The 72,089-nt window shown below is 36.0% G+C and overlaps 1 non-coding gene across 1 annotated transcript; it reads left to right on the forward strand.

The window, feature by feature from the left end:
* The first annotated feature begins 45,516 nt into the window (after window positions 1-45,516).
* On the forward strand, window positions 45,517-45,679 carry LOC122792632. Its single transcript, XR_006363423.1, has one exon. It is a non-coding gene; the product is annotated as a U1 spliceosomal RNA (small nuclear RNA).
* Window positions 45,680-72,089: the final 26,410 nt, after the last annotated feature.

A 72,089-nucleotide genomic window follows, 5' to 3' on the forward strand; every position in this document is an offset into this window, starting at 1 on the left:
AGAGCAGGGTGTAAATGCCCTCTCTAAGGCCAAAAACATAGCATCTATGGGACCTGATAATATTCCAGGTTGCATCCTACATGGGCTCCAACAAGAATTACCAACAACACTGGGTACTCTTTTCAGTCATAGGCTAAACATCGGCTTCATCCCAGCTGAAAGGAAAATGGCCACAATTATTCCCTGCACAAAGGTAGTGCTTCCACTGACCCCGAGAACTATATACCTATTAGCCCGACTACTCTTATCTGCAAGGCCATGGAGAGAATAATCATGGACCTTATCAACAAATATGTAGGTAATCTGGCAACACTTGACCCTACTCAGTTTGGATTTGTCAAAGGGAGATCATGCCTGTTAAACCTGGTGGATTTCTTTGAGACAGTCACCAAGGCCCTGGATGAGGGGAAATCTGTGCATACAGCCTTCCGAGACTTAACCAAGGTTTTTGACACTATCCCATACTCAGTCATCATTGACAAACTTCTCCAGATAGATATCAACCCTTATATCATTAGATGGGTCACTTGCTGGCTCACTGATAGAAACTATATAGTCAAAATAGGAGAATCTAACTCCAACAGCAGACCTGTAACCAGTGGTGTTCCACAGGGATCAGTCCTGGCACCTCTACGGTTTGGAATCTATTTCTTTTAAGTACAAGCAAAAACTAAAGGTGTGTGGCTGACAAAATTTGCTGATGACTGCAAACTGGGAGTGGTCATAGAATCTCTAAATGATGTCAATATCCTTCAATTGAGTTTTACACAAATAAATGATTGGTATCAAAGTCATGATCTTAAACTCAATGCAAAAAAATGTATTATCATCCCTTTCAGTAAGGGCAATATTCCTGCTAACTATCACATCAATAGCAATACCTTAAGTGCACACTCAGTGGTGAGAGACCTGGGCACACAGGTTGACAGCAACCTTACCTTTGACCACCATGTCTCTATAGTGATAAGAAGGGCATTCTCTATGGCTCATCTCATAAGTAAGGGCATTGCCTCCAGAAAAAAAGAAGTTATAACCTCCCTGTACTCTTCCCTCATCAGGCCAGTAATTGAGTACAATGTCCCTTTTGGTATGTACCTTTCCAAGCACCTGCAGCAATTGGAAATACCACAAAGGTTCCTCACAAGGAATATTCAAGGTCTTAAGCATCTGTCCTATGTGGATCATCTGAAATCACTATCACTTTATTCTGTTTCATACAGACTACTCAGAGGTGATCTCTGCCTTGAATACAAGGCAAACTCTGACCCTACTTTATTGGAAATGCTGCATATCCATAAGGCAAATGGTACATAGGTTACTTGCGCTAAAGACGTTAACTTGGTATGTGACATTAATGTAACCTGCTGGAGGGACAGATTTGTCTCCCAGAAGTTGCGACACCTTCGGAACAGACTCCCACTTCATGTCAAATAGGCTCTCTTCAAAGGCAATCTGGACGATTGGATGGGTAACCATAAATTCCCCCCTGGGGGAGTCCACCTATGTCCTTCTTAGACAGGGGAAATAGGTGCTGATCATGGAAATAAGGGTAGAACTTGGCTAGGCTTGTAAGGCCTTAGGGCCATTAGCCTAGTAACTTCCTATGATCCTATGATTCTGTGATCAGAGCCCTTACTTAATTTCTGCTCCTTAATACCCCAGACTTTAAATATTATTGTCACTCACCCATATCCTTTCACATTGCTACATAATTAGAAATGTAACGCTATCTTCTGGTTAAGCTAGTGAAATTAACTTTTGGCTGCAAATAATATAATCTCATTTACTTAACATTAGTCAGGGAAATAATTTAATTTTAACTTTTTCTTAAGAGAGAATGCTTAGCTACATACTGCATTGCAGTATAACTCTTTCATTAACTCCAAGAGCAGAAGCAGTGAGGTGTGTAAATGTTTCTTTTTAAGAGTGACTATGCTGTTCATCTTAACTGCTTTGATTTTTTATTCACTCAGTCCTCATGTTCTGGCCTAAACTATAACAATTTTTGATGATAAGTAATTCCACAATAACCACTTTTTATCCCATACAGATGCCAGTATGGTGTAATGGCTTGCACATCTACACTCCAGTATTTTCCAGGTGTACCTGCTTATACTGTATGAAACTGCTCAGTACAGCCAGGCCACTCTTTAGTGCATTTAGCACAGCAAAGCTGCTATGCTTTCATACAGCATTCAATCTTTTCAAGCTGATGCTGAGCTTAATCCTGGCCCTCATTTGCAGAAAAGGCCATTCTATAGATGTCATCGAGATCTGTCCATTACATAAAAGAATGCCTGTAGTCTCTATAACAAATTGGTTAACCTACAGGCAAGGACCACTCTCCACAATCCAAACATAACTAGAATCACAAAAAAATACACAGCCTAAAATCAACTCAAGTATACTTAAAGCAATACAAAAGGATTACATAATTTTCATTGACAATAGACTGGCATCTAGACTAGGTGAAAGGGGTCATGCTAATGATAAAAAGGTCATTTTCTATATAACCTCAGCTTATTGCCAAGAGTAAATCCAATTCAGGCAACAGCTCCAACAGGGTGCTTATCAAAATCTCAAGGAACAGTCACACAAAATTTGCATTAATACCATTTATATTCCCCTACTTTCTTTCCTCACCATAATAGAGTCTTTTCTCAACAACATAATGCACCTCACCAAACACAGGAAAATGACCATAACGTGGAAACTAAACATGAACTGGAAAGGGGGTTCTAAAGGTCAATTATTCAATCTAGATTCCTCCCTAAACCTGACAGAACTAGTCAATACACTAGATTAAGCATTCATTCTAAAGTTAGCTCCATGCTAGATTTCCTCCTTTTCAATATTCCTGACAAACTACATACCTTGAATATTCTACCTAACTGCATGACTGATCACAATCTGTTTCTCTGTACCTCGACATTTATAGCTTTCAAACTTCCTTCACAAATCATCAGCACAAGATGTTTCTCCATACTATCTCATGAAATCCTCCTGGAAGAAATTAACCGCATTGATTGAAGCATGCTTTTCTATTGCTCAGACCCAACCCCTGCCCTATCCACATTGTATAATCTGGTTGTAGCCACCTATGAGAGGCTATACCCACTGAAAAAAATAAGATGTCACAGAAGGTCTTCCCAAAGAGCTGAGCAATCTTATAACACTCAGAGATTTAGCCTGGAAAGAATGGAAGCTTGATTCTTCTAATAATCTTAAGCACAATACGTTTTATCGTCTTAGGCAACATGCTAGAATCCTTATCAAATCAGTCAAAGATTAATTCCTAAAATATCAGCAGCTAAAACACCTTGGTCAGCCCAAATAAAATGCCACTGTATCAAATCCATCTGTAGCAAAAACATTGTTCCAAAACAACCCTCCACAGCCAAACTCCCCGTAGCTATGACAAATGGTATTCATAGAAACACATCTAGTCCTCCATCTCACAATGGTTCACAATTCACTCATACTCCACCTCCTTCTACACCCCTTTACAAACTAATACATTACCCCCCCTTTCTAATTCAAAACTATTATTTACTGATACTTAGTAAAGTATCAGTAAAGTATCTAATGATACTTTATCATACACAAAGTTTGTTCTTCCTTACACACTATTGTTTAACCCTCTGTACTGCCTTCATGTAAATGTTTCCTCTATACCACTTCAGAGGATTAAACCTTTGTATTAATCTAACTTATGCTATTATTCATGCATAAAGAACTCATCCATGCTAATGTTACTTCTATATCATTGTATTAATTTAACCTTGCACCACTGTTCTCAACCACTAAATATGTAAATATGCTCACATCCTTCTCTAAGCTACTGTTTAACATTTGTTTAGTGTTTTTTTTTTTGCTATTTTGTATGTAAAATTTGCTGAACTTGTTTCTGTTTCCACTATGCGTTGTACATTATATTATGGAGATTATATTATGTATTATTGGAGCTTTTCTCCCTGGGCCTCCACTGAAAATGGGCTCTTTGAGCCCAGTGGACCTCCCCGGTCATCAAACTGGAAATAAATAAATGAATAAATAAATAAATTACCAAGAAAAGAGTGCAATAAACTAGTTAGAAAACATCTATTACAATTATAGTCCCTTCTTCCACTCTCTGTTCCCGGGAATCCCCAGAGTAGGCAGCCCTATTCTCAGTAAATCTCTTGCATTTATACTTAACTTATCCCTTACAACAAAAACAGTTCCTTTAAGTTTTAAACATATACTAGCTATACACCTTCCTAAACACAGGGAACGGCAGACTTCTCAGAATTCTACCCTAATGCTAACATTTACCCACTAGTAAAATACTTAAAAAAATCATTTATGTTCAGATACTAGAATGTCTTCTAAATAAGATATACTGACCAAAGCAACATAGTTTCTGTCTCAATTACAGTACCATAACTGCGCTATATAGTATGACTAATAAAATTGTTAACAATATGGATGGAGGTCTGATGACTGGTGCAACATTTATTGATTTGAAAGAGCTTTTGAAATAGTCAAAACTGAACAACTACCAAAGAAACGTATAGACTGGGGCTTCTCTCCAGAAGCTGTGCAATGGTTTCATAACTGCCTGTCCAATCAATCCTATGTTATATATATGGGACTTATAATTCTTCAATAAATGGAAACATTTCCTGTGGAGTCTCACAAGGGTCCGTTCTTGGACTACTTCTATTCTTACTATTTATTAATGATCTCCTGTGGGACCTCCCAAAACTTTACTGCATAACGTATGTATGATGATGCTTTGTTCACTAGGCATGGGAAATCAACTTACAAAACGTCTACAAAGCTGCAGTTTGGTTTTGAAATACTTTGGAAGCAGTTAGCATAACAAAGGTGCTGTAAATAACAGCAAGACTTTTTTCATGCTGTTCGGCACAACTCAGAAGATTAAATGTTCCCCTATCCCTGTTATCGCTGTTCCCTCTTTTAACATTTTACCTACAACCACCTCTCAGAGATACATAGGAATTACATTAGCCCCTTCTCACTCTTTCATACCTTTCAGGTAAACACCCACGTGTGTTAGCTCCTTCGCTCTCTTAGTCTTCAAGTAAAGAGCCACGTACACAAAGCACTAGGCCAACTTAAAGCAGCCCGTGCAGTATCCATTCTTCTCACTCCAGACACCAGGCTTTCCATAGCCATCCACATACTTATTCCTAGGACTGAATACAGACTGTCCCTTGTTGTTTCAAACTTAGCTGCTAACACCACATTACTACAAGCCACCAAGAATAAAATGGTACACTTCATCAACCTAGCTAACAATAGAAAACAACAGTGTATTACAATAGAGAATGGTAGAAGGCTTACAGTCTCAAAAAGAAATGCGCTACTGCTTAACACCCTTACAAGCTTTTTAATACCGGATACTGTGCACCTTTAAAGATCATAATCTTTAATAAAGATTGTAATTATACTCTTAGAAATACAGACTGGATTTAGTTAGCTAGACACCCTTACACATCTGCCACTACTGAAAAAGAAACTTCTCTAAAATGTAACTTCTAGTTGGAACAAACTCCCAGAAGAAATAAGACAAGTGAACAAACTTGCTAGCTTTAAACTACAACTAAAAAACTGTCTGATAAAATAGCATGCCTGTGAGTGTTTCAGAGATGATGACTAGAAAGCACCTGGAAGGTAAAAACAATTATGTATGTCATCTATTGGCTTAATGCTAATTGAGCTCTTACCATATTCAATGACATAGTTCTGAGGAATTGAAATGTAGACTAATTTACTGTGTCAGTAATGAACTGTACCTACCTGAAAATTCAAAATGATCTGTTCCTAAGTGAAAGTTCAGTTCAGAACAGTGCTATATCTAAAGCTATGTTACTGCCAATGCCTATGTAAATTTCTGTTGTACGCTTAGTTGTGTTGTCTGGCCTCTCTGGCCTGGGCTGTGACTGAAGAAAAGGTCTTTGGATGAGTTCACCTACCAGGTTAACAAATGTTGAATGAATGAATAAATAAATAAATATCTTAATTAATTAATTAATTAATTAATTAAATACATAAATAAATACATGAAAACTATAATTATAGATATTAGAAAAGAAGATACTATTTTCAGAATTTTACCTCTGTAGGCTCTAGATATTCCTTAGGAAAGAAATAAATTATAGAAATTCAAGTTTTCACTGTGGTAAACATGAATTAAATTAGGCTGGGAGATTTTAATTTGAATTTAATGCAGGTACAGAGAAGTATAGGACAAGTGTTCAATAGGTGTGAGGATTCATTATAACTCACTGTTTCATTAAAGGAAGGAAAAGTGAGGACTATTTTGAGCAGGAAAGGAAAAATTAGATCTGAAACAGATAATGTTTACAGATATTTTTCAACTGGGGATGCATATGAATAATATATTATAGGGTGTTCAGATCATGTGGGTGTATGGGAAAATTTGAGCAAAATATGTAATTAACATGGTTTAAGGTATCAAATAATTAAACAGCTCAACAAAAATGATCAGTTATTAAAGAAAACTGAAAGAATTATGCAATGATTATCAAACCTGAATGTGTGATGAGTAGCTTTTAAGAACAAATATATATCAGAATATCATAACATAATAATAATCATACACAAATGGAGAACTTAAATGCTGTAAGAAAGTTGTGAAACAATTACAAAATGGCTTACAAACTGGTGACAAAGTTTGCTGTATTAGACTAAAGAAGTTATATAAAAGTACTCTATAGAAGACAAAATAAGCATTCCTTTGGAGGCAGAAACAGTAGCAAGAAGCAACAAGGAAGAAATAAATTCTTTATGTGGAATTAAGTAAAAAAGTGAAAGTGCCACACATTGCTTGACAAGAGGAAAAATAAATATTGTTGACCAAAAAGTAATCATGGAAATAGCAGAAGAGTATATAATGTAATTATATGAGAAAGGAAAAAATGTAAAGGAATGATACATGGAGTTAAATGTATAACTGAAGAAGACAAAGCTGAGGCATATAAAGAGATCGTATTAGAACAGCTGGAATTAATTTAAAGAGTGTTAAAGGGAATGCATCCTCAGGGTCAACTTGATTAAACAATGACTTGTATAAAGAGTTTGACACAGCAGCAAAAATATGATTTTCTTAAATGTTTTGGCTGAATTGTATATGGAATGCACATATGGAGAATAGGTTGCTTATAATGATCTAAACTCTTGTGAAAGAAAAAGGAGCAATAAGAAAATAAACTGTAGTCTAATATCACCCCATATGTTTCCTGCTGTTTGATAATGCAAGTCCTGGAAGTATGAGAAATAAAGTGCAATGGGGATGAGGGGGTGGGGTAGCGTTAATGCTGAATAAGACCAAAAACTGCTGTATCTGCTAATCCCCCCAATCCATGGTGTAGTGATCTTGGAATTAGTATACAAGTAATAAGGTTGTGAAGTGCAGACCACCACACTGAGGAGTGCAGGGTGACTTTCCTCCTGCAATATATGCTTTTAATAGTCAGCTTTGCACTTCATCACTGTATATGTAGAGTCACAGTTAATTGTTTTGTGTTTCAGGACTAGCATTGTAAAGTCTCAGTCTTCAGATAGTCCAGCCATTATGTAATTAGGAATATAAGTTATAACTGAATTCATTTTTCACCTGAGACTGAATGCATTGTTAAAGAAACTAATGCATATAGAATCCCATGTAATATGAGGTAGATAAATTAAAGAGTAATTAACATTTGTTAGGGAAATAATAATATAAACAATTACAAGGAAAGAAGATAATTATTTTGTGTAATATTTATTGTGGTAGCCTATAGACTGCTAAGACCTGACCTGTGTTTGTCATACAAGGTATCCGCCAACCCATTACTGATAAATTACTGCACAGCAGGAAGTCAAATTTGTGCTTGTTTTTAATATCATATGTAAATATTGTACTGTTTTCTGGAGCTTTTCTCCCCGAGTCTCCACTGAAAATGGGCCCCTGGCCCAGTCGGACTATTTCCCTGTAAACAAATGTAATAAATAAATAAAAATAAATAAATAAATGCCAGCAGAAATACTCAGTCTAGGAATTTAAACCTTTTCTGCAACATCAACAGAATGGTCTGGAGGGCCAGGTATATCTTGCAGAGAATATTGCTGCAGTGGAACAGACTCCCTAGTCACATAAAATAAAGTTCATCCCTGTTCATGTTCAAGCTTAACTTAGATCAATGGATGGGAGACAGAAAATTTACCCCAGGACTGCCTCCTGTACCACTAGTGGACAGAGGCAGCTCCTAAATGCTTTATACCTTGCATGGGTCCCCTCAAATTATCTATGGTATGATCCCAGTTTTTCTCATTAGAGTAAATATATAATAATTGACCATAGGATGGGTAAGGCCAATCTATAACCAAATAGGACAGGTTATTTTGAATGCAAAAAGGTAACCAGTCTAGACTTAAAATGGCCCACAAGGGCAAATGGCCTAGTACTTACCTATGAACATATGAACGTATTTCAAGTTTTAGATTAAGTCTATCATAGCGGAATACTTGCAATTCCTGAAATAAATGCTTTTGAATGAAATAATTCTTCCCTTTTCTACTATAAATTATAGCTTAACTCAGATTATACCATTTGTGAATGGCTGTTTGGGTAAACTTGTTAGCATAAAGCAAAGGTGCCTTTTACATAAGAGTCTGTTTTCATTAACAATAAATATAGTCATATCTATACATCGATATACAAGAAAGAAATGAACTGAACAGATGGCATGATATGTCCAGAGTTTAAGTTTCTATCAGGTTTAGTGTATGGAGGTTATGGACTGTTAGTTGCCAGATATGAAGTATGGCTGGAGGATGCAATTTTAATGCTGCAAAAAAGTTAGAGAAAGTGAAAGTGACTTTGAATGAAGAAAAAACTAAAGGATAGGGGAACTGCGGATATAACAGGTATATATTTTACAAAAAAAAAAGAAATACAGGTGTTTGGAATTATATTTATATTTGAAGAATATGGAATAAATCATAGCTGTGAAGGATTTGATAAGGTAGACAACATGAAATATTAGTGGCATTAGATTACTCTAGGGAGCTATTCACTGTACACTTTTGGAAAGTGCCCCTTACCAGTGTTGTCACAGCAGTTATAGATTAAAATGGCATAACATTTCCAATGTCTGGACATCCATTTGAAACTTGTCTTTCTGCTCCTGTTATGAAGGGATGGAGTACAGAATGTATAGCCTGAAGTGCCATCTAACATAGTGACATCATACAACTGGATGGCAGAATGCATCTGCTGCAATGGCACCATCCAGAGACACTATATTAGAAATGACAAATGTTAAATTATTCATTTTTCATATAGCATTCCCTATAATGTCTACCGTTGTTGGCACATAAATATATACCTTTGTTGCCTTGCATGTATGTCACTTTTCAACCTTCCTGCACTTCATGAATGATGAGATTTTCAGCCCAACATTGGAAGTCATCTTATTTGTATGGTCCTTTAGTGTGCTTTCTGTGTATTGTGAACCCATGATGAGCATTTCTGTCCCTGAGGTCTATGAATCACAATATCCTTTTGTACATTCAATGTCTGGCATATAATCACTATGTCATGACAAAAAAAATGGTGGTGCCCTGTATGGCTGTGGCTGTGTCAGCTCATTCTAAAGATATGCATATTTTGTCTTCTTTTGCACAGAAAATCTCAAAAAAATCAGTTTCTACACTTCCACTTGAAGGTACAATAACTTATAGAAGTTACTAGAAATTAAAGTCAACATCTACATGTTGCTTGGTTGGATGTCTTGAAGTCTGCAGAGTATCTGGGGCCTACTACTTGCACAGAGCTACCACAGCTGGGTATTTTAACTCTTCAAACTCTAAAGTGACTGAAACTGGTAGAACAGGTTTCTGGAACATGCTGGACAATTAAAAAGAGAAATATGTGTCAGAGAACAAGGAAAAGAGGTTTCAGAGCAGGTTTTAAAGTTAAAAGCACACCCCTACAGGCCTGTAGTACCAAGTATACTGCTGGATAATATGAGATGGACTACTTGAGACTGGAACTCTCCAACAAAAACAAGGTGAGAAATACTTGTTTATTTTTGATTACTGAGACATGGCTGCATGATAAGATAAATGATACTGCAGTAAACTTAGAGAATTTTATGCTGTTTCATGCAGACAGAAAACATACACTGTGTGGAAAGAACAGAAGAGGTGGAATCTGTATCTACGTTAACAAAAGATGGTGCAGCAACTGTGAAATCATGCTATCACACTGCTGTGAAAACTTAAGAGTTCCTGTCCCTTAAATGTAGACCATTTTACTTGCCCAGGGAGCTGAATAGGGTCACTGCAACAGTGGTGTATATCCCACCTAGTGCTAAATAAACTATGCAATCACATGGGGGAGCTGCAGAGCAAATATCCTGACTTTGTACACATGGCAGCTAGTGACTTTAATAAAGCAGATGTGAAGGAAGTACTCCCACACTACCATCAGTATCTGGATGTTCCTACAAGTGGTGATAATATCCTGGACAAGGCCTGCATAAACTTAAAGAAAGATTATGAGGCAGTGCAACTTCCACAAATGGGAAACTCTGACCATTATACCATCTTGCTATTGCCAGGTTACAAACCCGCTCTAGTTAGAGAGAAACCCAGAAAGAACCAAATCAGGGTATGACCCAAGGGGGCTATGGAGGCCCTCCAAGTCTGCTTTGAAAGAACAAACTGGGATATGTTCAAGGAAGCAGCTACAGTGAATCAGCATCTGAACACTGATGATTACACTGAAGTAGTGATGGCATACATTTCAAACTGGGAACACTTTAGAATCCTGAATTCCTGAAAACTCGAACCTCATATGCTCGCACCCATATGATCGAGTTTTCAAAAACTTGAAAGTCTAAAGTGTTAAAACAGAACACTTTAATTTAATTAAATATAATGTTTTTGGAGGGGGGGCAACCCCCCTGCACCCTCCCTATTTAAATATACCATCTCTGTGATTGCACTATAGCGAGGAAATAGGAAATCTCCCATTCTGTGCTTCTGCATACAGCACGGATTGGGAGATTTCCCTTTTCCCCACTGTAGCGCAATCTCTGAGTTGGTATATTTAAGTAGGGGGTGCGGGGGTGCAGGGGGGCTTGCCCCCTGCAGAAATGATGTGTTTGATTTTTTTTTTTATTTCACTTCGGAATTTCAAGTTTCTGAAAACTCGATCATATGGTCTCAACCATATGAAGTTCGAGTTTTCAGGAATTCAAGATTCTAAAGTGAAACCATTTCAAACTGTGTTGATGGGGTAACAAATACCAAGAGTATTACTATTAGAGTTAGCCCATAGCCATGGCTCACCCCTAAGGTATATGAGCTTTTGAAGGAGAGAAATGCAGCTTACAGGGCTAAGGTCAAAGCAGCCCTAAGTGTAGCAAGAGGTAATCTGAGGAGGGGTATAAAGGAGTCTAAGAAGGAGTATAGCAGAAAGGTATGGAGCCACTTTGAACACATGAAGGATGCAAAGGGACTATGCCAAGGCATACAGGAGATCACTGACTACAAAATCAGGTTAGCACAGTGTGAGAATAGCATCAAATTCCTGGACAGTTTGAACGTCTTCTTTGGTAGATTTGAGGAAAGAAACAACAGGTTGGCACTAAAGCTACCCACTAATGAGAAGGATGCACTACTCAGCCTCAGCACAGAGGAGGTAAGGAGAGAGCTAAGAAGAGTGAACCCCAGGAAGGCTGCTGGCCGAGAGAACATACTGGTCAAGGTGCTAAAAGGCTGTGTGTTCAGCTATGCACAGTGCTCAAGGAAACATTTAACACATCTCTTGCCATGGCAAAAGTACCCTCATGCTACAAGGAAACTAACTTCATCCCACTACCTAGGAAATCACTCCCTCCAGCCCTAATGACTACAGACCAGTTGCTTTGACATCCACTGTTATGAAATGTTTTGAGTGGCTGATTAAAAAGCATCTTTTATCATACCTACCTCCTGATTTTTACCCTTTGCAGTTTGCATACAGAACTAACCAATCTACAGCTGATGCCATATCAGTAGCACTACACATCTCCCCTGAGCATTTAGAGGGAAAAGACAACTATGTGAGGATGCTGTTCATAGACATGAGCTCTGCATTTAATATGGTGGTACAAATGCAGCTGACAGAAAAAACTGGTACCTTTAGGAATCAGTAAACATCTCTGTAACTGGATCCTGGACTTCCTGATTGAGAGACCACAGAGGGTGTGATCAGATAAGAACACATCAAAGTGCATCACGATTAACACCGGGATTCCACAGAGATGTGTTTGCAGCCCTCTGTTATTTGGGTCTATGTTAAATCATCAAACATTTAAAAAAGCGTACGATGATTTATCTAACCCCTGTAAGCGAAAGCTTGCAATCTCGAACACTTAGACCAGCGATCTTTTTACAAGGGAAAAAAATTGCTGTTCCACAAAAAATAAATTATAAAACATTACCCCCACACTCCCTACTTAAATATACTTCAGGAAAAGGAGAACAAACCACCCAGTGCTCAGGATCAATGGTGAGAGCGTGGAGAGGGTTAAGAGTACAAAATTCCTGGGTGTACACATATCACATGATCTCTCGTGGTTGGGAAACACCAGCCAACTGGTCAAGAAAGCTCACCAATGCCTTCACTTTTTAAGAAGGCTGAAAAAAGCTAAGCTTCCTCCTCATATTCTCTTTACCTTCTATAGAGGTGCAATAGAGAGCATCCTCACATGCAACTTCACAGTGTGGTTTGGAAGCTGAGCAGTTACAGAAAGGAAGGCACTACAAGGAGTGGTGAGGATTGCAGAAAAGGTGACAGGTTCCAGTCCTCCATTGATACAACATCTTTATTCTGCAAGAAGCATTTGAAATGCCATCAAAATAATATAGGACAATATGCATCCTGTACATGGACTGTTTAACCATCTGGCATCAGGAAGGAGATATCGCAGCATCTGCTGCAGGACTACAAAATTCAATAACAGTTTCTACCCTACAGCGATTAGACTTCTGAGCTTGGGCACTAGTCCCAGGGGGTCTGGACACATAATAAGTCAAGTTTTATTTATTTGTGCAATATATACTTACATATATTCCAAGTAAGTGCAATATTTATTTATTATATCCATAGTCAGTATTATTTAACTCACTCGAGTACAATATTAGACAAATAACAGGCATTTCAATCTGTAGTGTGTTTTGTATTACTTTAAACAGGGTAGTTAATTTAACTCAGGGGAGGGTATTCTTTTCATATATGAGTGTAGGTAAATGTCTCTTTCTTGCATGTATTGGGAGTAGTATTGTATTTGTTAGGTGTGTTTATTCCTCTACTTATATGTGTTGTTTCACTTTCCTTTGTAATCTCAAGAATTGAGCTGATGGAGATGGCCAAATGAGAGCAGTGAATTTTGAGAGCTCCATAAACTAGTATAATAATATAAGAAAATGTTATTATTTTCAAGTTTAAAACATCAAAATTCTATAGCTAAACTACTAAACTACATAAATATAAATTTTTATGGAGATATACAAACATTTTCTTGTCAAGTAACTAGGAGATAGATTGAGTCACTGAATATGAACAACTCAAGTAATTCTCATCCAGATGGAGCTTAAAAAAGAACTGGAATTGATGACATCTACCTTACAGGAACTATCTTTGAAGATGGATGGTTTTAAAAATGGCTTAGAAAAGCTCAAATTAAATTCTCAAAAACAGACTGATACTCTTAAGGAAGTATTACAGCAACATCATACAAAAATAAATATAGAGACTTCTCTAAATGACATTGAAGGGAGACTCAAAGAGGAAGAATTCCAAAAAGAATTTCTGCTTAAACAGAATACATGGCAGCTTAACAAAATAGATAACGTAGAAAACAGGGAAAGGAGAAACAACATAAGGATCTTTGGTCTGCCTGAAAACACTGAAGGAGAAGACATTATTTCATTCTTAATGACCTGGATTCCTGAATTTTTAGACTTGAAAGAGGGACTTTCATTTGGAACTGAAAGAGCACATAGAGCACTGAGGAAACCCGCTTCTAACTCACCAAATACTCCACTTAGATCCATAGTTATAAAATGTCTTTACTTTCTGGACAAGGAGCTAATATTAAAATCTGCTTGGAGAAAATCACCCTTAAAATACAATCAAAGCCTGATAAGGTTTGACAATGATTATTCTTCCAGAATACTAGGGCAAAGGAAAAATGGCCAATAATAAAACTGTTGAAACAAAACAACATTAAATCACAGCTGGGCTTTCCAGCCAAGATAAAAATACTTTTTTGCCAATGAGATGAGAACCTTTAATGACTTAGAAGAAGCTACTATATTAATCAAAAACAACAACATAGTGTCTATCCCAGAAGAAATGGAATGGATGGCCCCTACTCTTAGAAGAATAAAAGAAACAAATCCTTGGACTGATGCTAAAAAGAAGAAACAAAAAACTGATTCCAAGATAGCTGCCTCAAAAAAATAACTCTTATAACTACATCTCTCAAAGTATCAACTGATATGTTACATCACTTGTCATCTGTTTTTATTTAAAAAAAGAGGGTTTCTTAACAACTGAGAAACAGTAATGATTTATTCAGAATGTTGAAAGAGTCCAGCAATTCTTCACAACCAAAGGTAGGTCAAGATGGGTTACTATTTACATTATATATAAGCCAAACAAAGCAACATATAATACAAACATAGAAGTTTCTATTCCCCTACTCGAACTCAATGAATACTTATCTTGTTCATTTTTCATTGCTTTACTTATAATAATTTAAGTAATTAATTAACTAATTCAACAAGGTACCATTCATCAGAGTTCAGACTCAAATGTAACAAAGTAACATCATATATAATAGCAGTAACAGTAGAGTGCTTTGAAAAAAAATGCTGTCATGGAGACTAATATCTTCTTCAGTTAAAGTATGATTTAGAAATGTCATGTATATCCTGGTTGAATAATAGTAGCAAGCTCTTAATACAAATGTCATCATTATTCTGTCTAACTATAGTTAATATCAATTATGGCAGGTATCACATCTACAAGTGCTATTTGATCAATCCTGAGATGGTGTGCGTGGATGCAGCTGTGTCTGGCAGCTAGTACAAATGTCATTATTATTCTGTCTAAACATAGTTAATATCAATTATGACAGGTATCATAGCTTTGAGTGCTGTTTGATCAATCCTGATATGGTGTGCATGGAAGCAGCTGTGTCTGGCAGCTAGTTCAAATGTCATTATTATTCTGTCTAAACATAGTTAATATCAATTATGGCAGTGTCATAGCTTCAAATGATGTTTGATTAAGCCTGACATGGGGTGTGTGGATGCAGCTATGTCTGGCAGCTGTTGTATGTTGCCATTTTCGTCTCTGGGAAGCTGTGGGCTGCGGCTTGTGATCAAGGTTTACTGATGTTTGCTTATTAGGAAGAGACATTTGGTGTTTTAGCCTGGATCCAGGGGAAGGGGGTGGATAAAACTGTAATTTGGGATATTTTGGCAGAGAATAGGTTGTTTATACATCTGCTGAGTGAGAGGTGGGAAGGCTGGAAGAATGTGTTATCTTTTTTTTTTTTTTTTTTATCTGTTTGCTCTCTGTTCTTTTCCTGGATGCTGCCTCATTGAAAGGGAGGGAATTTAGGCTTGAAGTTGCAGTGAAGTGAAGCTTTGCTTCAGGTGCATCGTGAGCCTCTGGTATGCAGTACACAGACACACTAACAGAAACAGATCCTCCCAGGTTGCTATGGTAAAAGAGACAGAGTGATGATAATGCTTAATGGCTCTGAGGAGCCTCCAAGATGATTCTAGGCAATGTTTTTGGTTTAAAAAAAAAAAATATATATATATATATATATATATATATATATATATATATAATAAAAGGGATGTTTTAAACCCCATGTACACATATTGATGATCTCCCAACATTTTGTTTAGCTCATTAAGTTGATTCTTGATTAAAAAAAATAATAATAATAAGCACAGTTTTATATTTAAAATGTATTTTGGTCCAAACTCATTAAGGACTTACATAAGAGTGGAAGTCTGAGTTATTGTGAAAGACTCAGAGAACTTGGTCTTGTGCAGAACCCTTTTCAGTGGTCTGAGAGGTGATCTTGCTCGGATGTGCTGGGCATATGCAGATAGCTGATTCTAGGGGTGGTTGGGGTTTTTGGGAAGTGCTAGAGAGCCATCAGATTTCCTTCATGGAAATATCTGTGGGAATGGAAAGTGTGTTGAGTGGTTCACTGGCAGAGTGGCCACTGCATGGTTGGTAAAATGGAACAGGACACATATTCGTTTGGATATTTTAAGAAAGGCCTGGAAACACACCACATAAACTAATGAATGGTATTCTGGCAAAATTGGATGGGTATTGTTGTCCGTGCTTGAAGTACTGATATGTGTGTATGTAAGGATGGAAATATACTTATAACAAATAAGAAACTAGAAGGGTCTCATAATTTAAAATCTATGGAGTGTATAAACATGTTTGGAAGGAGTTAATAATAAGCATTACAGCTTGTGGTCTCTCAAATAACTAAGCAACAGCCAAAAAAAAAAAAAAAAAAAACACACAATAGTTATCTAATGTATAATTTTAGTAAATCTAGACTTAAAATATATAATTGTCATAAAAGACGAAGCAGTCTGCTGAATTTAAATATTAAAGACAGGGTTTAATAACATGGGCTTATGTATAATAACACTACTGTCTTAACTTGTCATAAATTACATACACTACATTGAACATCAAGGGGAAGCATGATGATTTTCCTATATAAGTAAATATGCATAACAAGTCATATAATTCCTTTAACTTGAATTGTAGCTTTTGTAACCCATCTTGACCATATATAATACTTAAGCGATTACCAAGGTAACTAATGTTTATACATGACATCAAACTGACATAGTTGTTCAAGAGAAACAATAGAAACCTGAACTTAAAATGTCACAGAATGTAACAATCATATTCTGTACAAATAGTATTATATTGACAATAGACAGTTTAATAACATGGGCTTGTGTATAATAACACTATTGTTTTAACTTGTCATAAATGACATACACTATATTGAACATCAAGAGGAATCATGATGATTTTTTTATATAAGTAAATATGCATAACTTATTCTTCTTCTTCTTTTGGCTTTTCCCGGTTAGGGGTCATCACAGTGGATCACCTGTCTGCTCATGATTGGCAGTGGAGTTTTACAGTGTCAAGTTGCCAGCACAGTGCCCAGCCTTCCATGGAAGGCACACACATGCACACACTCATGCCTAGGGCCAATTTAGAGTATCCAATACACCTACAGCATGTCTTTGGGATGTGGGAGAAAACCAGAGCACCTGGAGAAAACCCACACGACCACAGGGAGGACATGCAGACTCCGCACAGAAGGCACCCCAGCCAAGGATAAAACCGGGGAACCTCTTGCTGTGAGGTGACAATGCTAACCGCTGCACCACCATGGCTGCCCATAAGTAAATATGCATAACAAGCCATATAATTGCTTTAACTTGAATTGTGGTTTTGTAACCCATCTTGACCATACATAATACTTAAGCTGTTAGCAAGGTAACTAATGTTTTATGCATGACATCAAACTGACAAAGTTGTTCAAGGGAAACAATAGAAGCCTGAACTAGGAATGTCACAGGATGTAACAATCACATTCTGAACAAACAGTATTAAATTGTCAATAATCACTCAGTTTAACCTTTGCTGATTATACAAAATAGAATGTTGCCATTTAAATCTAAAAACTTTCAGTATATGCCATAAAATGGCAATTTATGAATAGGGAAAGAGAACTTGTAATAATTAATCACAATAAGTGAATTTGTTGTTTTTAACCTATAATTTCACGCATTTTATAATAAGAAATGACAGATATGAAAATCCTTATATGTAGGAAATGGGGGAAGAGGGATGCACTGACAATTAAAATGCACTAACTTTCATCAATGTTCACATAAAACAAACTTGATGCTTTAAATAAGTCAGCAACAAAGTGATTACTTAAATGCTGGTAAATAATGAAATATAACTTCTGATATATCCAATAAAATGCATTGTATTATAAACATTAGGTATAAATATTATTACCATCTGTTTATATTAAGTAATAAGTTTTGAAAGACTTCATCAATAAGGGTGAATATGTTAAATAACTATGTGCTATTATCTTTTACTGAGGTTTTATATATGATATATCCTACTTTACTATGACTGAATTGCTTGTCATCTATCTTTCATGTAAATATTAATTGCTTATACAAAAAGTATACATTTATATTGTATTATAATTCTGTTTAATCTACAATAGTACTATATCTGTTCAAAATAATATAAATATTGCTTATTCCTATTACAAATACTCTCCATATGATAATTCAATTTATGGAGCTCGGATGTTCTGAATTGTCAAGGTATGAGTAATAATGTGATGGACTTAGGTTTATCCATCAGATTGGGAATGATTTTCATTCCAATTGCTAGTGCAGATCTTAGCTTTGTTAACATTTATTAATTTAAATTTATTTCACAAAAACATTTTTAGTATGCCTGACCAAAACATTACTTTATTGGTAAACACTCAAAATATAAAACTGATAATTTCCTTTAAAAGCTCAAACATATACTTTATAGTTATCACAGGAAAATGTTTAATAGTCACAATAAAACAAAAAAATAGTAATGTCTAGTAATATCTTTTGGCTTTTCCCGGTTAGGGGTCGCCACAGTGGAACTCCGGTCCGCTCATGATTGGCAGTGGATTTTTACAGTGCTGAGTTGCCAGCCCGATGCCCAAACCTTCAAAGAAGGCACACTCATTCACACACACACCTACCTGCATGTCTTTAAATGTCACTCGACCAAAAAATACATAGTCTAAATAACCTAAGATGGATTTAACTTTATTATCGTTAAATACTAATGGCTTAAACAATCCTTGCAAGAGATCAAATCTGCTGAAATATTTAAAATTGAACAAAGCACAAATTTTCTTCCTTCAAGAAACTAATTTCAAAACAAATGAGAATTACAAATGAAATCCTAAGGAATATATATATATATATATATATATATATATATATATATATATATATTGGCACAAAGACAAAAGGGGTAACAATATTATGGAAAACAAATATGATTAACCCAGAAATCATTTATAAGTATGAAGATAAAGAAGGCCTTATGGCATTAGTAATAGTTAAATATAATAACAGAATATGGACCCTAGCCAATCTATACTGGTTCCCAGACATTGGAACAGGAACTGTTAAAAAATACTTGGATTTCATTTCCAATAATTATAAAGGCAACTTAATATTAGGAGGAGATTTTAACTGTATATTTGATATTTATGAAACTACAAATAAAAGACTGCTATGTACATCTGCTGTATCAAAAGCTTTAAACAAGTGGGTAGAATCATTTATCTTGTATATACTTTTAAATTTAAAGAAGATAAATCTTTGTTGTTTTCCATCAAGATCACAGATTTGGTACCCAAACTAGAATAGATAAAATATTTGCTGCCCATGACTTACACTTTAAAATCATTCATTTCTCAATCACAGCCTGCCCCTTTTCAGACCACAATTCATTGATACTATAACTTCAAAATGGGTACAAACCATTAATCTTTAACTCCAGAATTCCGGCATATATAACTAAAATTAAAGATTTCAAACCCTGGTTATTATCTGAATTAAAGTTCTTCTTAGATATTAATGACATCACATAGATAAATAATATAATGACATGGGACTCATTAAAAGCTTACATATATGGTAAAACCCTAATCTGGTATAAAAAAAAAATCAGAGAATGGCATTCTGAATTATTACATTTGCAATCCAAACTTTTGTCAGTAAAATCTGAAAAAAATCAAAATCATTTGGAGATGAAAAAGAAATCAGGAGTATTAAACAATAAATACAATGAAATTCTAAAACATAAAACTAATTTAGCTTTAGAAAAACTAAAAATTAATACCTTGGCCACTTCCCCCAAATATCTACATAATTTAGCCACAGGAATCAAAATACAATCAAAGGCTAATAACATTATAAGTATCTTCCATGAAAAGAAAGGGAAAAATGTCTCAGATATAGGTGGCATCCTTGATGCCTATAGAAATCACTATATGGAACATTTCCGAAAAGAAAATATACATATCGATCAATTAAATCTAGATGAAAAATGTTCTAATATAAAACAAATACCAGAAAAATCAAAACTAGATCTGCAAGCACCCATATCCTACAAAGAAATTACAGATACAATAAAAGAGGGTACTAATAATAAAGCACCAGTTATAGATGGCATATATATATATATATATATATATATATATATATATATATATATATATATATATATATATATATATATGGAAATATATAAACTTTTTCCTTCAAAGATACTATCCCTCTTCCATAAAAGTCTATTAGAAATTCAGTCACAAGCTTTAATACCTCCATCTTGGAGATATTCCTTAATCACACCAATCCTAAAGGAAAATAAATCACCAAACCTCTGTACCTCATATAGACCTATATCATTATTAAATAATGACTATAAGATATTTATGACAGCATTAACTATCAGAATGAAAATACCACTATCCAAAACAATAAATAATGATCAAACTGGATTTATATATCATAGACACACACATGACAATATTAAAATGATAATTTCTCTTACAGATTATGTTAATAAAGAAAATAAACACTCATAATTGGCTAAGATATAGAGAAAGCCTTTGATTCCCTAAATTGGAACTATTTATTCAAAATCCTAATGCTATTTGAATTCCCTGCATCCTTTGTTCATCTCCTAAAGAATATATATACAAATAATTTAGCGTATGTCAAGTTAGGTCCTTTTACCTCTGAATCTATACATATAACAAAAGGCACTAAACAAGGATGTCCCATTTCACTGATTCTGTTTGCTCTGGCTATAGAAATACTGACAGATTCAATTTGTAACAATATAAAAATCAAAGGAATAGATGTTTATGAACAATACAATTCTAAAGTAATACTATTTGCTGTTGACATATTACTAACGTTATCTAATACAAAAGAGACATTAGAAGAATTAGATATATTAATTGACAAATTTCACATGACTTCAGGACTCCATTTCAATAAATCAAAATCAAAAATTTTATTTTTAAATAAAAAAACAAACAAACTGCAGACTAAGGGAGATCACATTTTAGGGGAACAAGAATCTACCTTGAAATATTTAGGAATTGAGTTATGCAAGGATAATAATGAATTAGTCTCAAAAAACTACAATAATATCATCAATACAATTAAAATCTCTGTGGAAAAATGGAATAAAATAATATTAACATTTGAAGATAGACTACAGTTAATACAAATGTTTTTAATCCCCAAGATCCTATATATAGCCTTGGCAATATACTGTTACCAGAAAGGAATATACTTAAAGAAATAAATTCAAGCCTAATACATTTTTTATGGTTTCCCAAAAGAAACAGAGTAGATTTAATACATCATATCAGACCATGGAAACAGGGAGGATTAAAATTTCCTGATATAGAAACATATATAAAAGCATCAATATCTAAAATAATCTCAGACTGGATAAGTCCAAATTACTCTGCAAATTGGAAAGAATTACTAAATATCAATAAATAAATTTGATTTACAAAAAAAAAATTAAATAACAGATAAAAACAATTTGCCATAGCACATATAATGTATTAGTATGCAATATAACATAACTAAACCCACTAAAACTTGTATGATTAATTATTACATTGACCCATTTTGGAAAATTATTAATGCAAATATAGATTTAAAAATCTGGTTTGATCTTTTAACACCATTTATAGTCACAAATACCTTTCTACATAAAATATATAGAGGAATTATTATTTCCTGGGAACCGAAAGAATTTGTTTGTTGGCTCCAAAGTACCAAAGAACTAAAAGTTTTAGATATGGAAGTATTAACAACATACAAAATTCCACAACAGGACTGGCTAACTTTACAGAGTATTCTGTCATATTCTCAAGATTTAAGTAGAACAATTAACAATTCTTCATTTAAAGAAATACCTAAATTTACAAAATACATATATGAAATCATATATAATGACTTTGACATGGGAAACACTATTTCAAAATTTTACAAAAATATTGATAAACTATAAAACAACACCCAAAACCTCATATTAGAAATATATAACAAAAGGACACTCAATACAGATAACTGAAGATATTAAGACAAATATCTTATTATCGATAAAATATACATCCTTTACACAGTACTGGAAAGTTTTTAATTGGAAATGGTTGCACAGAGCATTCTTAACTGCAGATAGAATCAGTAAAATTAGTTCTTCAATAAAAGGAATAGGTTGGAGATGTGAGCAAGTACACAATGCAAATTGGAACCATATTTTCTTTGATTGTGTTAAAATTAAGCCATTTTGGAATGGTATTAATAACTTTCTACAAGTTTTATTCAATGAATCATTTTATTTAACTAAAGCTCTTGTATTATTAAATGTGAATGAAGGTCCTCATTTGAAGAGGTCAAACATATATCTAGTATGGACTATACTTGCAATTTCAAGGAAGTGTATAACAAGAAGATGGAATAAAAGCACAATACCAACTTTGGAAGACCTCTACAGCCTACTGAAGTCCACAGCACTATTGGAAATTAAAATTAAAGAGCTAAAAATTTATCCAAAGCCATTTATCAACAACCCTTGGGGAAAAGTTATCGTTGATTGACACTATACAATAATTGATCAGACACTCTGATAATGGATTGGACATACTTATAAAGTAACTGCATACATTAAGATCTGTTATAGTGTCAGGCTAATGTAAATAGTGTACATAGTTATTTAAGATGTTATGCATAAATACTATGGAATTCATTCAAATGCATTTGAAAAATAAAAAATTGAGAAAGAATTGAGCTGATGCACGGAATTTTGTTTAGGCTACATGTGTGTAGTTCTAAATGACAATAAAGTTTACTTTGACTTTGACTTTGAAAATTTTTATAAAAAGCTCCAATTGAAACTAAATTGTTAAAAGGACTATGATAATGAAAAGAAATATAGGCAATTTCTGAAGAGAGAAACATTGCTGTAATGATTATTATTACTTTTCCTTTTTCTTCACATTTGCTTTCCTACAATGGAAATAACGTGTGTTAAAAATACAAATAAAATACTTATATATCATCTTCCTTACCAGTAGTTACTTTGCTATATTTAAAAACTATATGATTTTACCATGGGTCTTGCACATAGAGAGAAGTTCTTCCTGATGTTTATATTTCTTTACTACTAACATAAAAGTAAAGTCATTGGTTGCTCTGGAGTGATCAACTTATAAACTGTACTATTTAAAGTTAAAAAGTGAAAACCTTTTTTGAAACAAACTGAAGATTCTTCTTTAACATGTTAAATCTTTACCACACTGAGCACTATACTGAATTATATTTCATAGTGAAATCTCCTTCTGCATACTTTAGATGCATGTTATTTAACAGGACAGTGCAAGGCAAGTAATACTTCAATAAACGGATAAACCAAAGCCAACACTTTTCTTCAAAATTGATGGATTATGTACAACTTTACTGAGACAGCTTTTCTGGTTATTATTAACTATACTGGTTTAACTCCATTGCCATGACATGAAAATTATTATGTTTTCTTACATTCAGATAAGTTGTCATATAAAAGACAATAATAAACTAAAGTTACAAATAATGTCATTATATTTTCAGGAGAGCTGTTTTACCTTCATTCCCAAATGTGGAGAGTTGTACCTCCACACCAGCCTATACTAAGCATACTAATTTTGCGGTTCTAACAATACAAAGTAATGGAAACAGCTGACCTTCAGAAAATAAATGTAATCCCTTTATATCCTTGGTAACACAGCAGCAAACTCAGTATATTTAAATATAGATGTACTGGAGCTGTGTCCCTTTATACCGGAGATAAGAAGGGAAGCATCTGCAAAAAAAGTGTGCCTGTATTATTGTGCTAAATTCTACTCACTTGTAATTATAATGTAAAATGTTTATGTGTAATTACTATATCATTTGGCATTTGTTGTCATGCTTTTGAACATGCAATATTGTGGCATTCACTCATTTTCGATGCATTATTTAGAAATTCTACAATTTCACTATCATTATTTTATTAGGCTCCCTGGAAAATTAAGATCACCAGTTATTATTTAAATAGGATTATGTCCAAACACAAGCATTGCTAAACTCAGTTTCAACTTGCCATGAGGTCTTACCCCGAAGTTTCTTTAGTAAATGTATCAACTGTAAACTAAAGCACATAATTACCTTTTTTGCTGATACTTCAGTCAACAAAGCAACCACCATTTGAGGTTCAGGTCTTGGGCCCAAAACCATTCTTCTACAAGTACCATTATTTTTTCCTGACATAATAAATTGTTCACCAGAGGTAGTCTCTATTTCAGTCCTTAGCTGCTGAGCATGCCACCTTAGTAATTGTTGTGAAAGTCCTGCTGCTTGCAACAGATCTGTGCCTTGCTGATTGCTCAGAATGCTGTTGAATTCCTTCAGTCTCTGTTTTTGTAAGCACTGTGCACTGCCTGCTCCTTTAGAAACTGAATTGCTTCTTGGCATTAAGAAAACATCTTGTACCTTTGGGTACGAGAAACTTAAAATATGTTGGGTATATCAATTTAAACGTAAGATGCTGCTGTTTATCTAACTTGATTGCAGGTAAGAATCAAGATCTGTTCTGCATCATTTTCAGTATTTTGCTATATCTCACTTTGCAGACAATCCCTGTTTTTCAAATATCTGTTAGTATTTCTTCTTTTATATTATATATTTTAAGTCTGACTAGAATATGTTTAGCGCTGCTGCTTCTGGGACCCACATTCTGAGCCCGTACCCTGTGTGCCCTCTAAATTTTGGCTAAAGTCCTTTGGTATCCTTGACCATCTTGCAAGCTGATGCTGAACAAACCCTCTGGTACTTCTATGAATCTTAAGTTTTTATGACAAACTCTATATTCCATATCTGTCTTCTCTGAGAGTACTAATTTTGCTTTCATTTCAGAGATGTTATCCTTTAAAGTTGTTCTCTCTTTGCAGGTCTGCTAAACAATCAGAATGATCCGTAGAGCTTGATCTATGTCCTTATTTCTTTCTGTGGTTATTTTTATGAAACCAATTATTTTTTATTAACTTTTTTCTTGTCCAGGAAAATTAGTTCAAGTGCAGAACTATACAGGCCATCTTCAGTGTTTCTCTGTATCTACATTTCTGCTGCTACTTCCATCTGAGCTCCAGTACACTTTAGCTCTAAGAAGCACTGAATTCCTTCTCTTGTCCCCTGCAGCTGCACTCCAGGGCTTTGAGGGTTTTTCTTGTTTTTATCTTGAGACATTCACGTACCACACATTTTTCAGAGGGTTAAACAAGACCAGTTCTCCTCCTCTGCATATTTTATCAGTTATATGTTGGGAGCATCCTCTCCACATTCTCATAGGACGCCCATCATACCAGAATTATTTTCGATCACAACCCTTTTTCTATTTACAACAGAGATCTGTACAGTTTGATGGTAGTTGATGACTGCTGGCTCTGTGCAGTCTAATCCTACATCTACCTTCTAAGTTGCAGGTGCTTTTTCACTCTTTTCATTTTTCCCACCACCTCAGAAGAATCGCCTCAGGTAACAGGCATGCTTGAATGTTGTTACTATTCCTGACCTTAGTGCTGCTTCAAGAAGCATTCTCCAATCACACAAAACCCTCTGTGTGAAGTTATGCTTTCCTTTGTCTTCCATGACCTGCCATTTCATAAATTGAAATGATGACCTCTGGTTTTCATTTATATCATTATCTGAAATGATACTCAGTTAGACTCTGAGGATTTCCTTTAACTACTAAAACGTTACTACATTGTCTATCCCCCAAATTCCTTCAACATTATAAATGTTAAGTTACTCCGGCCTCTCACCTTATATGGCTTCTGAGATAATCAGTATACCATTGTGTTACCTTTCTCCGAACTGTTTCTTTCCTGGTTTGTTTCTTAATAAGGGTAGCATAAACTTTGTAGGACAGTGCATGATGCTTTAAATGGATTATTACTAGCTGCCTACACTGATGAAAAGAAACATCTTAAGAATACAGGTGATACCTTAAACTACACATCTCAGTGCCCAGCTGACCTTTCCTCCTGCTCCTTTACAGCTAGTTATGTACCCCCCAGAGACCTACATAGAGATATTACCCTGCAGCATGGTGACAGAGCACCCTACTATTGATTTCTACCACCATTAAACATAACAGCTGCATATATTATCTCACCATATATTTCAATCATATCAAGACAGACCTGTAAGTAGCAGGTATACCTGTGCAGGACACTGACAGCAGTTCACAGAAACATATAAAATGTGCAATGGCAATTCCATTTGGGATGCTGTTACCTAACCTCTGGTTCCCACTGATGGAGGTAATCAGATTTGTGACATCACAGATCATTGTACCTATGCCTGCAGTGTTCACATATTCTGATTATGTCCATGGCTCTGGTCTGAACCTCAGCCAAGTTATAAAAGCCATCAACTTTCCTGAAAGGTCCATCATAAGACCCCAAAAGTCCATCTGTAAATGGGATACAAAAGAGTTATAGTTGAATTTTTGATTCCTTCATTACTAGGAAGGTATTCTCCTCTGGGTACTATCAGAAATAGCCACTGTCACAGGATTATTCAAAATTGTAGCTAAGTACTCATGCATACAGTGTCATTTCTGAATTGTGAGCAGAGGAGCCTATCACTGTGCAGTTGTATGGCACATACTCACATGCAAGTCACCTATCTACATGAACCTACATATGCTATAAACCTACAAAACTGGCTTGTACCTCATTAAGAAGTATCACTTTTTGGCCATCCTTTGCAAGGCTGTAATTAGACAGTTCTAAGACATCTGTGGTATGTTGGCTCATTTACATATGCATTAGGCATTCACCTATGAAACCGTGGTGTATGTGAATGTGGCACCATTTTGAATGCTATTTACTGCATGGTATTACAGTAACTCTACTTGATGGGAGAGGTTCTGAAATATAATTAACATCAATTCTGTCGTAAAATGTGTTATCCAATATACTTAAAGGTGTCCTCCTAAACCTGAGGCTATTAAACCTATTACTCAGATGTTGTAGGTGTCAAGCTATGCTCAGCTGTGCCTTCTACCCAAAAGTGCTAATAAGAATGTGTGTAGATCAATGTGTCAGACTGCAAACCTGTCTATGTACTATGTGCATTTTATTATATGGCACATCAGGGGATATGAGCCACATTCATCTACGTACTCTGTCTCTGTCCTGTGAAATTACAGGTAACATGTCAGCCCACCATGTAGGACCTAAATATGTCCTATATGCATATATGTGTGTGTGTGTGTGTGTGTGTGTATATATATATATATATATATATATATATATATATATATATATATATATACATATATATATATTTGTATGTATATGTATGTATATGTATATATACATATATATATATATGTATATATATATATATATATATATATATATATATATATATATATAGGACCTAATAGAAAGGCTAGACTCTGCAGAGATGGCCTATGCCTCTGTGTGCCATCTGTCCCACCAATATCTTTACAGAAAATGTTTCAACTGTATTACTACTCTATGTTTGTTACTTGTATTTCTTTAGCTAGCATTGTAACAATTGTCCTCTGCATATTGTGTATAGTTATCTGGTTTTCATAGGTGTAATCATATCCACAGAATGTGGATGCAGGTAGAGGACGGACAACATTTGCCCTTTCAAGAATGAAATCCTTCCATAGGCACACAGGACACTTGGGCAACTCCTGGTGAGAGAAAGGAGTTCTGAGCACAGTCTACATCACCAGATATGGCAGGTGCTGGCCTGCTACATCAGTGCTGCAGATGGACATAATTACAAACTACAACAAAGTCATATGTGTGTCATAGCCATTTTCAGTCGTGCCAAGTTGACAGGATTATAGATAGCGGCTCAGAGGTAAGCCACAGCAGGTGGCCCACCAGGAACCACCCCACTGACAGATGTCATTGCCCCTTAGTAAGGAAATAGGTTTATTGACAATCCCTGGGGGATGAGGACATTGGTTTTCAGATGACCCAAATCCTTTACCTGTCTCGGTGAGAGATACACCAGTTTAGTATGACATATAGTGAATGTTATCATAGGAGTAATGCACATATAGAATGTAGGCTGTCTACAGAATCATATAACTCATTTCTCATTGTAAGAACATTATGCCTTCAGGAAAGGCAGGAAAGCAGGGCAGGTATGTTTATGCTGTACATTAGATGTTGCATGAACATACTTGACATGCATGTCATATCAAGTGACATGCATGTGATGTGACATGCATGTCACATCACGTGTTCCCCCTAAAACTGTGCTCACTGTTGTGTTTCTCTTTTGGGTATGCACAGGATAGAATAGTGCAATGGTATCTTTGCAGTACTGAACACTGCTCAAAGGCTGTGTTCAACTACCTACCATGGCAGTAGTGTGGGAATAGAGTGGGTGGGGTTTGGAGGCAGCCGTTAGACACTAGGAAAACATTTCACTTCATTGCCTTAATGGCAGCATCAGTAGTACAGGGATCAGGGATTGGGGAAATGCTATACACCAAGGACACCATGTACTAAAGTGCCTTAATGACACTGACAGCACTAAGAGGATTGGGCAATTAACTTGACACCAGGGATTAATCTTAAATGGAAGTGCCATAATGGCACAAACAGGAGTATCATGACTGGGGTGGGAGTGGGGGGTTCACTAGCCACTATGGCTTTGCCGTAACAGTATTTATAGTATTAGGGTGCTCGGGGGGGGGGTTTACACTAGCCACCAGGGCATACTAGATATTTGTCATAATGGCACTTCAACTGTTATGGGGGTATGTGGAACCATGGGAGGCAAACAGATCGGGGACAGCTATGGGCCTGTGGTATGTGTGTGTTTATGTTTATGTACTTGTGTGTGGGGAAGAGTGCCTGGGTCGGGGAATACCACTGCCTATGCAAGCAGCAGATTACTACTGTGATCTGCACATTACAGTTGTAAATGTGATTCAGAGACATGCAAATTAGCTGATAATGAAATCTTTCCTCATTTTGGCTAATATTTCTCTGGATCATAAATTGGCACATTGTGGGAGTAGGGCTGTTTTAGCACTAGCTATATTAAGCACTTTAATGAATCTTAAGCAAGATCATGTCAGCATGTTTGCCCCAATGAGGGCAGTCAGGGTTAGAAAAAAACTAAAATTAATAATAAGTAGTTATTGTGCTGCTAAATGGCTTGGGTTATGTACAACTAAAGGCAAGATAAAATATATATACCGTATATAAGGCAAGATAAAAAATATGTACTATATATATATATATATATATATATATATATATATATACACACACACACACACACACACACACACAATGTATATATATATATATATATATATATATATATATATATATATATTTTTTTTTTTTTTTTAATAGATTCTGCCTTTAGTAGTTCTTCAGACAGGAAAATTTGATATTAATAACTCATAATTCAGTGAGTTAAACTTTTGCATATGAAATTTGCTGGGCTAAACAACAGGTTATGTTATTTATGGTTGCATCACTATCTGACATTTGTTTTAGAGATGTCATTGCATCTGTTAATAACTTTGAGTTTCCAGTAGATATGGTTGAGTAATTATAGATTTTAGTGTAAACAACTTAAAATAGATGTCCTTGTTAGACTGAAAAAAATTAGTGTGACTGCGTAACATCACTAACGTAAGGCTGTAACTTTTGTCTGTATGCCTATTATTATTAAACTGAATAACCAGTCATTAGAAACTGAAAACAGGATACAAAAATTAGGAATAATAATAAATAGATCAAAGACTGTCATTCAAAGAACAAGTTTGAAATATAAACGTTAGAGCTTTGGGGCAGACAGGAGTACTTTTTAATGTTATATAAGCTAGAGACCCTGCGGTGTTGTGTGATTTATACAATTTAATGGTTAGGCAAGTTACTGAATATAGCAATGCTTTTTGCCAGTTTTCATCTGGAAATGATACAGAGAAGATTTACTGAAAACTAAGGAACATGAATTTTTTGACATTTACTCAACATTTATATAAGTCAAACCTGCATTACACAGGTTACAGGTTATTTAGAGGTAAACTTAATCTGGCCTTTGGAGCACTTGTTGATGAAAGCCTAAGTTATGATCTTGGATTGTTGCTGGGGAAACAGCACAATTACACTCATCTTAGTGATCCAGGTTTTAAAATAATATTGAACCATACTGCAATAAAGCACTTGTGCCTTTCTCAAACTGTTTTACATGGTACAGTTGTGTGGTGGATAACATTGTCACCTCACAGCAAGAGTTTCTTCTGTTCATTTCTTGGCTGGGGGTGCCTTCTGTGTGGAGTCTGCATGTTCTCCCTATATTCAAGTGGGCTTTCCCTGGGTGCCCTGTTTTCCTCCTACATTCAAAAGGCATGTAATGCCTGGACTGGACACTCTAAATTGTCCATATGTGTGTGTGTGTGTGTGTGTGTGTGTGTGTGTGTGTGTGTGTGTGTGTGTGTGTGTGTGTGTGTGTGTGAGAGTGTGTGGTACGTGGCTGGACTAGCCACCCGGCAGTGTGAACATTGGGTCTAGATGATTGTCACTGTTGAAGTGACACCCCAACCCCATGTGCAAAAGTGGGAAAAAAGGGTAGCTGATGAATGGACGGATTTCATGCTTGTGCAGCAAGTTACTGGCACACGTAAGCAAAACTGAGTCATCAGATTTTAAGGATCCAGTGCAAAGTTATTTTTTACCATTTCTTTTTGTTGCATTTATGCACTCATGCTGTGATTTATGTAATTTAAGTAATGCAATGGCTTTCTTATTCTAAAATGTGAAGTTATTACTTGAATTACTTGGTCCTATATTTATTAAGTTTAATAAACTGTTGTTTCTATTTACCGTATGCTTTGCAGCTGTCCATTTACTTCCTGATTCCTTGTCGTGCAGTCTTGCCTTCTGATAATGTATTAGAGGGGAGGAACGCATTTGTATTGGGATGGCAAATGTTGTGTAATCTTAAACAGATTTTATTACAAACTAACCTGAATGCAGCACATTCAGTTACTCAAACAATAAATCAATAAATATAGCTATAGTGAAGTGAAAGGTAACAAAAGTAAGATGGGAGAGTAGTAAGGTATATAGTTCTTGACATACAGTATAATAAAATAGATGTAAAAACTAATAAATTGCTGTTTACCAATGCATTATTAGGGAGAAAACTACAGATGTGTGAATCACTTCAGTGGCAGCCCTACTGTAGAGTGAGTTTGTATGTTTTACAGCAAGGAATTAGTGCTGAAAAGAAAAGATTTGCAATAATTTGCACATCTGTAAAGACAAAGGTGCAGTAAAGCAATAATTCAATAGAGCAAGATTTACTACAATGTGATAGACAGTGGTTTTCTACAGTGTAACATCTGTGTTATTACACTGCATGCCAAGTACAATAAACTTTACTAGGAATGCATTTGTAGTGCATGGAGTGTTACAATTATTTTCTGAAATCAGGAACAAGATAAACTTGTTAAGTGTTTTCCTAATGCAAGACCCAGACTTAATAGCACTTAGGGGTGCTTAACAAAAGCTTCTTAATGGCATCCAAGTGCTATTAAGATTTAGGGGTCTATCACTGAGGTGCTTCACACATTTGTAATTTTCTCATTAAAACTGATCAGTCCAATCCATTCGTAGACAATGATTTAGTAGCTTCACATCTGTTTTTATTGCACTGGATGCTAAGGGCTATACATATTATTAAGAATCTTATCCTGTTCCATCTTTCTTTTTGTACCTTTCTCTTGAATATAGCTGTTTATTTATTGATTTTTTTCTCTTAAGTGAGTTACTGATTGTGCACCATTTTAGTTACTTTGTAGTAAAATCTGCTGCAGAGTAGAGAACATATGCCAACCTAATACAAACTGTTTCTCCTCTCTCCAATACATCATCAGTAGGCGGGGCTGTATGACATGGAATCAGAAAGAAACTAGACTGTTGCTCAGCATACAGTGAACAGAAACACCAGTTTATTAAACTTAAATAGAGAATGGATGACTTGTACATCGCCACCATGGCTGGAGAACAAACGTTCTCCAGCAGGCTGTTAATGTACAGGTAATGCCTGCTAAAAAAACAAGTCTGCTGCTTTATGGCAGCATGTTAAACTACAGTGAACTTGGTCATCGAAAAGCAAATGTCCAGCATGTTGTTGTGCTCACTAAATTGAACTTTGCTGTTTAGGAATAGTAAAGTTTAAAAAGCAAGTCAGTTATTAAAAGTAGAAAACGAAAGAAACTGTGTCTGTGTGTGTGTGTGTGTGTGTGTGTGTGTGTGTGTGTGTGTGTGTGTGTGTGTGTGTGTGTGTGTGTATGCGTGTGTAAAGATGTTAGCAATTTACCTCCAGTAAGCAATTCTGATCATGACTGTATAGGATAGCATTAGAATATGCAGAAGGCATCCCTTAAAAGGTTATACAAAGATGTGTTATATACAGATTTCTGTTATGATGATTATATTGTTTTAAGGGAAGTTTGATTATATTGTTTTGAGGGAAGTCTTACAGAAATGGAACTAGATAAATGCACGACACAGCCAGCCAATAAAAATAAAAATCAAATCAAATAATAACAGAACATTATTAGTCAGAAATTAAGAAAGACATTATGACCAATGCACTAGTGAAACACATTGCAGAGCATGATTTAGGTCATTCATTTAAGTTTAGAGTTATTAAGGTAATACATAAAACTAATAAGGAAGGAGATATAAATAACATTTTGGAAAATATCGAATATTCTTGGATTCTGAGGCTAAAGGCAGATGCATATCCTGGTTTAAACAATGCAGTAAGTTTTAAAACTGTTCTGTATAAAAAAATATTTAATACTGCATTAATAGTTTGACTCCCTGCTGTCCAACACTCCTTATTCTATCAGTCCTACTCTTAACCACCCTATTTTCTACTTACCGTCTTACTTTCTTTGAAAACTCACTTACCATCCTGCCTACTTCCACACAAAAACAGACCTCAACCATATACACCTTCACATCATACTCCAATACTAAATCCACCCCTAACTATCTTCTTCCTAAATTTCACAGACTGTCTCACCTCACCTATATCCCACCCTCAGATAAAAAAACTAAACTTCTAACCTTACTAAACAATAACATCATAAACAAGCTAGGTAATCCTACCTTACTAGATGGTGACATTCACCCCAACCCAGGCCCAGCTGACCTCTCCCCTCAAATATGCTCTTCAAATCTCAATAATAAACTCCTCATAGGGCACCTTAACATTCAAAGTATAAACAATAAAATACCCCACCTTCATGCCCTCCTAGACACCTATTCTTTTGACATTCTATGCCTCTCAGAAACCTGGCTAAAATCAGGCACTAAGGACTCTGAGATAACACCCCAAGGCTATAACATACTTAGACAAGACCGAACAAAACGTAAAGGTGGTGGGGTAGCAATCCTTTTTAAAAATCAACTTAACATCACTACTCTACCAACATGTCCAAACCAGGATAGCAAAATAGAAGCCATCACAACTAAACTATAACTAAATGCTAAAAAAGCCCTTTATATCATATGTATGTATCTACCTCCAGGCAACAATATTCCAATATTAGAAGACTTTCTTAGTTGGGTTTCTACCACCTACCCTCAGGAAACTATAATCCTAGGCGACTTTAACATAGACTGGAGTACTATTAATGCTGAAAATCCCTCCTCTCATATTAATCTACACGGTTTCTCCCAAACTATCACCTCAACTACTAGATTCAATAAGCACAGTAAAAGAGAGAGCATATTAGACTGGATACTCACAAACAATATTAACAAAATATATAAAGTAGGCACCATGCCAGATGATATCAGTGATCACTCCCTAACTTATATTTCTAGAGAAAAGTCAGATTGTGTAAACACCCCAAATATTCGACAAATTCGCTCTACCAAGCATTTTAATATAGACCTTTTTCTAGCTGAACTCAGCATCTGTAACTGGAATTCCTTAAAAACACTTCCTCTTGAGGATGCAGTTTTATTCTTTAATACTACTTTCTTATCCATTCTTGATAGACATGCTCCAGAGCGATCCATTAGAATGAAGTCAAAAACTCTCCCATGGCTTTCCAAAGACACTAAAAAACTCATCCTCGCCAGAAATAAAGTTTGGACCAAATGGAGATGCCACAGAAATAGCCCAGATTTTCTTCACTTCCGCCAGCTTATAAATCAGGCTAAAAAAGCTATAATCTCAGACAAGAAAAAATACTACTGTGAACTTCAGCAAACCCATCTTAATAACTCCAGACAATTTTGGTTATCAGTGAATAGACTCCTCTCCCCAGGTACTGCCAAAACTCCCTCCCCACTAAATGCCAACCCAGACACTCCTCTCCTAACTGCAAATACTTTTAACTCTTTTTTTTCCGATACTATTCAATCCCTAGCTAGACAAATGAATACCAACAACTACTACCCCCCAAACAACCCAGCTAACTCTTCTTACAACTTCTCTCTAAAACCTATATCTACTTCTTACATCTATAGACTCATTCACAAACTGAAACCTTGTACTCCTTCAGCTTATAAGCTCCCCTCACTTTTCCTCCAAAAAGCAGCCAAAGAAATTGCATACCCTATATCCATTCTCATAAACAGAACTATCCAAGAGGGATCCATCCCAGATATCTGGAAAGTCTCTCACATTATTCCACTACATAAAGGTGGCAACTCTATTGACTACTCCAACTATAGACCAATTGCTCTCCTTTCACCCCTAGCAAAAATTATGGAGAAATGCATTCACCAGCAACTAGTACAATATCTGTCTCTTCACAGCATTATAGCACCCTGTCAGCATGGCTTTAGACCTCATCACAGCACCGCCACTGCCCTTCTTTCTTTTATAGATACTATCAACAAAAATCGCAATAATAATCTTCTCTCTTCTGCTCTTTTCATTGATATCTCAAAAGCGTTCGACATGGTCAATCACTCTCTCTTAACTAACATTCTTGAATCTCTCTCACTTGATAACCTAGCTATTAAATGGTTTAGATCATATCTTAGCAACAGGCAGCAAGCAGTCATATGGGAAAACCATATGTCTTCTCTTTTGCCAATTTCCATCAGAGTTCCTCAGGGCTCCATTCTTGGTCCTCTTCTCTTCTCTCTCTTCATCAATGATCTTCATTCTGCTATCCCACAAGCGACATGCATTCAATATGCAGATGATTCGACCCTTATTTGTTCTGCTCCATCCACTACAGAACTGATCTCACTTACCCAAAACATATTTAATACTGTTGAAACATGGTTCTCTAAACGGTTCCTCCTACTTAATGCCAAAAAAACAAAACTTCTCCTTTTCACCCCCACCACTCGTACCCCCCCATTACATTTCTCCATCTCCTCAAACACTAACACTATCATCTCACCTGACTCTACAACAAAACTGCTAGGTATAACTATCGACAATAATCTCTCCTTCGACCAACACATTAATTACACCATCAAATTAGTTAACAGAAAAATAGGATCCCTATATCGAATTAAACCTTTTCTAACCCCAGCAATTAGAACCAAAATAGCCCAATCCCATCTCTTATCTACACTACTATATGCCTTCTCTATTTATACCAACCTTAAGAAAAGCAATCTAGCTAAATTAGCAACCTGCTACAACAATATTGCCCGCTTTGCCACTGGTAACCCCTTCAGAACCCACCATTGTCTTAACTTAAAACTTCTAGGCTGGCTTGAATTCCAAAACTACTTGCTTATCCCTCAACTCTCTACTGCCCATAGTATACTTTATCAACCTGACAACACCCCAATTCTTTCTCAACTGATAATCCCCTATAACAATCTCAACTCCCTACGCTCTTCTCATAAACTAATGGCCAAAGCAATTAAGTCAAACAACTTTACTGGTGACTGTCTTTTCACTAATACAGTAGGTAGAAACTGGAATCTTCTACCTTGTGACATAACTCTGACTACATCTTTGCCTCTTTTCAAACAGAAAATTAAACTGTACTTCCAAAACCACTGGCTCTGTTCCTGCAGTACACCTGACTAATTTATCTTATTTATTACTCTCTTACTCCTCTACTCCTTTCCTCTCCACTCCAACTCCTGTTTCTGATTCTACCACTATTAGAACTATAAGTATTATACATTCTTTTGTAAAATTGTTGGAATTGAAGAACAGTACATTTCTTTTTTTCAGAAAACTTGTTACATTACTGTTGAATATCTCTCTTGCAGTGTTATTAATCCTTAAGATGTATTTTTTTAGCAATATATTTCTTATGTAATGTACTAGTAGAAAGTGGAGCTTTTCTCCTCGGGCCTCTGCTGAAAATGGACTTGTTATCCAGCCAGACTAGCCCGGTCAACAAATGTAAAATAAATAAAATAAAATAAAACATTGTTCAGTAGTTATTTGATGTTATTCTTATTTTTATTGGCTGGCTGTGTCATATGATTCATGTGATTAACTATTTAAATGTGATGTTTTAATTGTTTTTGAAAGCACTGAGGAAGGGGAAACCTGAAAGCTTTGCTGTTTTAGAAGTGGATATTTGTTTTAATAAATCATAGAACGTTTCTGCTGTTCATTTATTGAGTTGTTTTGTTAGTGTCCCCAGCACATACCCAAAGCATCCAGGGGACCGGCCTGCAGTGTGCTGTTATAATCTATGTAAACATCTCTAAGAGTATGTAATCAGTCACCCTTCCCTCCCTTGCAGACAGCACATGCATATGATTCCTGGTCTCCAGCAGTGATTCTATAGTCAAGATTCTGCCTAGGCACATGCCCCCCATTCCTACTGCTCAAACAGAGGTGAGATGGCCTAACCCCATTATTTTTCTTCTTCCCTAAGACTAACTCCACACCATATGCAAGAGCCACTAGACAAACAGGAGTCACCTGGGATCTGGTCAGGTCTTTATCCCATGATCACCAAACAGTATGTGGCTTAAAAGGATAAACTGCAGTACAGCAGTAAACAAAACAAATAATTTGAAACAAACAAGCAAATGAAAAATTATTTTTATTGAAACTTAAAACACTCAAAGGTGCCTTATCAAATAAAGCTGATCAAGTAGCTTTGGGAGTGAAATTGTGTGTTAAAGTTTCAATAAACGTTCTTGGTATGCTGTTTTTTTTTCACTTTATTCACTGTTGGCAATTTAGCTAGAATCTGATGAATAAATGTACATATTTAAATAGATATCTTTGTTGGGGGAATTTTACAGTATAGTAAGATATTTTATTGAAAAATATGTTCAGCCTGTGAAGTAAAACCCATTTAAGATTATAGCATTGAACCACATTTGTGGAGTTATGAAAGCAAGTGTGGTATTTGTTGTCCTAGTCTACATACATAGTCAAGGCGAATGTGCAAAACACATTTCTTTGCCTATGTGCAAATCCTGTAAATGTGAACAAGAGGTGCAGGTTTTCACATTTGTGAAACCGGCAAAGAAATGCTCACATAAACTGTAATGAAATGAAACTGTGTAAAATCAGCTACAAATTATGCAAGAATACAGGTGTGTAACTGTTGCCCATGTTCAGAAGCTCCTAAGTGATCATGTATTTTTCTGTATATTGACGGCAAGCTTCAAGCATAACTATAATCAGAGATTTTGTCAAAAACTTGACATCTTGAACTCAATGCTGCTATGCAGCACATTCTAACAACTTTGAGTACATTATTCTTCTATGAAGATGTCCTGATACCAGGTTTCAGAGGTGTAACTAGCTGTCCCAATGCTTTCCACCTGATCTGGCTCCATGGGGTGCTAAATTGAGAAAATAAATCCTCTTTTCTCCTATTAAATTAGCAACTATTTCTACATTTGTTGCAAGCAGCTGCTACAGCCCACAACTGGAGCTCTAAAGTCCTGGAACTGAACCATGTAAAAATCTATCATGCTGACATAAGGTTATTTATCAGTTGATGGTGGTTTAGATCCTTTAACTTAGTATTTGAACCTAGTATTTGAACAACCAGTTGTTCTGTATAGGAATAGTAAGTAGGTCAAGAATGGTGGATCTTTCATGACATGAAAAGCTAGACACAAATTGCCATGGAAGAGTCTTTAAGAAACTGATTACAGAAAGGGTTTTTGGTCTGTCCTGATAACTAAGGTTTTTGAGGCTACTGATCCTTTTAGTTAGGAACCTCTGAGGTCTCCAAAGTTGAGTGATACTTCAGAGAAATACATTCCAAAGGGACTTTATATTCAATAATGGATCTAATGTGATATGAGTAAAGGGAAATTTAAGACATCCCTTGATTTAGAGGAGATACTTATAGAATTTAGATGGGACAGATAGAAGGCTTTCCTAACTACTGTAGAGACAAGATGGTCAAAAGATAACAGATTGTCAATAACAGGGCCTAAATCTATTTTGATAGTGCCTGATTGGAGAGGTGTGTCAGATATATAGAATGGGAAGTTTTTTCGATCAAAGTTAACTATATGCTACATTTTTTCATATTAAAACACGCATACACAAACACACACACACACACACACACACACACACACACACACACACACACACACACACACACACACACACGCACACACACTGTATGTCTCTGAGGTGTGCTGGTCATACTAAACATCCAAGCTTCACATTTTTTTTCCACAGTGGCATTTTTCAAGTGTCTTTTTGAGCCAATATGAATTACATGACTTTCTTCCCTTTATAGGCACAACAGGATATCTAAGCATGGTATCTAACATCAGTAACTTCCAGTAAAAGGCTACTGCTGGACTGAATGCTGAAATGATTGAAAAACCTGTGTCGATCCAATAAAAGGCATTATATCATGTCTTTCTTTCAGAGTCTTTGTGTATTCAAAGAAGTAGAGGAAGATTTTGGTTTCTTTAAGGCAGCAGCTTGGGGTCCTGCCCTAAGCTCACACAGAAATAATTTCTGTTGTCCTGTTTAGAACATGATGATGAGTAAGATAGGAAAGTGAGACTCCTAGGGTGTGAACCACACTTGCACAGCTAAATGCCTGCACATATACCCGCTTAGTGCCTCAAAGCTCAGGCTTAACCAGTGCAAGTAAGTGTACATGCACATGTCACAGATACTTCATGGTGGTACAAAGTTACCTATGATGTTTACTATACTTGCACATATGTGTAGTAATGCAATTCATAGAGCTATATGCCTTCAAACCTCATTTGCATAAGGTCTTTGTGCCTTGAAGTAAAATTGCTGAAACTTTCTGAGTGCTGCCATTTTGTATACCACTGATAACTGCTTTTATACAAAGATTGACAGACATAATGAAGACCAGTAGTTTTAAATAGGTGAAGTTAAGATCTGGGTTGAAGAAATACATTTGTAGCACTACTGTTTATTGAGAAGTCTTCATGAATAGCATCTAAGGTACTGATAAGGTGAAATTCTTGTTAACATTGTTTAAGTATGAAGTGTAATAACATTATTGAGTAAAGGCTCCTTTTCATATACTCTACTTTCATATTAATCCACATATTTATTACAGTTCCTGGTACTTGGTAATGACAATGCTTAGGACCAAGCTGCATACATATTTATTGTATTTCAGTAAGTGAGTCATCACTAATCAAGAAGGACAGAGTTTCCTCCATCCCTTCCCACACATATCTACAGGTCTGCTCTGCAATAACAGTTTCTGAGAGATGGAAGCAATTCATATATGATGGAAATGGTCAAACATGACAAATGACAGCAACATCAGCAGTTTGCTCTACTGCTTAATGTTAATATTGTTTAAAAGAGATTTATCACTCTGCTTCAGTTCACTCAGGTTCGGATCATAGTAGTCATTTCTAAAATTGAAATTTTTAGGGAAATCATGTTACAACTTGAAACAACATAACAGCTGAGAAACAACTTCACCATTGAGGAAACCCATATCCTCCCGATGGAACTTAAACATATGGAAAATATCTTTTTGTAAAAAAAAAAAAACTTCAAGACACAGTGAGCGTAGTATGGAAGCAAGTACTATCTCACATAAATGCAATAAGGTGAAGGAATCATGCCGTGGTACAGTACAGAAGAGCTAATGATCTGGTGTGCCATGTAAGGACTAAGCAAGGTAGAAAGCAGGTGCATGCAGGACCACAGGAAGTTGGTCTTCAACTGTCCAAAGTTTAACACTTCATCAGGAGTACATACTGCACATATGTGAGGATGACTATGAAGCAGAAGATGAAGGCATTGGTTCATGTGAAGAAGTGTGGATACCGACAGTTTGGTAAGCTTTCAAGAGCCACACACAGGCGGTTTATTGTATTAAGGCATATAATACAGTGAAGGTGAGCATATACCTTTGGAATGTTCCTTCAATATCCACTTCAGTATTACCAGTGGTGGGACCACAGGAAGACCTGACATATGGTACATATGGACATCATTGACTCCACTGTAGTAAAATATCCTTAATTTAGAACAGGATAGATTATTTAAACACTTTCTTCACAGCTGCTATGATCTTCCACAACAGGTTGATTTTGGCACCCATTACTCTCATAGTCACGACATTTCTCATTATTTACTCATAGTCACGACCTTTCTCATTATTTACTCATTTTTTTTATAAAATGTTTTATGGTTTTCCAACCACTGCATAGGAGTACAGTTTATGCCTCTGAATTGCACATCTACTGTGCTCATGTGTAACTAGCCATCATATCATTTGTGCATTTGTGTACTGACTGTGAATGCCATCCCAATACAACTTAAAATCATATTCACAGATAATTTAATTTCCTATTGTAACAACTTTTATTAAAATTCTGAAACTTGCAAAACAAGTAAATAAACAAAACCACGCAAAACTATATAAAAAAGTCTACATCAAATCCTAACACATAAGTAAACATTTTAAATGTATTACTGTACATATGAAGGAAATTATGTAATACCTACCTAAAATAGGTTAGTTTTAACCAGATGTTAAATTCAGTAGTTAATTTTCTCTCATTTTGATAGTATCTAGTTCTTTTTGACAAACAATAGTGGAAATATTTATGAACTCAGCGAATTAAGTAGTTGATTTACTTTTCCAATTTCTAGCAATAACTTCTCTGGCAATAGATATAAAATAATGTATTGAAATTTTCGAATACAATATCTAACTGGAGCATTGAGCAAAACCAAAGACTTAGTTTGAGTAGAATTGTCAGACCACAGTGCTTGTAAGACTATTTACATTTGTTCCTAAAATGATGTAACTATCTGACAATAAAACAGTATCCTCTTTCATTGATAAATTAAATTTCTAACATCCCAGATTTTTTTAAATATAATTTCCAATCTATGCATGTGAAAAAGGTTCTGTGCAAGAATTTGCAGGTATACATTTTCTAACATAATGAAAGAGTGATTTGAACAGAAGGGATAAGAATAATATTTTTTAAATTAGATAAAGATGTGTTGTTTGTTTTATTTATTTATTCTCTGTTGACTGAGTTACTCCCATTAGGCTCATAGCTTGTTTTCAGGGGAGACTCAAGGTAGTATTTATACTACTAGGGCTAATTTGACCAGGGCACCAGGGAACTTCTACTCTTTTCAATAGATGTCACGGGATCTTTAACAGCCACCTGAGATACCACCAGCTCAAGCAGATGGGACCTCAGTTTAACATCTCATCTGAATGACAACACACTCAGGAGTGCAGTACCTCTGTAAACTTCAGTATCAGTAAATGAACTACCTGGTGTGGGAAGAGAACCCAGAGCCTTCTGCACCAAAGTTGAATGCATTACCTCTTGTACCAGTGACAAACATACTACAGATATGAATCAATAACTTGATTTTTATGTTTCTTAATTAATATATTATAGAAAAAAATTATATTCTATTTCCAATGTTCATTGCAGAGCTGCAGTAACTACAGAGGGATACAATTGATCAGTCACAACTTGAAGTTATGGGAAAGAGTAGTGGAAGCTAGGTTAAGAAGGGAGGTGATGATTAGTGATCAGCAGTATGGTTTCATGCCTGGAAAGAGCACTACAGATGCAATATTTGCTCTGAGAGTGTTGTTGGAGAAATACAGAGAAGGTCAGAAGGAGTTACATTGTGTCTTTGTGGACTTAGAGAAAGCATATGACAGGGTGCCTGGAGAGGAGTTGTGGTATTGTATGAGGAAGTCGGGAGTGGCAGAGAAGTATGTAAGAGTGGTACAGGATATGTACGTGGGTAGTGTGACATTCGTGAGGACTGCAGTGGGAGTGACAGATATGTTTAAGGTGGAGGTGGGATTGCATCAAGGATCAGCTCTGAGCCCTTTCTTATTTGCAGTGGTGATGGACAGGTTGACAGATGAGATCAGACAGGAGGTCCCGTGGACTATGATGTTTGCAGATGACATTGTGATATGTAGTGAGAGGAGGGACCAGGTTGAGGAGACCCTGGATAGGTGGAGATATGCTTTAGAGAGGAGAGGAATGAAGGTCAGCAGGGCTAAAACAGAATATATGTGTGTAAATGTGAGGGAGGGTAGAGGAATGGTGAGAATGCAGGGAGTAGAGTTGGTAAAGGTGGATGAGTTTAAGTACTTCGGATCAACAGTTCAGAGTAATGGTGAATGTGGAAGAGAGGTGAAGAAGAGAGTACAGACATGGTGGAATGGGTGGAGAAGAGTGTCAGGAGTGATTTGTGACAGATGGGTACCAGTAAGAGTGAAAGGGGAGGTCTACAAGAGGGTAATGAGACCAGCTATGTTATATGGGTTGGAGACGGTGGCACTGACGAAAATGCAGGCATCAGAGCTGGATGTGGCAGAGTTAAAGATGTTAAGATTTGCACTGGGTGTGACTAGGATGGACAGGATTAGGGATCGGTATATTAGAGGGTCAGCTCAAGTTGGACAGTTTGGAGACAAAGCAAGAGAGTTGAGATTGCATTGGTTTGGACATGTTCTGAGGAGGGATGCTGGGTATATTGGGAAAAGGATGCTAAGGATGGAGCTGCCAGGTAAGAGAAAAAGAGGAAGTATGATAAGGTTTATGGATGGTGTGAGAGAGGACATGCAGGCAATTGGTGTGAAAGAGCATGATGCAGAGGACAGGAAGAAATGGAAACAGATGATCCGCTGTGGCGACCCTTAACGGGAACAGCCAAAAGAAGATGATGATTTCAAGATTCGTAAAAAAGTTGATCATATGTGGGAGATCACCTTTAACAGAGTTCAGCATCAAAACCAACTTCAGTATTAAAACTTGTCTACAAGCTTGTACTGTTAACCAATTATCCATTTCAAAGTCATATTTATGCACTACATAGTCAAAATTATACAATTTGGTTTCTTTTAAAAGTGATTACAGTAAATTAAATCAATACATTCAGAGCTACTCATTTTATTATAATTTGAAGATTTCTTGACTCAGGAGTAAATGCAATATGCAAAACAGAACAAAAAGAACAAGCCTTTAGGTCTGAATTTGTGTGTACAAAGTTTTTAAATACTTTAAAAATATAACTCATATACTGAGAGTCAATTGGTTTATTTGCAGTTTTAATAAATGATAACTTAACTATCCAGTAGATTTTGTTTATCAAAATAAAATTCTGATGCATCATAATATTTACTATGGATTTTAACCACCTATTTTCATATAATTTCTTCCAATTAGTCAAGTAGTTAGGGTTTGACCACAAGACTATAGTCTTAATAATTGAAGCAACTAAGAAAGGTCATGATATGGAAAATGAATACCACCATTATCCAATCTGTAATCTTTATTATTTCATTATTCATTGACATTTGTTTACCAGAAAAGTCTGACTGGGTCCAGAGTACCCATTTTCATTAGAGGCCTGGGAAGAAAAATGTCAGATAAACATTTTAAAACAGTAAAAAAATATTGAGGTATAGGCCAGTATTATAGATCACATAATACATTTTTAGGTAAATTTTAGGTAGGATGGTTACATTATAAAGGATCTATTAAAGGCATGGGGAGAAAAGCTCCTAATCAACATTTTACATAGTAAACAGTAAAAAGGTTGAAAGTATTTACAGTGTTGCAGATCAGATTTGAGATACGAATGATTACATTATAAAGGATGTACGAAAACATGTAACAGACTGAAGAGAATACACGTTTTAGTTATAGCTTAGTATGCATTCCAATATTTTGGGAAAAAGAAAAGAGATGAGAGGAAAGAGAAAGTATGAGGACAGAGTGTGCAAGGTGGTTCATTAGGCAGTAGGTATTAACAGAACATGGATGATGCTATTTGAATCTATAGGAAAACATTATGGAAGGTGAGGAGTGAGAGAACATTGTCATATTATACAGTTTGGCAGAGTTTAGGGTATTTGGTAGTGAAAGATGTTCAAGGCAGATGTTATGGGTTATGGGAAGGTAGGCTTTGGAGCAGAAACACGTCTATGATTTGGTTAAAAATTCTTTTAGTGCATGTTTGAAAGCTGATGGGTCTGATGAGTTACAGTTTGATCTGACATTTATCGGTAGGCTGTTCCATGTACTGGCTACAGTATAAGAGTAAAAGCTTTGTCCTGCTCATTTAATAGGTTGATATACAGAGAGAAGTCATTTACCCTCTGATCTAATGGTTCCTTTTGGTTGCTAGCTATGAAGGATGAATTTGAGTGTTAGACAGACAGTAGGTTTATATATGATTTTATGGGCAGTAGTAAGTTGAACAAAGCTACAATGGTGTGGATTTATAGCCATTTGAGAGACTGTGAGACTGTGCAGTTATGGAATAATAATTTGCACTGATTGCAAATTTTGCAGTTTTATTATAATATGATTCAAGCTTTATCTTTAGTGAGATATGGAAATTAGTGAGAGTAGGAACTCAATAAAGTATTGAGAGTAAGAGGTATGATGTAGCAATAAAATAGTAAAAAAGATCCCCAAATGTTCATCCCATGGAACTTAAAAGTTCCTCATTTGGATAAAAATGCCATCCAGTCTACCATTCAAACTTTTGACACAAACCACAGCGCCACAATCTGCAAAGCAGTCAAAGTAAAAATAAGGTGATTACTTAATATTTAAAAGTCCGGAATCATACAATGAAACAATACCAAGCAATATCTACAGCAACTCTCTATCAAGATAAATAACAGAACCACAAGATCAGCTAGAATTAATGCTGGATTTTATAAGTTGTCATAACAATGGACAACAGTGTAATAGAAAGGGAAATATATTTACCTGGCAGCAGGGGGATACCACAGTCAAGAAGGAGGTTTCCCCAGCATGAGGCTATTGCATTGCATTTAGACTGCATTGTCCCCTGTGATTCCCCAAGTGTGGCAAACTCAGCTGCATAATTTATGCTAATGGAGGACTTCATTTGCACTTTTTCTGGGGGTGGAAGTGGGTTGGGTGTTGGCATTATGGTTAAAGTATTTGCCTTGCAGGCACATAGTACAGGGTTTGATTCTCACCTTTGAAAGGAAGTCAGCTAGGCTTAAACTGGCCTGGAAAGGCAGATAGTCTATTACTTATCTATGAAACTATGAGCCTATGTAAAAGAAGAACTAACCTTTTATTAGGAATATAAACTAATATATTATGTGCACGTTCCTACCTTAACTTAAGAAAGGAAAGCAATCATATGTACGCATCTTATAATATATTAGATATTGCTAAATCTCAATTAATAACTTTCTAAAAGATATTAAATTAGTGTAATCAGTCATATATAATGCTATCCTTTAGTAAGTTACATTCTGACTCTAGCAGGAAACAGAAACTTGGTTTTGTTACCACCTTTTTTAAAGTCTTTCACTAATATACTGAGATCTTGTGCAGGGAAACTATTTTATTTTTTATTTTCTTGCCATCCTCTTGGCATTTTAAGGGCAAAGAGTTGACAGGGATTTGTTTTCATTTATTTTGGAGCTCTCCAAGTCTTAAAGACAAAGGAAACTCCAGTGTTTTGCTTCCTCGTTTAGTATATAAATATTTGAGTGGCATATTGGTCTACCAATCATATTCAGTGTTAAGAGCTATTTAAAAGAGTGAGTGGACATGAGCTGAGCAGATGTGTCTGTAATTTGGTTTGATGCAAAGACACAAAGATGTACTTTGCATGTCTTTGTGCCATCTTGTGATGCAAAGAATCCAGTGATCCTGAATCCATTGTCTGTTTTTTGGCAATTGTTGACAAGTTTACACTTAATTTTAAGCTATCTGCATTTTGAATACTTAACAGAGACTTACATAAATTAGGCCTGAAAGATTTATTCTAGTGCCACTGAAAAGAGTATATTGGAAGTTAATAGCACTTTAAACATTAGTGCTTTATCCACAGCTGCTAATACAAACACTGGCTATTCAGTATATGATGAAAAGAATGGATTAGCTGAGCACTCTACTTTAATAGAGAGTTACAGACAAGGATGAAAAGAAAGTTCAAAACAAAACACATACGATCACAAAAGAACAAAGAAAGGATAAAAGTGATAAACTTAATATTTCAGGACTTTCACATTTTGACAAAGGAAAGAAATCAAAGAATAAGATTAAAGACAGTGAAGAGTACAAGCAAGTACATAATAAAATAAGGAGTGAGATAGGTAATATAATAGAAAATGTCTGTCACTTTGTCTGTGGTAATTTGTCTGAGACTGCTGACAGTATGACTTGCCTTCCATTAAATGCTTTTACACATCATTTACAAGATAAATGCATTGTAGAACTAATGGTGCTAGATACATTTCACTAATCAACTCTATATGTAGTTTCTACCATTAATGTGGCAATTTTTCCTGGTTGTAACAAGGATGTTAGGAAAAAGAAACAATATTGTATTAAAAAGTAATATGCTTAAAAGAAGAGCATTGAGTGGGGGTTTGTGAAGATAATACATCTGTTTTTTTTCTAATGATGATGATGAAATTTTCAATAATAATGACATTTTGATATTGAGAATATAGTAATATAACAAACAACTAGAAAGTTGTCAAGTCCACCTCCATTTAAAATAAGTGTATCATTGCTATCAGGTTTAAAATTAATTGAAGTACCTACATTTATTGCAAAGACTACTAAATGGAAAGATTGGTTATAAACATATATTGCATCTTTATATTGCATATTGGTACTAATGATTTATGAACAATTTGACTAAATGAAATTAAATGCAATATTTATTATTACAACTTTGGAAAAGTCTAATATTTCAGTGACATTTGGTGAAATTATTTGTACAAAAAGATGTCAGATGATTTCTGTACAAAAGCACACCTTTTCAAAACTTGGTTGAGACATTTGGGACTAGATTATAAATTTAGTATGTTGAAGTAGTAGGAATAATTCAAATATGATGAGAGAATGTAGAATCAAGATAAGCTCCATTTAAGCTGCTATGGATCAGGATTCTTGACAGGTAAAATTATAGATGACACTGAACCTTTTTTAGGGTGTCAAGTTGCACTACACAGAGAGGAAATTACTTGGCTATACTTTAATATGTTATTTAGGTAACTCACAAAGTTGTGGTCATATACTTGATGAACTAAATTTTTTTATTATCTTGGGAAAGTTTCAAAATTGTAGCCATTGTGGAGACATAGTCACCAGTGGAAATATATTTTCTAAATTATAGTTGTTATATATGTAAAGAGCTACATATTGGGGTGGTAGTATTATGTTTATGATTCATAAGTCTTATTCCATCAGTACTTATTTTTGCAGATGATACCAGGAAAATAATTCTAATTGACTTTTTTACTAAAAGGGTATACTTCAGACGCCAGAAGAATTTATAGAGGTGCTCTTCATGGCTTGGTGTTTGAAGCTTTGACATTCAACTTGGTTTCCTTGATTGTACCACTGCACAAATCATTCTGGATGAACAAATATGCAGATAACTATAAAATGAGTTTTGTAGCAATAGCAAGTAATAAAGATTATGAGGAAATTAATAAATATTTAGGTTTAATTGGTATATGGGCATCTGATGTTGGACTTTACTTAGTGCTACGTGCAAAGTGATGTATTTTGGCAAAACAATGATAATATAGAATATACCGATATATAATGATATATATATATATATATATATATATATATATATATATATATATATATATATATATATATATATATATATATAAAACAGAATATAATTATACAGGACTGGATATTGGAAGACATTTTCCATAACAAGGGTTTAGGTTTATTAATTTCTGGTAATTTTGCCTTTTGTAAAAATGTGGATAATATCTTAAATAAGATATTAAATCAAGTAAGTATGCCACTGAAAATTGCAACTACTAGAAATATGGAAACTATGGTTAATTTATGTATGACCTTTATAAGACTATACATATATATATATATATATATATATATATATATATATATATAGTGGGGAATAACAACTTTTTTGCATATATTCAAGCAGGGACAAAAATGAGGGAAGATTTACAAAAAATATTTAAGTTCTATCCAGCCTCAAATACACTGAAATATATAAGAAGACACATGTAGATTCATTACATTGTATATACTAAAGAGGCAAGATAATTTTGCATATAAAGCCCTACAGAATGAAGAGTGAAGGTTACAATTAAATTTTGAACTTAATGAAAGTAATAGAACATCAAAATATAGGAGCTTTAACTTCAATGTAGATCTTAATGGAACTAAATTAAGATATTCATAAATTACACAATCTATACTAGTTTTTTGGAATCGTGCTATTTTTTCTACATATTTCAGTAAATATTAATTATTTTAAAGGGAATCTAGATTCCTGGATAGGACTAGAAGTATCTAATCCTTTTTCTTTGGAGTCTATATTCCTTAAAGTCCTTGGGTTTGAACACATTTGATGAACGTATCAACTTATGAGCTAATGGCAAGCAGGCTTTTCTTTTAGCAATAACTTTAGAAGAGTAATCATTATTAAATTTTACAAAATGTACAATGTTTTCACCTAATTTTATAGATGCATTTGTTCAGGCAGATTTAGGAGAGGTGCACTTACCTGAAGATGGATGAGACGCGGGTCTATATCAGTTCATCAAGGATTCATTTCCACGAGCCTTCATTTATCAACCCTAATACAGCAAATGTTTCCATCAGTGAACATTCACTTCAAATAATGACTTACCCAGTGAAAGGAATGAGCTGCCCAGCATTCTGACCATCACACCCCTCAATGTGAGGGGCTGTGCCCCCCACACCCTCCTAACTATAGATACCAAATCTGAGATTGCACTACAATGGGGAAAATGGCAAATTTCTTATGATGGCCAACTTGTTCCTTTCCCTGGGTAAGTCAATCATTGAAGTGAACATTCACTGATGTGAACATTGGCTGTATTAAGGTTGATGAACAAAGGTTCATAGAAATGAACCTTTGACAAAATGATATAGACCCTAAAACACAAATCTATGAACCCTTTTGACACCAATGGAAAGGACTTCTGATAAATTAAGTGCTTTGGGAAGCTAGAATGTCAAAGGGTTGCATATGTCTGCCTTCATGCTTCTCTGTTATGCCTATCCTTATTTTATTTCTTTGTGACTTATTCTCCAGATCATCTATTTTTTATTAAGTTGGTTTAATTAGAAACTCCATGTGGCTTTTTTCTTCAGATAGTCATTCTTCAAAATCAGTCAGAACGTCTTCCGTTGCAGACATTTATATGCTGTTCTGTTTGACTAAAACACTCATTAATTCAATTTGTGTTTTGCAGTCATCATTTACAGTATTTATGTCTAAATCCAAACTGTGCAGCTTGGAAGAGTTGTCTTGAATATTATTTAATAGTAATTGAATTTCTTTCTTGACTGAAGAGTCTTGACTGTTTGCCTTAGAATAGCTTATCCCATTGGATCTCTTGGTTAGTTGTTTACCCGTGAAATTATATTTTGACAGTAAACTTATGAGAACAAAATAACATTCCCAGGAATATTTCTTCAAAACCTATTCTTGAATCTTTTTCTTGTTTTTTAAGTCCAATTTAGAAAATTTGATGTAACATTCCTGCCAATAAGTATATGAAGGCCCAAGAGAGAATAACACTACTGTCCCTTGGTTAACTTCCTGGCCAGACCCTTTAAAGTCATTTTTTGATTTTTTTTCCTTACCTCGGAATGTGGAACATTTTGAATAAGAAACTGAATGCAAAAAAATAAAAAAATGTTTAACATCAGGATCTCAGCACACATCATCAGTAGGATATATTTCTATAAGAACAAGATACTTGATTAAAATGAGAGACAAAAATATAAAAAAATGGAAAAGTGATAGAACTACAACTTTGAAAACTGAAATAAAATCTTGACAGACAAATTAAACAGTGTGAGTCAAGATCAAGAAAAATTTGAAGAAAATATATAAAAATATATAAGCATAATAGGAAACCATTTTATAGATTCATAAGATGTGGAAGGATTAAAGGCATACAAATTGATAAACTGTGCAAAGATTCTAAAATTTATTCTCAGACACAGCACATTATAGATAAATTTACAAAATCTTATGTAAAGCAGTTTGGCTCCATGGGGGGGCGGGGTGATAAATTGTCCTAATGACATCCAGGTAACCTCAGATAATGAAATCAAATTAGATTATGTCGAAAAAGAACTATGCAAACCAGAACCAGACAAAGCACAGGGAGGAGATGGAATTAGTAATAATGACCTGAGAACACCTCAAGAATAACTTGCAGTTCGGCTGTGGCAACCCCTAACCGGGAAAAGCCGAAAGACACAACAACCATTATATATATTTTATATCCATTACTAAGTTGTATAAACATGGGTAGATTCTTCAAGATTGGAGACAAGCACTTATTAAACCTTTAAGTGAGAGGGGTGTAAAATTAACTCAGTCATACAGACCCTTAAGTTTACTTTCATGTTGTGGAAAGTAACAGTGAAGGTAATATTTGATAAGTTATTGCCAGAAATGGAAAGGCTGGAACTTGAAACCATGTATCAGCATACATACACTGAAAATAAATCTAGTACCAAGTTTAAGATGGGTCTATATTATGTGATCGAATGATTAGGTGATTGAACACCTAAACATCGACCATGTAATATCGAATGCAAAAATCAGCGAACAGCCAATTTAACGCAGGGAAATATTTCTCTTGGCCTTTGCTGGATTTTCCCATTTTCTTCACTGTGGAGCGATCTCGGAGTTGGTATATTTAGTTAGGGGGGTGTGGTGGGGTGTGGAGGGCGAAGCCCCCCCCCCCCTTAGTTTGGTTGTAAAGTTGATTTTTTTTTGTGGCCGACAGTAATGTTTCCCGGCGGCGTTCACTGTTTTGCAGTTTCATATTACATGGTCAATGTTTAGGTCAATCACCTAATCATTCAATCACATAATATAGACCCTTTAAGACGATGTTCTAGAACAATATAATAACAGCTATGAATGAAAAAATTGTGTTGTGACATCATTTACATAGATTTAACTTCAGCATTTGACAGAGTCATAACACAGAACACTGATCAGTAAATTAGAACAAGGTATTGATGTACTGTCCATAAGATGGATAGCTGCATGGCTTACAAATAGGACATAGCAAATATCATACAGCAATTGGACAGGTGAAATTCTTGGTTATAGTCAGGGTGTCCTACAGGACTTTGTCCTAGACCCATTGACTATTTAGGCACAGGAGAATACTATGCTGATAAATACATCAAAAACTAAGTATATGAGATTTGGGAGACATAAACTGAAAGGTGAATATTTAATACAGCACACAGTGATTGAAACTGTAAATTCATTTAAAGACCTGAGTATAGGGATATATCCAGCTTTGTCTTTTTTTCTAACCATATCAACCAATTGGCTGATAAAAATTATAGAGCTATGGGTTGTATAAACATTTATAAAGTCTAGGAAATCAGAAATGCAGAAGTAATTGTGTGTTAGTTATATTAGATCCAAACTTGAGTATGTAATACAATATGGAAGCTTTGTAAGAAAACAAGCATGAGTAAACTGGAAAGAATACATTGGAAATATCCAAGCATATTCATGGATGTGAAAAGTTAAGTTATTATGAAAGACTAAAATATCTGAACTTATATACAGTGTCTCGTATAAATATTTAAGATGAGACCTCATACAGATGTATAGAGCATTTAGAGACAGCTACCTCAGAGAATGTTTGTGGTTATCAAAAAGTAGTAGAGAATCATCAGACAACTTATGTAAAATATTCCATAGGAATGAGAAGTGTATTAATTGGTTATCTGAGAGAGCAGCTGATGCATGGAATAGACTACCAAATTACATTAAAGCATGCACTAGTTTGGATATTTTTAAGAACAGCCTGGATACTTATTATGGGAACAATTATTTTGGTACATTGGTAGGCTAGAAGGGGATTGCCTCCTGTGCTTGAAATATCTGCATGTATGTTATCTAAATAAATAAAAAAAAAAAAAAACACTTGAAAACAGTGAGAGATGATCAGGGATTAGAGTGTAAATAGTTTAATCTCCACTTTCATCATGAATGACTTCATCAGAATAGTTTGATTAAAACTCAGATACTTTTTACACAAAAATGAGCCAATAAAAACAATTACCATGACTCAATGATGTTATTAACATCAAATGTTTTTTTTAAAAGATAGAAGATTAAAAATATTAAATAAATAAAAGTTTTATATTAATGTTATTTTAGGATTTTGTTAGTGACAAGTGAGTTTTAATCAGATAAAGTGCTTTTTATATTAGGTTAAAAGTAGTGTTTGTTTAAAAGCTTATTAATTGCTGATTAACCATTATTTTTTATTGACTCATTTTTGTATAAAAAGGTATCTGAGTTTTAATCAAATTATTCTGATGAAGTCAATCGTGACAAGCGGAGATTAAACTATTTACATACTAATCCTTGGTTCATCTCCCACTGTTTTCTAGTGTTTTTTATTTTATTTGAGTATTTGTACCACTATTGGGTTAGTTTGCTTGTGTTTTTGAGGTTTTTTTTTGTATGTATGTCTGTATGTATCAGGTTTTTATTATATCTTCTGTAAAAGGCTTAGACGATTTTTAAATGTATCACATTTTTGTAAGTACTAGATCATGTTTCAGTAATTTAATAATCTTTAACAGATGTGGTAATGAAGTGATACCTGTTGCTTTTTTTTCTTCATCTGTAACATGCATTAACTTAGTCAAGGTTTTTACTAGATCATACCCTTGGTAAAGCTAATGATAGGTTAAAGGCATTACAGATTAATCCTTATGTGGTAGATTAGGATACAACTGCCTATCTACACAGAAACTAAGGCTTGTCTTTAAAGCATATAATTTTCTAAGGAAGATGATATGTAGTAAAGTACCCTTGTGATGGGAGCCTTTTATTTAATATAATCTCATAACTATAACTAAATGGTTGTTGGATCTATAATACTGCAGCTTATTGTAAGTTGGGACTGTAACTGGACACATTTTTCTTGTAAAAATATGTCAGTAAGCTCTTAAAGACTTTGATAAATGGCAATTCTTAATAAACTAAAAAATAACACAGGAAAATCTACAATTTTGCTTTTTGGCACAAAACAATTCTGATACTATATTTCTAGTAATTATTCATTGAAGAAAGTACCATATTATGAAAATTTAGGAATAATGGACATGGAATTTCTATTTTTTTAATAACAGTCTTTGTTCCTATTATTAAATCATGCAGAAACATGCAGCACTTGTTTAGTTACCCTTTATTGACAAGTTAAGCTGCTATAGGCTAGTAGCCTGTTTTAAGGGGAGACTACTAAGGGAAATTTAGCCAGGCATTGAGGAACTTCTCCTGCTGTTTTATAGGTGCTATGGGATCATTTACACCTACTGGAGCTACCATCAACTCAGACAGATAAGACCTTGATTTAACGTGCCATCTAAAGGACGTGACACTCAGGAGTGCAGCACCATCCTTATGCAGCACTGCAGTGTCAGGAATCCATCTACCTGGTGTGGGAATAAAGCCCACAACCTTTTGCACCAAAGGCAACTGCTACCTGTTGTGCCATTGACACTACTTAGTCGTATGTACTGCAGTGCTTAACGTTTTTAGAACAGGATTATATTTTTATAACAGACTTTCTTGCTATTCTTATATACTAAAGTGCTTAACGTTTCCAGAGCAGTGATATACTTTTATAATAGACTTTCTTGGTATTATTAAATCACCCAAAACTTACAGTGCTTGTGTTATATGCAACAGTGATTAATATTTTCAGAACAGCATTATCAGCTCTTCCCAGGGTATATTTTTATTGTAGTCAGACCTAATTTCAAATATAGACGAAACATTTGTACTTTGTACTCAAAAAGTGCTACATAATTGTCATTTCCAATTATCATTGTTCTTGGGTGTAAGAGGGATACATAGGTTCATAAGTAAATACTAGGATAGCTGCCCTTCTGGGCCATTTTAAGCCAAGCTAATTTCCCTTTCAAAGGTGAGAATCAAACTCTGAATTTTATGTCTGTGAAGTAAACACCTTAACTGTTATACTGACCTCAACCCCACTACTTTCTCAAGTCCTCTTGTTAGTTAACTTTCAGATTACCTTACCCCTCCTTTACTATGTCAAACATACAGTCCCATGACAGACATCTTATTACCATTACCCCCATCATAAGGAGTACTGTTTATTATACCCAGTGTACTTCTGCAGGAGTATTTTTTATTATACCCTGTGTATTTCTGCAGGAGTACTGTTTATTATACCCTGTGTACTTCTGCAGGAGTACTGTTTATTATACCCTGTGTACTTTATACCCTGTGTATTTCTGCAGGAGTGCTGTTTGTTATACCCTGTGTATTTCTGCAGGAGTGATGTTTATTATACCTTGTGTATTTCTGCAGGAGTGCTGTTTATTATACCCTGTGCATTTCTGCAGGAGTACTGTTTGTTATACCCTGTGTATTTCTGCAGGAGTGTTGTTTATTATACCCTGTGTACTTTTGCAGGAGTACTGTTTATTATACCCTGTGTATTTCTGCAGGAGTGCTGTTTATTATATCTTGTGTATTTCTGCAGGAGTGCTGTTTATTATACCTTGTGTATTTCTGCAGGAGTACTGTTTATTATACCTTGTGTATTTCTGCAGGAGTGCTGTTTATTATACCCTGTGTATTTCTGCAAGAGTGCTGTTTATTATACTCTGTGTTTTTCTGCAGGCGTTTATTATACCCTGTGTATTTCTGCAGGAGTACTGTTTATTATACCCTGTGTATTTCTGCAGGAGTGCTGTTTATTATACCCTGTGTATTTCTGCAGGAGTACTCTTTATTATACCCTGTGTATTTCTGCAGGAGTGCTGTTTATTATACCCTGTATATTTCTGCAGGAGTGCTGTTTATTATACCCTGTGTATTTCTGCAGAAGTACTGTTTATTATACCCTGTGTATTTCTGCAGGAGTGCTGTTTATTATACCCTGTGTATTTCTGCAGGAGTACTGTTTATTATACCCTGTGTATTTCTGCAGGAGTACTGTTTATTATACCCTGTGTATTTCTGCAGGAGTGATGTTTATTATACCCTGTGTATTTCTGCAGGAGTGATGTTTATTATACCCTGTGTATTTCTGCAGGAGTGCTGTTTATTATCCCCTGTGTATTTCTGCAGGAGTACTGTTTATTATACCCTGTGTATTTCTGCAGGGCAAGCTAAAACTCACTTTTTAAAGCCCACTATAAGCAAACAAGCATGCCTACAACATCATCTTAAGAAGACATGTGTCATCTACTAACCTCATCCATCCCTGTGCAACTCTTCACATTACAGCATGTTTATGAGCCCCTTTTAGTATCTTGCATAAAACTTTTATGCATTTCATGAACAAACCCTCATTTGTCTTTGCTGATTTAAAACTCTGTTCTGTGTAGATAAAGATTGTTATCCATTTTCATTCATCTAGTCTATCCAGGAATCTTGTTCCTGTCATAATGCCCGTAAACAAATATCACTTTTAAGTTAAATTCAGTCACTTCAGCCAGTCCTGCTCTGTTTTTCTTAAAATAGGCATGTCTCCCAACAAAACAATCTACTTAACACTTTGCTCAATTTGTGCTTGGATTACCTTACAAGTACTTATCTTATATTTTCAGTGGTCTCATCCAGACTACCAAATGTCAACACTTTACTGCCCAACTAAAAAATAAACAAACTTTAATATGGCTTGAATAAGCTCAACTGCATTCTCCTCTGTTAACATTCCTGGATTACATTTATAAAATGCAAATGATGTTTTAATGTCACCTCTCAATAATGATGTTCCACAAACACTCCCCTCTAAAGACAGGTGCTTCCCTCATTGACACAACTTATACAGTATTTGCCCTTTTTTGTAAAAACTCAAAAATTCATTTGGAACCTGGCCTTGATTATTCATGCTTGTCTTTAGGCACTAGTAGTAGCAAATGCTACACTTGTGATTTCATGCCATGGCATAGTATGTGGCTTCCCCTTTTTTTTGAATAAAAACTATGCCTATCATTTTGCTGTGCCTCTGTCTCAGCAGTGGCTGAAGTAATCCCCTGGGGTATATCTGCAATCTCCCATCCATTGGTCAGTGCTCTGCTCACATGTACCGGGATTTTGTTCCACAGCATAGGAGTCTCTGGGTGATGAATCTGTCCGTGATGAGTACAGGGCCAGAGACCTTTTCCAAAACCAGTGCCCTCGACCAACTTGTTTTCCATGTATTCTTATCATGTTATTTTTTTAAAACACCATGTATAGTTTTTATGACTTATTAGTTATTCTGCAATATATTTTTCATGCATTATTATGTAACATAGACATTATGAACTCTCTTCTATATAATGAGTATTCAGCTTTATTGCTTGCTTTATATTTGCTTATTTTCTTCTTTTATTTATATCCACAAATTGTACTCCTGAGTGATCATCTTAGGCTTTTTAACCAATGTTGATCTGTAATCCTGTTTAAAGTGTACTGTGGAGCTTATAGCCCTGGAACTCTGCTGAAAATGGGCTCATAGCCAGTCAGACTTTCCCCAGTAAAAAATGTCAAATAAATAAACAAATGTGAGATTCTACACAGCCTTAACCTCCATTTCCTTGTCTTGCCTCCCATTTCAATCAAGTGCCATATTTTCCAGCTGCTTTACCATCTCTCCTGCCTCATCTTAAATCATGCACATTTGTTGTTTGGCTGGTTCTGTGGCTTCCAAATGGTCATACAAAAATACTCCATTTCTTGTATACACTGAACAAGCCAGACAAGTTTACCAACAAGTTTACCAGCTCAGTTCATATGCCCTCCAAAATACTGGATACTTTAACAACATTCAGTCAGAAACCTTCTCTTGCTTTTTTACCAGTGGAATATGACACACCATAGCAGTCCTGCCCTGACTTGTGACCAGCTTCACCTTCATGATGTCCTAATTCCACCATACAATCCATTTTTCACATCCCTCACCAAGAAATAACCTCCTTACTCATCAACTCGCCCAAAACTGCATTGCATTAATTAATTCAAAATAAGTATTAATCAATGTTAGCATCTCAGTAAAAAGAGCAGCTCAAGGAAGTGACCAGTTTCACTGTACCCTGTTCATGCATTTAGAAACCTTTCATCTGATCAAAAGGAGGCATGTGTGGTAAAGAGAGGTTTGGGAATATGTTTGTTATCCACAACTGCTGTATCCAGGAAAAAAAGATCATTGTATTAACATTTTACATTTACTAGTGTAGACCTATCCTTAAAATTATTAATGTGTTTGATACTGTAACAAAACCCCTAGTCTAAGTAGAAATGGTGCAGGAATGCTTTGTTAGAAGAACACATGGGATAAGTAATTATTTGTATGAGGAGAAGTTAAAAGACTTGTCTTTGCATTCAGTCAAATACCATTTTTGAATGGAGGTCGTTCCAAAAGATTTCTAGCCATAAAGGAACCAGTTCATCTGGAATTATATCACTGGAAATAATGCATTCCAGTGAGTGGAGTCAAGATTAGAAGTCTGTTAATGTTAAGTGGAATTATGGCATTTAGTGCAAAGGATTGAGGCTCTGAGCTGTTAATGAACTGCCTCCTATATTCCAGGGCACAAGGTTTGTTTCTTTCCACGACCACTTGTTTACTGACTCTGTGCAAGTTACTGAACCAGACAGTGGTCTGAGGTCACCCCTGAAAATGACATTTGTGCCCAATGGACTTGCCAGTTAACAAGTGAATAAATTAAAATGTGCTATTCTAAAAAGGTGATGAGGTCATTTCTATAAGAGTTGGTAAGCTGTGGAATAACTTGCCCAGATAAATAAGATATGTAGGCAGTCTGAAATATTCAAAACTAATGTTAATGGTATATGGATGTCATAAAATTTGTATCAGATGGGAGATTTAATTGCCAATCATGTGGGGTTGTATACATCCTGGGCTGTGGATATGATAGTTAGTTGGTACAGTGGTCAAACCAAAAGAAAAGTCAGGGTGAGAATTCTGGAGCACCTGGTAGACATTAGAAGGGCTAACATCCACAGTCCTGTGGCTGATCACTTTAAGAAGTATGCACAGGAAATGGTGATTCTTTATTTTTTTAGTGTTTTGGCTCAACCCATTTTGGGGTCAGGCATGGATTTTGGTAGGCAACTCAACCTGTTGGAAACTACATTTATTTTTAATTTTAGTATTCTTTTCCCTGGAGGTTTAAATCAAGAAGTCATTCTTAATTTTTAAGAGTCATAGGTTAGGTTTGTTGTAGTCTTGGTAGGTCATATTCAAGCATTTTGTATGGGATGTATACACATAGGGACACTAGTCACTTTAAAGATTTATTGTATATAATTAACTTAATTGAATGTAATTGGATGTAATTGAATTTGTTTGTTCATTCACTATTTAATGTGTGAGCATTTTGTACTTTTTCATCCCTTGAAGGTGATAAGCTGAGGTACCAAGATGGATTAAACTGGTGAAATTCTTCTTCGTTGTGGTTTTTTTTCTGTCATAAAATACATAACAATTGCTAGCAGGTTCATGAAGGCCTAAGTCACAAACTTGAACTCAGCCTCTGAAACAGCTTATATTTTCTGAAATATCCAGCATCTTCTCTCTAAATATCATCATTATTTGTCCGGAAACTTGTTACCTAAACATATAGTATAGTCTATGTGTGTGTATAGATATGTATGAGACCACAGAAGGTCGACAATGGAAATTCCAATAATACACTGCACGTGTGAAAGGAAAATCATCATCACATGGAGTCAAAAAAAGAGCATCATTTTTGCAGGGGGGGTGCAAGCCTCCCTGTATCCCACAACCCCTGTTAATTATATATAATAACTCTGAGGTAACAAATTCCACAGGGAAAGGAAATATTCTCACACTCATGAATTACTGATCAGTCACACCTGTCGATCATCTGCATATGTCAACCAAATGTGGTTGATCAATTGGCCATCGACACTGTGCTGTGTTGACACAATTCAGTGGACCCATATATGCATATATACAAATAGGTAGATAGATAGATCTATCTATATCTATCTATTTATATACATAAGAGTGTGATTAAATGTCAGTGTACATACTCAAACTCCAAGCACATAGTCTGAAACCCACTGAATTCCTGTAGCACTGAATCACTGAAACAGACTTTAACAATGGTCCCTTGTGAGGGGTAAGTCTAATTCTCCCATTCCAATGTTTCAGTGCACCCATTTCAGAGGTCTGATGACACAGGGCATAATAAGTGTCAGACTATATGCTGAAAAAATAAGTCAACATTGAAAAAAATGAACAGTCATTTGGCTTAAACAAAAATCACCGAAGTACATGATGCAGAAATAAACAAAGTGTTTTGTGTGGGCAAGCCCTCCAGACTACCCAAACTTAAATATACTACCTCCACAGTTATACCAACTTGAAAAAACATTCAAACTATCACATACAATGGGAATCAGTACTACTCATGCTCTCACAAACACAGTACCACACATGCTCACACATACAGTGGGAATCAATACTAACCATGCTCTCATATACAGTGAGAATCAGTACTACTCATGCTGTCACATACAGTGGGAATTGGTACTGCCCATGCTCTCACAGACTCAGTAAAACCCATGCTCTCACATACAATGGGAATCAGTACGACCTATGCTCTCAGATAGTATAGGAATCAGTACTACCCATGCTCTCACAGACTCAGTACTGCCCATGCTCTCACATACATTAGGAATCAGTACTACCCATGCTCTCACATACAGTGGGAATCAGAACTCCCTATGCTCTCACATACAATGGGAATCAGTACGACCTATGCTCTCAGATAGTATAGGAATCAGTACTACCCATGCTCTCATAGACTCAGTACACCCCATGCTCTCACATACAGTGGGAATCAGAACTCCCTATGCTCTCACATACAATGGGAATCAGTACGACCTATGCTCTCAGATAGTATAGGAATCAGTACTACCCATGCTCTCATAGACTCAGTACACCCCATGCTCTCACATACAGTGGGAATCAGAACTCCCTATGCTCTCACATACAATGGGAATCAGTACGACCTATGCTCTCAGATAGTATAGGAATCAGTACTATCCATGCTCTCACAGACTCAGTACTGCCCATGCTCTCACATACATTAGGAATCAGTACTACCCATGCTCTCACATACAGTGGAAATCAGTAATGCTAATGCTCTCATATACAACGGGAGTCAGTACTAACCATGCTCTCACATACAGTAGAAATCATTAACGCCCATGCTCTCAGATACAATGAGAAACAGTACTACCCATGATCTCATATACAGTGAGAATCACTACTTCCCATGCTCTCACATACAGTGGGAATCAGTACTACCTATGCACTCATATACAATGAGAATCAGTACTACCCATTCTCTCAGATACAGTGGGAAAGATTACTACCCATACTCTCACATACAATGGGAATCAGTACTATCAATGCTCTCACATACACTGGAAATCAGTACTACCCATGCTCTCATATACAGTGAGAATCAGCTCTACCAATGCTCTCATATACAGTGGGAATCAGTACTCCCAATGCTCACACACACAGTGGGAATCATTACTACCCATGCTCTCAGATACAATTGGAATCAGTGCTACCCATGCTCTCACATACAGTGGGAATCAAAGTGCCATCTACAACCAACTCAGCACATTGTTAGGTGTTTCTCTTAAGATTTTTGGACATAACTAATAAATGCTTTGTGGTTATTCTTTGCTTAGGGGCTATTTTAGTTTGGTATTTAGCTTCTGAAGACAACTAGATCCCTAATTCGCCTGTTGAGACTAATGAGAGATTTTTTCCTCTGTTGTACTCCCTCCCACTTACTTCTAGACAAGAAATTCTTCCTTCTGTTGTATAGTGTATTTATGCCATGGGTACACCACAGTGGCCTGTTTTTCCAGCTAGACCTGCATTTAGATTGGTCAGGTCACTGCTGTTTCTATGCAGTTGTTTAAGTGGTTGTACAGGACATTTGTGCATGCTACTACATAGCTTTCCATGTTTTCATGGTTAGGGAGAGCTTTAAAATTACCTATGCTATCACTTAATAGGATCTAACTTGACATGGAAAAATTATTTCTGGTCTTAGGGTTTGATGGGGTTACTGCCATTACATTTATTTCAAAGGTGACTGATTTATGATCTGATCTTACCAATGAGGACATTACACTGTGGGGGGGTCAATGTTTTTTCATGTTTGTGAGTACTGTGTCAAGCAGATTTGAGCCCCTAGTGGGAGTGAAGACCAGCTATTCCAGAGTACCTGCATTGACAAAATCCAGGAATCTTTGAGCCTGCATGTTAGTGGTTGTATATGTTTCCCAGTTTATGGAGGGGGAGTTAAAATCATCCATGAGTAGTGTGTTGGGCTGAATGGTAAGAGATTCTAGTAACGTCAGTTATATGGAATGGTTTTCATTGTTCATGGTTGGAGACCTGTAGGTAGTAATGACCCTAAAGAAAGGTGGATGTTGGTGTAATGATTAAGGTGTTTACTCACAGTCACAAGGTACATGGTTTGATCCTCACTTTTACTACCAGAGGGAGGTTAGCATAATGCTTAAGATATTTGCCTTATAGACACAAGGTGCAGGGTTTGATTCTCACATGGGTTAACTAGCTTGGCTTAAAATGGCCCACAAAAGCAGTTAGCCTAGTACTAATCTATTAACCTATGGTGGGGTGATTTTGCTTATGGTCAGCTGCACACGGAGTAGCTTAAGCTGGTCAACATGCTTGATCAATCTAAAGTTGTGATAGCTTTTCATGTAAATGAAAACACTTCCTCCTTTCATTTTTTCTTTTTCCAAGGGTGATCTGAATCTGTGATAGGCATTGCAGCCTTGCAGTGCTTGGTTGCTTTCTATGATGTCCCTGCACTGGTCCAGCAATCAAGAAGCCTCAATCCTCACCACTAACACCAGTGAGGGGCATGTACATTGGGAAGGATAACAAATACACATACAGTAAAGTACAATTTCCCTTAAGAGCACGTAGAGATCACAGTCAGTCTGGGGCTGGTTTCTCCCTTTCCCTCCAGATCCCAAATAAGACTCACCACTGGCACAGCTATAGAGTGGGGTCCTTAGCCAGGGTCACAATCCAAGTTCTCCTAGCACTCTCTGTCCAACCAGTGCTTCGTGTCCCTACCCAAGTAGCTGACACACACACACACACACACACACACACACACACACACACACACACACACACACACACACACACACACACTTTTGGATATGATTTATATACAACCACACAGACACTCTTGGGGAAGGCTGGCACAGGTTCACTAGCTGTGCCCCTTCTGTCTAGGCTATAAGGTAGTAATCACTGCCACCAGGACCCTTAATATCAGCTACTAATAAGGCCCTTATCAAAGGATGTCCAGTTATTACTGTGCAATATTATTATCCAACTGGCAAGTGTGAATGAACAGCAAGATTATTGGAGTGGCTTTGTACCGTATCACTATATACATGCAAAGTACTCTAGAGCTTAAATTATCTCTATACAAAACAGCCACAGTTGAAAGGTTTCAAAATACTTAATAATAAATAATAAAAACACAAGGCAATGCTTCTTAATACACAGTGCTAGTCAAGAGTTCAGAGATCACAGGAAAATGCTTAAAATAATACAGTAAAATAGTTCTGATATCAATACAGAAAAACAACTAGTCTAATCTTCCTATTTCCTAGTTATACCTAAGAGCAAATACAGTTCTAAAATAAACTTACATATAGAGCAAGACGGTGCTGGTGATGTTGGATGTTCTGAAGACAGATATAACATGTTCTGAGTCTCTCTGCCCTTAAATTGATAACACAGTACCACTAACTCATTTCAGATTACATCATTTTTTTCTCTAGTTCCCAGGCTAACAGAAACTGCCCTTTTGATCTTGCACTTTGATCTTGCACCTGGTCAGGAAGCTACAGCAATAAAAGACATTATACATGCAAATTCTAGCATATAACTCTGGTCTCAAACAAAAGAAAGAATCTGCTGGTTCAGACACCATGGCTCCAAGCCCTGAGATCAAAATCAGTCATAAAATGCTTGACTTATCAGCTTTCTTACAGCAGAGTGCACTGTTGTTATATTTTTGCAGTTCAACTTCCAATGCAGTCTTTTCACATTTAAGAGAACTAGCCTGTGGCTTATATTAATATTTACAAATGACAGACTTATCTACAAAATTATATCTAGTTAGGTGGCAGCCTTCACATATCTTCACACTTTCTACAACCTTGAACCATGTATCTGTAACTGCACAGATGTCAGCATTCTCCAGGGTAAAGAAAGCTTCCAGGGAGTGCAGTTTCTTATTAAGACTTGTAGCATTGAGCAGTAGTACCCTCAGCTTGGCATTAGAAGAATTTGTTACGTTGGTAGGTTTGTTGGTTTGTCACTATCTAAAAGGCACTATGGGGGTGGCTAATACCTTGGCCAGTAATAAAAATCCTAGTAGCAACAAGTGCAGACCATCTGTGGCAAAGCAGCATGGTCTGTTGATCATGTTGACCCAGGCTGACAAATATTAGAATCCTTTGGAATAACACCAGTAGCTAAGCCAATTATTGAAGTCAATCATTTTCTGTTTGCATTGTGGTATCATTCTTGGTAGGGGCAGAATGCTGCTCAGTCCGAGGCTCATACCAGCGTGTGATACATATTCAGAGAAGTCCATCAAGCCTCTCTTCATATAGTCTGGGGAAGTATGTCTCAGGTCATTCAACTGCATGGACTATGACATTATCGTACTGGTACTTGTGGTTGCGTGACCTGAGTGCGTGCATGATCTGGTGAATCCTGACACCTGAGAGGCAACTGACTGTAACCCTCTCTTTATTCAACCTGGTGATGGGGGGTGTCAATTGTCTCATGATGGAGTTTTCTTTGACGAAGATGCTTGAATGTGGGGTGTTTTGCCTTGGAGGCTTGCTTGTGGAGACACTGTGATGTGTATTTTTACATGTAGTGGTTATTGTTGACTTGGTATTGTTTGTATCTGGTTTCTGAGGGCAGCATATAGGAGCCTTCTGAGGTTTGGGTAAATTACTTGTGAATTCCTCCACATATGTGGGTTTATATGTCGAAACTTTATTTAGTGAGGAAAATGATTTGCATGTGCTGACAACCTGTTTGTCATTTGATGTGTCAGTATGTACAAATCTTGTCTCAGTTTTCATAGTGCAACCTCATCTCTCACACGCTGTGTTTGTTTGTTTCAGGTTTAAGTGGTTGTCAGTATATATACATGAGACAATTCCTACATTTCCTCAGGATACCCATGTCCACTAGGCTAACCACAGAGATAGCAGTGCCTATCCATGGTTTCAGCTTTTTTTGTTTTTATTATGGGTTTAACCAGGGAGAAGAGTGGGTCGATTTAACTGGACTAGGGTGTTAACACATTGATGAAGAATGAGTGCAATACTCAGTGTGAACTCCAGCTATCCACATTAGCTTTCAAGAGTAGAGGGAGTTAGGTCCCTATAAATAATGATGGCTGTTATGGCCCTAAGTATCAAGCCCAGGCTAACTTGGTCCCTATAAATAATGGCTTTTACAGCCCTAAAAATCAAGCCAAGGCTAACTCGGTCCCTATAAATAACAATGGCTGTTACATTCCTAAGAATCAAGCCCAGGCTAACTAGGTCCCAAAAAATAACAATGGCTTTTATGACCCTAAAATTCAAGCCCAAGCCTGGTCCCTATAAATATCAATGGTTGTTTTGACCCTAAGTATCAAGCCATTCTAACTAGGTCCTATAAGTAACAACAGAAGTTATGGCCTTAAAAATCAAGCCCAGGCTAACTAGGTCCCTATAAATAACAAACACTGTTTTGGCCCTGGGTATTAAGCCCAGGCTAGCTAGGTCCTATAAGTAACAACAGCAGTTAAAGCCCTAAGATTTAAGCCCAGGCTAACTAGGTCCCTATAAATAACAATGGCTTTCACAGCCCTAAGAATCAATCCAAGGCTAACTAGGTCCCTATAAGTAAAAACAGCAGTTACAGCCCTAAGAATCAAGCACAGTCTAACTAAATCCCTACAAATAACAATGGCTTTTATGGCCCTAAGAATCAAGCCCAGGCTAATTAGGTCCCTATAAACAACAATGGCTGTTTTGGCCCTAAGTATCAAGCCCAGGCTAACTAGATCCTTATAAATAAGTAAAACTTGGCCCACACCTAGCCTTATGTCCCATAAAGCATGCTGCGCCTCACTTTGGATAAGAATAGCTACAATTATAGCTGCAGAATTTAAATTAAACCCTTGGTCTCCCTAGCTGATCCTTACATATAGGAACGTTAACATTTATAATTTAAAGAAGCCCACAGGTTTCACTTAACCAAAATAAGTGCAGAGTTGTAGGAATTTATTACTTAATTTTTAATATTCTCATTAATAATCCTTGACTTGGAACCCCCCCCCAGACCATTTGTTTCAATGAATTTCTTGGTCTATAGTGTACCTTGCAAAAAACACCTGTCATGTCAGGGGTTGTGGGGGCAAAGCCCTCCACATAAAACAAATATTTAGGTATTTTGTTTATATATATTGTATAGGGAATATCAGTGGTGAACAGTATGATCTCAAGTCACATCTAGATAAAATAATCCTATGAGTATTAATGACCTAACCAAACATTTTATTTATTTATTTTACATTTGTTGACCGGGATAGTCTGACTGGATCGATGTCCATTTTCAGCAGAGGCCCGGGGAGATAAGCTCCAACATATGCAAATAAATTCAATAACTAATAAAACATAATTACATGTACAGTATTTCCAAAAAATACATAGGTAAACATGAAATAGACAAGATTACAGGTTAGAAGTTACCCCTGGTTTTAGTCAGGAGAAAATTAACAACAGATAGTCAACTAGATAATTCACCTTCATGTTGAGAGTTTAGCCAGACTTGTTGCTGTGGCATAGCCAGTTTGATGCCATATGTTGTTTGATTTTAGCTTTAAATTGGCCTAGGGAGGAGAGCAAAGTAATATCGACTGGAAGTACATTCCAGGCTCTACCTGCCAAGTTTGCGAAGAGGGCATTACCAGCTGCATTGTTAATTTTAATTGTCTGAATTTGTAGCTTATTTGAGGATCAAAGCAGTCTTGGATTGTTATGGGGGAGGATAATATTTCTGAGGGCTGGTGTATTATCTGGGTTATAGAGGATTTTGTTGGGCATTATCAGCAGATTATATTCGATTAGATTTGACATTCCAGCTACCCAAACTGTTTGAGTTTGATGCAGTGGTGGGTTCTAAATGGCAGGCCTGTAGCAAACCTGGCAATGTGATTGTAACAGGTTGAGAGTCTATTAAGTTCAGATTTGTTTAGATTGTAGAGAAGGGGGAAGGCATATAAAAGTGCTAAAAGAATGTGGGAGTGAGCAATGGCCATCTTAGCTGGAGGGGTAAGGAAGGCTTTAGTTCTATAGAGTGACCCAAGTTTTTTATTGATGTTCTTGATTGTTTGATTTACATGTAGGTCGAATTTTAAGTTATTGTCAATAATGATTCCCGGTAATTTTGTATGGGGGTCGGGGGAGATAACTGTCCCATCTTTTGCATTTATGGTGAAGGAGAAGGGAACAGACTTTTGAGTTGGTGAGAATAAGAACATTTTAGTTTTTTTGGGATTAAGTAACAGCCGATGCTTGGAGAGCCAATTTTCTATGGTATGAAAGGTAGACTGGGTAGCACCCCTCAAGTCTGTGGGAGATGTAGCTGAGCAGATCAGGGTGGAGACATCAACATATTGGATACAGCTGACATTTGGTATGATAGTAGGCAAGTCATTAATAAAAATGGAAAACAGTAGGGGTCCTAATATGGACCCTTGTGGTACTCCAAGGGTGTTCGCTAATAGATTAAAGAGCTGGTTCTGCCAGAGGACAGCCTGTTGTCTCCCATTATGGAAGGATGTAAACCAAAGGAGGGCTTTAGAATCTAGACAGAAAGTTTGCAGGTTATGATTCAGAAGTTGGTGATCGACCATATCAAATGCCTTGGAAAGATCCAAGAAGAGGGCAGAGGATGTGTGATTTTTGTTACGGTTATTATCTATGGTATTGGTAAAAGTCATTAGGGTTGAGGTTGTGCTATGGTGTGGACGAAAATCATGCTGGGTATCAGCCATGAGGTAATTTTGGATTAGGTGGTGCATGAATTGTTTGTGTATACATTTTCCATAATCTTTGCAAGTGGAGAGAGTGTAGCTATGGGTCTATAACTGGAATATTCAGTAGAGAAACCTCCTTTATGTAGTGGGATTACATAGGACGTTTTCCAAATAGTGGGAATTTTAGCTTCTGATATGGTACGATTGATTAGAATTGAGATTGGATAGGCAATGGCATCAGCTGATATTTGCAGGTACTCGGTGGGGAGTTGGTCAACAGAAAGTGTCGTGGGTTTTAATTTTTTGATCAAATTACGGATAAGTGATGTAGACACTGGTTTGAAGCTAAATGAGGGTTGTTTTTTAGAGGTAGAAATATCAGGGCCAGGGGAGCTGGGAGGTAATTGGGTGGCTAGAGCTTGAATTGTTTCAGTAAAGAAATGGTTGAAACTGTCAGCGACCTTCTCTGGGGGTTTATCAGTAGTGGATAGGTGTGGATGTGTTCCCACGGTGAAGTAGATTGTCCAGCCCAGCCCAGAACTTCTGTGGATTGCTCTGGTTAGCTGTCTGTAACTTACAGTAGTATTTTTTGTCTTGTAAAATAAATCTTTTAGTTTCATTCCTAGCATTCCTGTATTTAACATGATCTTGGGGATCTTTAGTGGAGTGCCATGTAGCCCAGAGTTTATTTCTGCTGGTATTTTTAGTCTAGACTCTTTAGAAAGCCATGGTGCGTCTTTTCCTTTTGTCTGCTTTAAGTGGGCAGGTGCATGTTGATCTAGAATTTCAAGAAATTTATTGTTGAAATAGGCAACTGCCTCCTCTAAGGGAAGGCGCTTTAGCATAGACCAGTTACAGGAGCTAAGTTTCAGATGGAACCTGTCAGGGTCAAGGTCTCTTTTGCTTCTAAGTTTTCTGAGTAAGGGTTGTTGTGGAATAATGGCTACTTGCTTAACTATGTAAGTGAGGAGGTGGTCACTTAGATCATTGGGGAGGATACTAGCAGTGTACAGTTGGGGGTTACTATTTACAAGTATCCAGTTGAGTATACTTTCTTTTTGGTTGGGTTTACCTAGTCTGGTAGGGGTGGATATGGTTTGAGTAAATGCATGCAGGTTTATGTGGGTGGAGGGGGATTCTGAGGAACAGGAACCCCAATCAATATTAAAGTCTCCTAGGATTAGGGTTTATTGGGGGTAATGACAAGATAGCCAGTGAAGAGTGCCTTCAAGTGTGGCTACATTATTACCTGGGAATATACATACAGATGATGTTGATGCTTTTATTTTTGTTGAGTTTCAATCTAGTGACTAGAATTTCAGAGTTATTAATCTGAAGTGGTTGAATAACTTCTATGGTCACATTCAACTCAGATTTATAGAGTGCAGCTACTACCCCCCCCTTCCCCTTCCTGGAAGCATGATCCAGCCTGTGTATATTATACCCAGGTGGTAACACTTCATTGTCAGTAGTGAAAGGTTTTAACCAGGTCTCAGATAAACAGAGAATCTCAGAGGAGTAGACAGCTAGGATGGCATGCAGTTCATGTACCTTATTGTTAATGCTCTTACTGTTGAGATGACAGACCAGGAGATAGTTAGTTGTCATGCTGATTATATTTTTATGGTTTAGGTTACAGGTAGAAGGAGTATATGTATTGGGGGTAGAAGATGGGCCTGGGTAGGGGTGTATGTCACCACTGAGTATAAGGCTCAGTAATGAGCCTCAGGAGTTTAACATTTTGTAGTATTGTTTGGATTTAGTGCTTACATGCATACATACATACATACATACATACATGCATACATGCATACATACAAACATGCATGCATACATGCATGCACACATACATAGATACATACATACATGCATACATGCATACATACAAACATGCATACATACATACATGCATGCATACATACATGCATACAAACATGCATACATACATACATATATACATGCATACATACATGCATACATACATACATACATGCATATATACAAACATGCATGCATACATACATACATGCATACATACAAACATGCCTACATACATACATACATACATGCATACATACATACATGCATACATGCATACATACATACATGTATACATACATACATACATGCTAATACAAATAATATCAAGTAATAAACATCACCTCCAATGAAAAGAGATTGATGTAGAATTGTGATAGACTATTGTTAAATCCCAGGATATAGAGAAAGCCATTATATTATTAGCATTGTCCAGATATTATCATCACCAAAATAGTTTGTAGTGTTATATATCATCCCATATAAAAATGTGTGGTAAAACAATGTGTGTATATGACACCACATGTGCAAGTGTGCATGAGACAGTGAAACACCACAGATATGGACTTCTAATTTATTTAGTCATTTTAGGTGTTAAGAAAGGTATACTCAAAATGTGTTTGCATGCACACGTGCTCATATGTGTATGAGCATGCATGTGTGTTTGTGTGTGTGTGTGTGTGTGTATGTGTGTGTGTGTGTGTGTGTGTGTGTGTGTGTGAGTGTGTGTGTGTGTGTGTGTGTGTGTGTGTGTGTGTGTGTGTGTGTGTGTGTGTGTGTGTGTGTGTGTGTGTGTGTGTGTGTGTGTGTGTGCATGTGTATGTATGTGTGTGTATGTGTGTGTGTGTGTGTGTGTGTGTGTGTGTGTGTGTGTGTGTATGCACTCTGATTTTATATGTCTGATACAAATAATAATACCTCATATACTGTTGTCTTTTTATTTTCTGATTTGTTAAACAGGTAATAAAAGATCAAATAAGCTGCATGCTAACTAGGTAAGCAGACACTGTGATTGAACCCTGGAGTCATCATTCTGCCGCATTAATTAACATATCACTCTGTAATAAACAAATACAAAAATAAGGCCGGTTCTGATCTGATTGTTACTTTCTCTCCCACCTGTCCTGTCTTTATTTTCTAAACCTTGCTCTAAAGTGGCAGTGTCTTGGGAAAGCATTTATGAATGAACAGGTGGTAGTGCAAAGTTTAGATCATACAAACTTGACATTAACTAAAATTACAGCATTGTGACTGCACAGAGCCTGTGGAGGCCTGGCAATCTGACATTAGAAATTAATTTGCTATTGCACTTCATGGAGTGTGGAAGCCTACACAGGCACTAAACATTCATAGTAAATTTCTCCATGAATAACAGCTTTAAGGCAATGACTAACAGTATGAAGTTATAACTCACAAAAATGAGCAATAATTAGAATAATTGAAGGTGCATATAATCCTCCAGGCCAAAAACATCCAAGTATAGACCAAAATAGAAATACTTTTGGGATACCTTTACAAGATGTATAAACAGAGCAGCTACATGACTAGATATACTATGATAAAAATTGCACCCAGAAGACACACACACACACAAATGAGTTCCAGTTAAGATGATGAGTATGAAGACCTGTTCACTTAATGGTATGTAACTGTGACATTTCCATCACACAGACAACAATTATAACCCTTATTCAGCCTGTGATAAAACATTGCATTATGAAAGTGTATGTGTTGCACACATAATGCATGTGGCTTTCTTTGGGTAGAATACACCTTAACTTTTTGCTAATAATTTCAGGAGAAGAGTCTTCTTTTAACCATCCATAAATAGCAATTTCATTCTATGAGTATTACATGGAAGTTAAATATAATTATATAAAGAGTACAAAATTTCATTAAAGTGCATGCCAATACAATTAGAGTCTTACAGCCATGAATGAATAAGCCATCACAAAGACAAGAGACTTGTAAAAGGTGCACTTTTATTTCCTGCAGTTGATGACAGTCTGATCTTTGTACATTGTTTTTTCTTCTATTTGCATAATGTGTTTGGTGTTGGGGTTTGACAGAAAAGATGATAAGTTAGGGTTCTTATTCCATAATACTACATTTTCTGTCTACTTAGCATTAACCTCAAAATTATTTCATTAAATGTTTGAATATTAACTACAAGTGATGAAAAAAGAAAAAAAAAAGAAAAGAAAAGAAAGAAATTTCAGAGGCAAGAAAGTGAAATGGTGAAATATGAGTTGTTATAAAAGTAACAAAAGCAAGAAACTGGCCAGGGGT

This window comes from Protopterus annectens, chromosome 1.part2, assembly GCF_019279795.1.
Source record: "Protopterus annectens isolate FY-2018-M chromosome 1.part2, PAN1.0, whole genome shotgun sequence".
Classification (NCBI taxonomy): domain Eukaryota; kingdom Metazoa; phylum Chordata; order Ceratodontiformes; family Protopteridae; genus Protopterus; species Protopterus annectens.